The 72,089-nt window shown below is 40.2% G+C and overlaps 2 protein-coding genes and 1 long non-coding RNA gene across 4 annotated transcripts; 1 reads left to right on the plus strand and 2 right to left on the minus strand.

Annotated features, from left to right (window-relative positions):
* Nucleotides 1–5,918: 5,918 nt before the first annotated feature.
* Nucleotides 5,919–10,875, minus strand: LOC137029052 (myelin-oligodendrocyte glycoprotein-like). Of its 2 annotated transcripts, XR_010896255.1 has the most exons (5): nt 10,661–10,875; nt 10,342–10,502; nt 8,294–8,334; nt 7,882–8,211; nt 5,919–7,682 (listed from the first exon to the last, which is right to left on the minus strand). XR_010896255.1 is itself a non-coding variant. In XM_067398560.1 (4 exons), exons 1-4 carry the CDS (start codon nt 9,350–9,352, stop codon nt 7,438–7,440), a joined length of 627 nt encoding a protein of 208 aa, XP_067254661.1. In that variant the 5' UTR covers nt 9,353–9,627; the 3' UTR covers nt 5,919–7,437. The 2 variants fall into 2 exon arrangements, 1 of the variants encoding a protein (XP_067254661.1); XM_067398560.1 differs by lacking the exons at nt 10,342–10,502; nt 10,661–10,875 and adding an exon at nt 9,342–9,627.
* An 8,371-nt stretch (nt 10,876–19,246) lies between these two features.
* si:dkey-103k4.2 (uncharacterized) lies at nt 19,247–20,616 on the plus strand. The gene is made up of 5 exons (XM_067396860.1): nt 19,247–19,344; nt 19,478–19,798; nt 20,038–20,178; nt 20,287–20,396; nt 20,530–20,616. The coding sequence occupies exons 1-5, from the start codon at nt 19,320–19,322 to the stop codon at nt 20,614–20,616; spliced, it is 684 nt and encodes a 227-aa protein (XP_067252961.1). The 5' UTR covers nt 19,247–19,319.
* A 45,889-nt stretch (nt 20,617–66,505) lies between these two features.
* LOC137029051 (uncharacterized) lies at nt 66,506–68,883 on the minus strand. The gene is made up of 3 exons (XR_010896254.1): nt 68,758–68,883; nt 66,714–66,754; nt 66,506–66,631 (listed from the first exon to the last, which is right to left on the minus strand). It is a non-coding gene; the product is annotated as an uncharacterized lncRNA (long non-coding RNA).
* Nucleotides 68,884–72,089: the final 3,206 nt, after the last annotated feature.

The raw sequence follows: 72,089 nt of genomic DNA on the forward strand, positions 1-72,089 counted from the left end.
TTCTTCTTCTTCTTCTTTTTATATTTGGGCTCAATCCAGAAAAATCTTCCTCATAGTTCATCAGTTTTCATCCTGACAGTCTCTACAAGGTAAGTAAGAGACTTGTTGTTGGATTAGATGTGCAGTCGAGTGGGCAGGTACAGTAGGTCCCACATACATCATATGTCATATCTTGCTCCTTATCACCAGTTTCATCCTCATTCTGATCTACATGCTTGTTAGTCATATAATTTAGGTTTGGTTGTGTGTGTTGCTTGTTTTTGTCATGGTTCAGGGTGCTTCATCAGCTCCCTTGTCTGTGTCCTGTCATTTTCTGCAGCTCATGAGCTGGGTAATCAGTGCTGATTCATCAGCGCTGGTGTGTGCAGATCACGAGCTGATTGCCCTCACCTGTCGCTTGTTCCCTTCCTCCCTTTTATTCTCTGCTGTGTCTGCCCCTTGTTGTCAGTAGATTTTGTGCTGTTGTTCATGTACTATTGTCCCGTTGCTGTGAGTCTTTGTGTCTTACCTTCTTATGCTGCTGTGCTCAGGAAACCTAGATGAGAAGTCTTTCAGCTGGCCGTGTGCCCGCTGTCTCGTTCCACGTTCCATTGGGCATTGCACCTGAGGTGGTCTTCACAGCCTGTGTCTGCAGGTGTCTGTACGGACAGCTCTGGACCAGTTTTCTGTTTGTGTGTGTGTCACTACATGTTGGATTTGCTGTTGTGCCTAAAGCCGAGTTCAGACTGCAGTTCGAGACTGGCTCGCCGACAGGTTTTGAGAAATCGTTGACAAATGCCCGAAATCACAGGCAAATCGGTGCTCGTTCACGCGAGTGACAATCACGCAGTTTGAATGAGCAAAGACGCGATCAGATAGAATCGCAGACGAGTCGCTGACACCCGTGAGATATTTGGCATGCTAAATATCTGGACCTGTCGGCGATTCAAAATCCTGCAGTGTGAAAAGTGTTCTGACTGAAAACTACATCGGCGGTGACTGACAGCCAATGAGAGAGCAAGATACAGAGCAGCGTGGAGTTCGGGGAGGAGTTATAGACCACAACATCAGCAAGCATGGCTTCATTCACATAAACATTACAATTCTATCAAACAGAAACAAAGCACAAACATTTGCTTGACCATCCGCAACAGCAGCACATTGAAAAGTTATTTATTTACCTTCAACTCTCGTTGCAGAATACACAATCCACAGTCTCCCCAACCATTTCCTCCTTCATATTCTTCTTTTCTTTTTCACTGCAAAACAGCGCACAGGCTACCGTTTTTGAAAATAATAATAATAATAACTCCGGTCTTGAACGTGTGATATCGCGTTGTTTCCTTGTCACGTCTCGCGTGTGTTTGGTTGTGAAACGTAGTTTGCGTGCCAGACAGAGTTGTCGGCGATTCTTCCTATTGTAAAGTCATGCAGTGTGAAACCTTCTGTCGCCGATCCATCGTGCAGTTTGAACACAGCAGTGACTGAATGCTGGCAAGATAGTCATGCAGTGTGAAAAGAATAGTGACCCGACTGCTTTGAAAATCGTGCAGTCTGAACTTGGCTTAATAAACTGTTTCACGAATCCTCTTGACAGTTTTACTTCAGCTCAACTTTAATTTATTGACATTTGTTTTGCTGTATACATCTATTTTTGCATTTTTATAGTGTTAATCTTTCTATTGATTTTGACAAATATTCTTTTTTTTATTGTATTATTGAATCTTGTTTTGTTTTTTTGTTCTATATGGACAAAATACTTTTGATTCCTATTGCCATCATACGGTTTCTGGTTTGACCTGATGCACTTCATTTACTAGTAAGGAGTGGTGCTTGATGTGGAAACTCTGATCACCAGGATATTTATCATACACACACGTAAGAAAAAACAGATAAACCTCATATACTGTTCAAAATAAACCTTTATAGACTGTATATTCAATGTCTACAAAGTGTAGGTTGGTCTTGATAAGGGGACTTTTTTTTTTAGTTCAAACATTCTTTTAGAGTGTTATGCACTACACAGAGACACCAAGACTGAGGATCCAAATGCAGTATTTAATGAGGTTGTCAAAAGTAGTCAAAAAACAGGCAAATGGTCAAAAGTACAAAGTAGGCAGTCCAAACATTGATATCACAGGCAAAAAAGTGCTAACACAAGCAAGACTGAACAACGAATGAGTGACCAGGCTTTAAATAGGGTGAGACTGATGAAGACAATCAGTGATAAGTCCAGGCAATGGATTATGGGGAATGTAGTGTATGTTGTGAGAGAGTGAGGATAGTCTGGGGTGGAGTGCCCCCTGATGGCTTTTAAGGGCACTACAGCTGATGAATCTAACACACAGAATTCTTGTGGTGTTTTTTTAATATATAACATCCAAATAAATATATAAAAAAACTTCAACAGATGAAAAAGAGATTGTCCACGTACACTGAAACACAAGGCTTCTTGCCTCCTCTGAATATACCTGAGAATACTGAAGTAAGTTTAAAGATAATAGGTATGTCTGTAATTTTACAGCATACAACTGTGTTTGGATTAAAAAGTTAATAATTATAATTACACAATTTCATACACTGCTCATGATCAGCTGTAGTTCTGCTGAAGTTCAGATGAGTAGCAGATTTATCAGTGAGTTTGAGAGAGAAGTTTCATCTCAGATAATCACCAGGGAAAGTTTTAGTTCTGTTCACATAACCTGAATCCTGTTTCTCTGACTGCTGGGAATTATATCTTGCTGACACCATGTCTCCAGCTCAGAACAATGTCTAGTTAAAATCCCAAATAAAATAATTTGTATTTGTCCATGTATTTTATTTATTTATTTATTTATTTGTTTGTTTGTTTGTTTGTTTGTTTGTAATTAATAAAAGGCCTGTTATAAAAGCTTTTTATTAAATAATAAACACACAAATGTAATAAGAAAACATGCTCATAAATGAATTACAGTGAACAAGCGACAGGCTAGAAAAAAATTTCAAGATACACTAAACAGCACTAAACACTTTATCAAAACACTGAACACTTTAAATGTCCCACATTTAAGATATTATTAAAAATGTTATTAGCAAATTAATCAATCTTGGCATCTGATATACTCAGTTCATGTAAACATACAGTGCTGTGCATAAGTTTAATGCATGTTAGTACCAGAAAAAATAGTTTTGAGACAGTGTTTATATATTTTGCATCAGTCCACTAGTAGGAATATCAACATTTACAAACATTAATTCCAGCAACATTTTTGTAGTAATATTTGACTTCAATTTGACAAATTGTCTAAGAAAACTTTGCGTGCAAAAGCAGAGCATTTGTATTGTATGCATTACAGCACTGTATAGTATTTGAAACAAATGAACAATGAAGCCAGTTCTCATAGTGTTCAGTCTGGTTCCTAAATACATATGTGTCTTATTTAGTTTGCAAAGGCGTATCACCTGATGCTATTGTTTGATGTTTTAAACAAGAATAGTGTTGCTGTGGCATCAGGATACTGGTGTTATAAACACTGCCACAAGTAAGAAGAGTCCAGTCCCATTTCTCCATAGGTTTATGGTGCTGAGACACGGCCGGGGCCTCCAAGAGCCATAAAGAGTGTCACCTCTAAAAGCCCTAGTGCATGTAAAGAGCCCAACACCATGTCTCTAGGATATTCTGATAATTTGTTTAAGCTCTGTTTCTCTTCTGATTAAGCAGTTATCCTTGTGCGTGACAAGATATGTGCCAAAATACTGCAATATTCAGCATACAAGGAAGTAGTAGCCTGCTGTCAGTGATGTGAGATATGAAAAAAGCCATAATGGGAGTTGGAACCAAATAATAATTTGATATGCAATCAAGAATTAATGCATCAATGTTTTTCTAAACAATGTGCAGTTGTTCAGAGCTGTGTAGCAGATCTAAACTGACCACAATTATTTAAGCACATTTTTATCTTTTTTTTATCTTTTGCACACTGTGCATACATAAATTGGGTAACACTTCACAATAAGGTTCATTAGTTAAACATTAGTTAATATATTAACTAACATGAATTAACCAGGAGCAATACATTTGTCACTGTATTTACTAATCTTTGTTAATGTTAGTTAATGAAAATACAGTTGTTCATTGTTAGTTCATGTTATTTCAGTGCATTAACTAATGTTAACAAGATTAACATTAACTAAGAATAATAAATGCTGAACAAGTCCAGTTCATTATTAGTTCATGTTAACTAATGTAGTTAACTAATGCTAACTAATGAACCTTATTGTAAATCATTACCAACATTATTTTACTTGATGTATTATTAAGGAATGAACTAATCACATTTGGTAAATGGTGCACAGTACTAACATGAAATGATACAAAATCCATTTAATTTTGGGAAATGCAACATGAGAAAAAACACTTGTGGTAAAGACAACAACATATTGACAAAGTCATTTCCTTTAGATACAGCAAAAATGTGTTCCTTATTCAGTGTTTCAAGATCTTATTCTGTTACACAATAAAAAAATAAAAAAAAACAATGCAGTGCATTTGGCAAGACTATAACAGCACAAGTACAGTGTGTTTTACACCAGCGAGAAGCAATGAAAGATCTAACAATAAAGATATAAAGATAGATCCAGCTCACTAGTTGGTGTTTTACAAGTTTAACTATATTATTGAGGATATTTTGGACATTAGCAGCATTTGCTGTACCGTTTACACTTAAAACTTTTCTCTGAATCGTGTCTTATATATTCCCGCTGTCACTGTGCATTGAATACAATGTTATGTCTTGACTTGTGTTTATCATCACTGTAAGAGAAGAACATGATTGCAGAGCTTTCAACATCTGTAGGTTACAATGAGGATGTTGTATCATACAGAGTTACAACATCCTTATTGTAACCTACAAAGAAAAAATGAAAGAGAGAGAACTGAAAACAACAGGGAAATACAGCCTGGACTTTTCATGAATTTGCCTTTCAAATAGGCTCAACATCTTCCTCATTCCTCTCTCGTTTTCATCCTGGCAGTAAGAGACTGTATTCTATGATTGGAGGAGAGATTCAGAGAGACTGAGATAGGATTGTTGTCAGATTAGATGTGCGGGCGAGTGGGCGGGTGTACCATTTGCATGGTCACATTTTGGTTTTGTTTATGTATCCTCATTCTGACCAACAGAGAAACCGAAAGAGACATATTTACACACAAAAAAAAAAGAAAAAGAAAAAGAAAAAAAAAGATAAAATATAACAATGAGATGGAAAAGGCAAAAAAGTACACAATGATCTGTCTCTAATTTAATTGTATTCAGGGTTGATGTTATTGTCCTGTTACACTTCATACTCTTATCATGACAGGACCTCACAAACCTGACAGATTTGCATTTCTCTTCTTTCTGACATATTCTTCTGTATTGTATGTATTACAGCATTTTGTATTGTGTTTTTGCAGTACATAAAATGCTTTTGATGCCTATAATCATCATACTGTTTCTGAAATACACAGAGGCATTCAGTTTGTTTTTTTTTTTGTTTTTTTTTGTGACCTGATGCCATTATCTGATGAGTTTCATTTACTTTTAAGGAGTTGTGCTTGATGTGGAAACTCTGAGCACCAGGATGTTTGTCATACAAACATGAAAACGCCCAATCCCATGTGTTTATTGTGATGTTCTGGTGCTGAGAAACGGCTGGGGCCCTTAGAGGACATTAAAACCCCAGAGCACTGCCTCAAAACACACCAAACATGGGGAGGAAGGGGAAAGGGTTATGATGATGAGAGGTAGTGGTGTTCAGACACTGAGTTTTATCCAAATGTGCACTCAAATTAAATCTCATATTACCACAGATGTGCTATTTGTTTGTTTTTTTGGTTTGTAAACCAGAAGCCACATTTCATTCACACTTTGGATAAAAGCATCAGCCAAATGAATATATGTAAAACATTTGGTTTTAGTAAAAAGTGTAAGATTAGTAATATGTTTGTAATATACAACTTTGGCAGATGCATTATTTCATAATACAATTTATTGGGTCTTGAACATAATGAGATCATGCAAATACAATGAAACAATGTGCCTTATTTTCTGTTTATACCTGAGAATTTTGAAATACATTTTAAACATAATTAACAGTTCCTACAAATACAACATTTTCAATATGAATGTTTACTAGTACAGAATTTTTAAGGCAGCAACATATTGACTCATATTGTCTTAACTTTAGCCTGTTTCAATATCTCATTATATTATACAATAAGAATGCAGTGAATAAGGCAAGAATATAACAGTATATAAAAAAAAGCATCTTTTGCATCAGAAAACTGTAAAACTATAAAATGAAAAGACAAGGCAAGGTTATTTACAGCATATTTTATACACACTAGTAATTAAAAGCAGTTGACTTAAAAGTGATAATCATAAAGGGTACAAAATATAAAAATAGTTATTAAAGCCAAAATATGTAACTTGGCCCTTTAGCAGCTGCAGCATAAAACTACTTGCAGAAGAACATTAGTTTTGGTAATTACATGAGCTGTGAGTCGCTCCTCTATTCTGCACACATGAATCTGATGGTTTGAGATGCATCACTTACAACTAGGACTTTGTCAATTTTGACATTTTGTGTCATTTACATTTTTTGAAGTCATAATTTTTACTTTTTATTCTTGTAATTTCAACTTTCTTCTCATAATACTGACTTTTTATTCCATAATTGACATTGTATGTTAGAATTTCAACTTTTTAATCTCGTTTTATGATCTTCTTATGTGAAAGAAATGGGCCTACATACTGAGCCCATGGTTACATGTGAGCATCTTATCAGTGCAAATGTCGCTAACAACATTAAACCCTCTATAAATAAAAAACAAAAAACAGATATTTAAGAAAATGAATTGTGAGCAGATAACTTAAATTCTGCTGTTGTTTTGACCTGGCAATGTTACAACATAAACATTGTTTTGAGAACCTTCTCTCAACGATAAACTTAGCTCACGATGCTTATGAGAAATATAGCCCTTTTCAATGCACAGCAAATATGATGCTATTTGCAAAAACAAATGAAAAAATTCTGAAAAAACAAACCAAAGTTAATTTTTGTTTTATTATGGATAATGTTGCTTTCCGTTTTTGTAGCTTTAAACCATTAGTCTGCGTGTGTTTGTAGATATGACACAAACACGCGCAGACTAATGGTTTCCCATGAAATCCATCCTAACGGCTGTAAAATATGTTATAGGCTTAATTTGATCAGCAGGAAATACAGTAACAGTTTCCATTCTGTTTCCTGTTCTTCAACCAAATCACTTGCACACTCATCTCATTATTTCTTACTTTTTCCATCCAAAGTTGTGGCAGCAAAAATGAAGCACTGACATTCTCCTCTGACCTGAATTTCATGCAATTGCTGCCGGTACACCACGCTATACAGGTGTGCCATCATGTAACGACTTTATTATTATCAGCTCTTACTGATTCATAATGTTCTAACCTCATGAGCATCTGAACTCATGCTGTGTCCACCTGCACTAAGATTGCTTGAGGACTTTTTTCTCAAGTAAACTAAAATGAAACCTATAACTATAACAATAAGTATAACTATAACTATACTGAATACAATGCCACCCCAAAGCCAAGGCGATGGTATCCACACACTGCTTGGTTTTGTTGTTCCTTGGTTTTCTTGTTCAGTGGATATGGTTCCTTTTTCTGCTGTTGATTCTGCAACAAAAAAAGTATAACAGATCATTTTACCTCACTGTGACAGACAACAGAGCCGTCTATACTTAATAAACAGCAGCATTCAGACTGAAACATCACTAGTGAACTTGGGATCAATTTCTTGAAGCATTTAGATTTTAAAGCAAATAACTGTGTTTAAATAAAAATCTTCATGCACTAATCTACTACTTTCACACACCCTTAATGATCAGCTGTACAGTCTTCTGTTCAGACGAGTGTGTGATGAGGCAGCTGTATTTTCCTGCATCAGCATAAATGAGATCATGGAGTTTGATGGAGAAGTTTCCTCTCTCATACTCCTCTGGAAATAATTCAGTTCTGTTTTTATACTCTGAATCCTGGTTCCCTTGTGAATGACTGCTGGGAATTATATCACACACAATCTTGCTGCCATTGTGTCTCCAAAACACATGAATATCTTGAAGGTTATGATCATGTTCAGTGGAAGAACATGGAAGGACAACAGAACTGCCAATAACAGCCTCTACTACTGTGACCTGCAGAAACACTGAAACAAGAAAAACTTTAATTGAAACTTTAACAGTCAGGCATTCATTTATCTTTCAAATGTAGTTTGTTCAGGTGCTCACCTTTATTTATCAGCACTGCAAACACACAGATGAAGCCACAACTGCAGACAGAGAAAACAAGTTCATTTAACTTTGTTTGGTTCAACTTGAATAACACGGTACAAACAACACTAAAGTCATGAGTTCCCACATAACACACATAATACAGGTAAGAGGGTAAGATAGGACAGGGTGTCCTCCCATACTTGGTTTTCTTACTGATCACAGGTGTCACTAAATTCATCTCTAAATATGTTACAAATTGGCAGTAAATGTTCTTAAGGTAGCATCCTTACCCATCTTACCCTATTGGTAAAACCTTGAATTCACTACAAATCAAACTACTATAAACTAAAACTAACTTACCAGCCCAGGTGAAAAAATACTATACTATAATTACTATAGTAATTTATAGTAAATACTATAGTGTTTTTGAACCATACAGTAAAGCACTTGAATTAATTTGTTGTGGTAATCCTACAGTTGCTGTGATAATATAACAACTATAGTAATATAAACAAATTGTTACCCAATACTGTACTAAGTTTTCTTTAATCTATACGGTATATTATACTACAATACACTACAGTTTACTGTAGTAAAAACTAAAGTATACTACAGTATTTATTACAGTTTAACAGTTCAGTATAATTAATATTACAGTATGCTGTAGCATTCATTAACAAGTGTAAATACTATAATATATACAGTATACTACAATTTACTATAGTATGGTTCAAAAACACTATAGTATTTACTATAAATTACTATAGTATTTTTTTTTTTTTACCTGGGAACAAAATGGTGCTAATGCTAACCACTTAATCAAAATAATAGTTACAGCAGATAAACCATGCATATAAACTTTATAATCATTAATTAACCAAGTTGTGTTTAATGTTTTAACAACACTTGAAAGACTTTCATTTTAATTCTAGTTTAAATAAAGCATTTGACAACCAAAACACAGCAGGCCAATCACAAATATTAAACTACATCAGGCCTTCTTTGCTGAAGTGTGTAACATGTTTGTCCATATAGCGTTTGATTCTGCATTCAACAAACGTACCTGATTATCATGGCTGCCAAATATAACCAATATATATTTTATTTGACTATATTGCATAAAATGTTTTTGAAATTAGGATGAAATACTACTTTTTCAACAGAACGTATCGTAACTCTTCCGGTTCTGTTCCATGCGCTCATGGGATGACATGTACGTGACGTCAACGGTAATCACGTGAACTGATCAGACATGCGCAGATATTCGTTAATCTTTCTCAAATTTACTTCAGCATATTTAAGACACCTGATCTCTTGCTGAATTTTCAGTTATTAATATAAAGCATGTTTCTGATCTACAATCATCTGTCTGTCACTCTGCACTTTAATGAATCAATAAATGACATGACAAAAGCTTGTTTGACACCAACCTTATATTTCATTAAGTAATTTTATGTTAATAGAGCTACTTTAACTTTCAAAATTTGGTTTTACCTTAAAATGTACCAATAACTACCACAATAATACAGGTGGTACAAGAGAAGTGGCCTTTCATAAAACATGGTTAGTAGTGTACGGTGCAGGGTCAAACACAAAGACAAAACACCAGGGCTAAATAATGTAATAAACATGAACTAAATTACATAAAATGTCACACAAACACACTATTATTTGTAGCAACATTACTGATAACAAAAATAAGAATTATTTACAAAAAAAAATATCATGTGATCTGATGTGTAATGAATTCTGGAATGTATTTTTACTGTTTTGCCTAAACAGCCTAAATTATCAGATAGCCTTATTCATATTTTTTATTTGTCCAAACCATACATTTTTACAGTATTTTACAGTAAAATTACACATAGCTAATATGATGTTGAAAAAACATTTGCAGTTTTTCATCATATACAGTAAGGTAACTTACAGTATGACGTGTTTTAACAGTATACAAAATATTGCGCTAGTTTAACTGAAAAATAATTACTTTGATATATAATAATAATAATAATAATAATAGTAGTACATGATATTTTCAAATGAGTAAATGTGCTCAGACTTACATGAATATGAGATTGAAGCTTCCTTCTTAAACTCCTCTGGGAAAACATTGTGTTCTGGATCTCGATCCTCAAGTGAATCATTTCTCTGAATGACGTCTGATATATTCCTGCTATCATCGAGTCTTAATACTCCGTCACATCTTGACTTTAGTTTATTGTCACTGCAAGAGACAAGAACACTGAATTTCAAATAACCCTCATTCTGACTTATAGAGAAAAAAGAAAGTGAAAGAATGATAAACAACAGGAAAATACAGTCTGGCTTTTAAAAATGGTTTTCAAAAATTAATTAACAAATGAATCTTCTACAAGAAATTACCTGTTTTTTGTTGTTGTTTATTTGTTTGTTTTTTGTTTTTCTTTTCATATCTGGGCTCAATCCAGACAGGTCTGCCTCATAGTTCCTCTCTCTTGTTTTCATCCTGACAGAATGAAGTGATTCAAGGGTGATTCTCCCTGACGGTCTGATGGGAGGAGAAACTTCTAGTTTCTCTAGTCAGAATAGTTTTTCTAGTCAGACTAGATGAGCAGGTGAGCGGGCAAGTACAGAGTGTTTTGTGGTTTTGTTTAAACTGCATCCTCATTCTGACAGAGACACTAAAAGAGAGAGAAAGCAAACACAGCATTGTCATGAATTTGTCTTTAAACTTTGTTTATAAACATACAGTATCAGAATAGGTTTGGTTGTGTGCTGCTTGTTTTAATTCAGTTTACCTTTTTGAATTCATTGGCACACATGCATTTGTTTTGCTTCATCTATTCTTTTGCAATATTTTAATGTTAATAGATTCAAGATTCAAGAGGCTTTATTGGCATGGTAAAAAGGTTTTACGGATAAAATAATAACAATGAGACAGAAAAGGCAAAAATGTGCACAGTGATTTGTTTTGTTATTTAAATATTATTCATTGTTGATGTTTCCTCTTCTCATGGCTGCCACGTTTACGTTTCTCTTCTTTTTGATGTATTTCTATATTGTATCTATTAGCATTTTGAATTTTTTTTTTTTTATTATAGAATATTGTTATGTTTTTTGGTTTTTTTTTTTTATTATATGGACAAGATGATTTAGATGTCTGTTTTGTGTGTGCTGTTTCTGAAATACATCAGTTTGATTCGTTTAGTTTGATTTTTTATCAAGATAAGCACAGGTTTGACCAGATGTCATTCACTAGTAAGGCGTGGTGCTTGATGTGGAAACTCAAACTCAACAGCACTTCACATGAGCAAACGCAACACACATCTATGTAACATGTTTTCTCTGCTGCCCTCAACAGGCCGCAATTGTTATTTTTTCCCCCATATAAACCCAATGGATACCTCAGAAACTATTCAAAATAACTTTTTTTTAATAGGACTATCTACAAGAACAGGGTTAGATATGATGAGATTTTTTCCAAATGCACACCAATTAAATCTCATATTTCCACAAATGTGCTATTTGTTTGTTTGTTTATTTATTTATTTTAGTTGACCAAAAATTATGTAAGTGTAACATGTTGTCACTGGCAAACAGACAAAGAAGATCAAAGGTAATTCCAACACAGTGAACTAATGATGCACAGCTGTGAGTGAGTTAGTGTCCATAATGCCTGATGAGTGGCAGGAACAAAGGTACACATGTGACGAATGAAAACCAAAACAAACAGAACATGACATGAAGGTAACTAAAGTTCCCAGCTCTAACCTACAACAATTTTTCCATTTGCCACCATCAGAAATTTCATTTTTACATTAGTAAACTTTCCAAAGTTGCATTCACAGTATAGTCCAACTTTGTTCTTATGTCAGTCCAAATATTATTACATCGCTCCTCGACTACTGTAATGCTCTTTTTTTGCTGGATTACAGTAGACTCTATTTCTCATTTACAGTACATTCAAAACCCATATTAAACAATCTGCTCATATCATGTGTCTTATTTGCAACATCCTGTGTTAGGGTGACCATATGCGCCATTCTCCCAGGACGCGTCCTATCCAGGATTTCTAAGTTGCATAAAATGTAGGTTTTGTTTTCATATTTGTGGAAGGTAACGACTGAAAAATAATTTGACCAATAGCATGCATCATACATTATCAACCGATCGTGGCTTGCAAGAAGGCTGGATCTACAGAGAACGGTCAAAGCATTGCAAATACGACAACATTTTAATGCATTGCATGAAGAATGTCAATAAGAACAGTGGCTTGCACACACCTCAGTGTAGAAATTGCGTTCCTAAATCGCATTCTGGGGGCACATCGATAAGACCACTGTCACAATTAAAGAGGCAAGGGCTCAAGCCATTATAGGCAATTTAGAAATCTTGGACAGGACGCATATGGTCACCCTATCCTGTGTCATCTCACATTACCTTTAAATCACCTTTAAATCACTCAATGGCCTTGCTCCTTGCTATCTCTATGATTTACTTTATTCTTACATTCCTTCTTGATCACTTCAATCTTCAGGGTGTGCCCCTAGATTTCGTCTATCTTCAATGGGCAGCAGGTCGCTTTCTGTCATGACTCATAAGCTATGGGACTCACTACGACTGGCACTAAGGACAATAACTTCACTCTCTGAATTCAAATCACAACTTAAAACCTACTTGGTTTGAAGCACAAGATTTAAATTAACTATGGGTGGTGAGTCAGTATTAGGTCTAACCCTAGAGTCTAGCTCCTTAGCTGGTACTGTATATTAAAGATACAGTAGGCAGTGATCATTACCCAGTTCCCTTTCAGTCTGTCACGTTCGACGTACGTCAGTAGTGACCAACGAATTGGGATATCGCTAGAGAGCCCCTATCAGCTTCGAGAAAACTAAAACAAGCCAATGGACATTGGCGTACGATATTTGCATAACGCACCCCTCCCCTAACCGGGGCATATAAAAGGGGGAGGAGATGCAATCGCACTCATGTTCTCATTGTGGGAACATGACTATCGCGGTGCTGAGGTCGAGACTCTCGTTCCTTGGTTCTCAGGGAGCGGGGGTCCCTTCCCCTATGCCCCGTGCGGCCGTTTTCTCTGGCTCCGGTCGGAGTGATGGTTCGTCGGCGTGTAGGCAGGGTGACTTGAGGATCACGGTAAGGGCTTCCCGGCTGAGCGTTGCTCCGTGGGCCCCTGCCGCCTCTTCAGCACCGCAGCCAGTGGTGTTACCGCCGTGCCGGGCCCTCTTCGGAGCGTGCGGTGCTGTCCTTCGGTGCACCTGCAGAGGATCAGATGTCGATCACGGCATCAGAAGGCGAGCATGAGTCCTCGGGAGAGGATGACTCGGCTGAGCCCCCATCTTAAGGGGTGGCGGCTGTGGCTGAGTCGGATCCTGAGTTGACGGCTTCCTGGGCAGCCGAGAAGGTTGGGCTCGTGTGGAACCCTCCACCGTGTCCCGGTCCCTCTCGGCTTGATGATTGGTACCTCGGGGCGTGCCGTGCTGGTCCTCAGCGTCCCGCTCCGATGCCTTTCTTCCTGGAGGTGCACGACGAGGTGACCAGGTCTTGGCGGACGCCGTATAGTGTTCGTTCGAGACCAGGGCCCTCGTCCGCCTTCACCACCCTGGATGGCGGAGAGGCTAAAGGTTATACGGGGATCCCTCCAGTCGAGCGGTCTGTAGCAATGCGGTTGTGCCCAACGGCCGCCGGCTGGCGTGGTGAACCATGCCTTCCGTCCCGAGCCTGTAAGTTTTCTTCCTCTCTGATGGAGAAGGCTTACAGAGCTTGTGGGCAGACCGCCTCCGCCCTGCATGCCATGGCCCTTTTGCAAGTGTACCAAGCAAAAGCGTTATCGGAAATGCCACAGGGTGGTCTTGACCAACATCTGCTGGGGGAGTTGCGTGCTGCCACCGACCTCGCTCTCCGGGCGACTAAGGTGACGGCACGCTCCGTTGGTCAAGCTATGACTACTATGGTAGTCCAGCAGCGCCATCTATGGCTAATCCTGGCAGACATGAGGGAGACCGATAAATATCGGTTCCTGGACTCCCCCGTGTCCCAGGCTGGCCTATTCAGCGACGCAGTGGAGAGCTTCGCCCAATCGTTCTCCGCAGCCGAGAAGCAGGCTGAGGTGATAAAACATGTCCTGCCCCGCCGGCCCGCTGCTGCCTCCACCCCGCCGGCGGCGCAACCTCAGCCTGCTCGTCGCCGAGGGCGCCCACCCGTGTCGTCCTCTGCCCCTGCTAAGTTGGCCAAGCAGCAGCCTCCACCAGCCAAACAGCAGGGAAGCGGCGCCCAGCCCGCTCAAGCCAAGCCAGGTGGCAAGAGGTTGAAGCGGGCGATCCTGAAGCGGGCGACTTGGAGGTGGAAGTTGCAGCTCTTCAGGGAAGGATTCCATCATCTCCTCCACTCCCAGGGGAGGGCCGGGAGAAATTTGTTGTGTCTGTCCCGCCGCTGGCTCTCCGGAGTCCAGCGGTACCCACCTTTTCACAAAAAGAGCTGTTTCCCTTCCTTCCTCCAGGTCACAAGAGGGCGCGGTTGTCAGGACCTGGGGTTCTGCCCCCCGCAGAGTCTGACTCCACTTCGGACCGCTGTGCCGTCCGAGTCGAGCCTCAGCACTCTGCCTTGCTGCACCACTCCCAGTACGCCTGTGGTGCCTTTGGTCCCGCTCGTTCGGTGTCTGGTAGCCTGGCTAGCGCTTCCCAGCCCGTCCCGCTGGCTCATTCGTACAATCAGGCTCGGCTATGCGATTCAGTCCGCCCGGCGTCCCCCGGTGTTCAGAGGTGTCCACTACACTCAGGTGTCACTGGACAGTGCTTCTGTTCTTCGGGCAGAGATTGCTTTCCTCCTGGCGAAGGATGCAATCGAGCCGGTCCCTCCAGCCGATATGAAGTCAGGGTTCTACAGTCCCTACTACAGTCCCAGCTCGCGAGAGCAGTTGTGCGAACACAGGGACATGGTGTTGGCACACCTCAGCCGGTTGGGTCTTCGGGTCAACTGGGACAAGATCAAACTCTCCCCCGGGCAGAGGATCTCTTATCTCGGTATGGAACTGGACTCGGTCGCTCAGACTGTACAACTCACCGAGGAGCGCAGTCACGCCGCTCGGATTGCTTCATATGAGGCCGCTCCAACACTGGCTCCACGGCCGGGTCCCGAGATGGGCGTGGCAACGCGGCACGTTACGTGTCCCTGTGACACCGAGCTGTCGCCGTACCCTCACTCGATGGTCAGACCCCTCGTTCCTGCGGGCAGGAGTTCCCCTCGAACAGGTGTCCAGGCATGCTGTGGTCCACACAGACGCCTCGACCTCAGGGTGGGGTGCCACGTACAACGGGCATGCAGCTTCGGGTCTTTGGACGGGGCCTCAGCTGCATTGGCATATCAATTGCCTCGAGTTGCTGGCAGTTCGTCTTGCGCTGGGCCGCTTCAAGGAGCTGCTGACAGGCAAGCACGTTCTAGTCCGTTCAGACAACATCAAACAACAGGGTGGTCTACGCTCCTGCCGCAACTCGCCCGCCATCTCTTGTTATGGAGTCAGAAGCATCTGAGGTCGCTTCATGCCATTCATGTCCCAGGTGTGCTGAACCGTGCAGCCGACGAGCTCTCACGGCAGCCTCCACTTGCGGGCGAATGGAGACTCCATCCCCAGGTGGTTCAACTGATTTGGCAGTACTTGGGCGAGGCTCAGATAGATCTGTTTGCCTCCCAGGAGAATGCTCAGTGCCAGTGGTTTTATTCCCTGACCGAAGGTACTCTTGGCACGGATGCTCTGGCACACAGTTGGCCCCGGGGTTTTCGCAAGTATGCGTTTCCCCCAGTGAGCCTTCTTGCACAAATTTTGTGCAAAGTCAGGGAGGACGGGGAACAGGTCTTGTTGGTGGCCCCTTATTGGCCCACCTGGACATGGTTTTCGGACCTGATGCTCCTCACGACAGCCCCTCCTTGGCCGATTCCTCTGAGGAAGGACCTTCTGACTCAAAGAGGGGGCACCCTGTGGCACCCACGTCCCGACCTGTGGAACCTCCACGTGTGGTCCCTGGACGGGATGCGGAGGTTTTAAGTGATCTCCCGCAAGCGGTTGTAGACACTATCACTTCCGCTAGAGCTCCTTCCACTAGGAGCCTCTATGCGTTGAAGTGGAACCTGTTCGTTGAATGGTGTTCTTCTCACCGAGAAGACCCCCAATCATGCTCGGTCAGATCCGTGCTTTCCTTCCTGCAAGAGGGCTTGGAGCGAAGGCTGTCTCCCTCCACCCTAAGTGTATGTTGCCGCCATTGCCGCACATCATGATGCAGTTGATGGAAAGTCCTTGGGCAAGCACGATCTGGTCATCAGGTTCCTGAGGGGGGCGAGGAGACTAAAAAAACAAACAAACAAACAAAAAAACCTGGTTGCATTAGCCTCGCTCAAGAGGGTAGGGGACCTGCACACATTTTCAGTTGACGAATCGTGCCTGGAATTCGGGCCTGGGGATTCTCACGTCATCCTGAGACCCCGGCCTGGATATGTGCCCAAGGTTCCTACCACTCCCTTCAGAGATCAGGTAGTGAACCTGCAAGCGCTGGCTTCGGAGGAGGCAGACCCAGCCCTGGCTTCACTCTGTCCAGTTCACGCTCTGCGCGTTTACGTGGATAGAACTCGAAGCTTCAGGACCTCAGATCAGTTCTTTGTCTGTTACGGAGGCCAGCAGAAGGGAAAGGCTGTCTCCAAGCAGAGGATGGCCCACTGGATAGTGGATGCCATCGCCCTGGCTTACGGCTCCCAGGGCGTGCCTTGCCCGTTCGGGTTGAGAGCCCACTCCACCAGAGGGGTGGCCTCTTCCTGGGCATTGGCTCATGGCGCCTCGCTGACAGATATCTGTAGAGCTGCGGGCTGGGCGACACCCAACACGTTTGCTAGGTTTTATAGCTTATGGGATGAGAGTTGAGAGCCCACTCCACCAGAGGGGTGGCCTCTTCCTGGGCATTGGCTCATGGCGCCTCGCTGACAGATATCTGTAGAGCTGCGGGCTGGGCGACACCCAACACGTTTGCTAGGTTTTATAGCTTATGTGTGGAACCGGTTTCTTCCCGTGTACTCGCTTCCACTAGCCGGTAGACACGTTGAACCTGTTCTATGTGTCGGCTTGCAATGCCATTCCCGCCCTCTGGGCTGGATACGTGCATCTTTGACTCCAGTCGCGTTCCTCCGCCTCCCCCTTCGGCTCGGACATTGCAGAGTGTCTGATGCCAGACCAACATCCATCTTCGATGTTGTCTGTTGGTTGGGTTCCATATGTTGCAATCCCTCTAAATGAGTGATTCCATATGTGTGTTGTCCACGGTTACTCCCTACGGTGAGCCCGTGTCTTTCTCTTAGCACAGTTTTCTGCTGTCACCTATCAGATGAGTCTCCCCCTACTCAGGTGGAGCCATCCCAGGGACTCGTATGTGTTCTGCCCTTCGGGCCAGGCCGTATGTTTCCACGTAAATTCCTTCCCCACTGGGTAGGTAGTGGTTCCACAGCGTCCCCTACGGGTTCGCTTCCCCACTGTAGTCTAGTTTACTTAGTGGGTATATCGGAACAGCAGTAGACTTCCCGGCGTAAGCTCGCCCCCTTCTCCGTCCCCTTGGGGCGACGGGCGGCTAGAGCCTGCGCTGGGCACTGGAAGGGGCTTCGTAACTGTGGCGTTTTATTTGGGATCCCAATTCGTCAGTCACTACTGATGTACGTCAAACGTGACTGACTGAAAGGGAACGTCTCGGTTACGTATGTAACCCTCGTTCACTGAAGGAGGGAACGGAGACGTACGTCCCATCGCCACAGTTTCTGTACCCTCGCTGCAGTGCGGACACCAGTTGTCTCCTCAGCGAAAAACAGAGTGCGATTGCATCTCCTCCCCCTTTTATATGCCCCGGTTAGGGGAGGGGTGCGTTATGCAAATATCGCATGCCAATGTCCATTGGATTGTTTTAGTTTTTCGAAGCTGATAGGGGCTCTCTAGTGATATCCCAATTCGTCAGTCACTATTGACGTACGTCTCTGTTCCCTCCTTCAGGGAACGAGGGTTACATACATAGCCGAGACGTTTCTTGTTCAATTAGAGAAAGGAAGAGGTGAGACCAGGGGGTAGAATATCAGAATTGATTTTGGAAAGTAGATTGGGAAAAATTCTGGGAACTGTCTGTCTGTTAGCAAACGCTCCTATGGGTCGTATTACATGAATTAAAATGAAAGTGTCCTGTTGTCGAAAGGGACGCAATTTTAGCAAACGCTCCTATGGGTCGTATTTCAGGGAAGTGACAAACGACCTATATGATCGTATTAGTTGGAGAACATGTTGATCCTTGCCTCCTTTGCCAGACCTAACGTGACACTAATCTATGACTGTTGTAATAATTTTGTTAAACAGATGAAAAATTTGACATTTTGAAAATATCAGCAGTTATAAGCAGTTGTTATTTTCTTGTTCATTAGGTTATGTTTGTGAGTTTCACCTCACCTCTTGCAGTTGCAAAATGGTGGCTCTACTGTGTGACAGAGTGAACCATGTTTACCCACCAAACCTTTGTCACTTGGCAGAAACTATTAACTCTTTTCTTGTTTTACAGTGTTACTAGACACAGCAACCCAGTCTCATGAGAGTTTGTAATAATGTGTACGAGATCATACAAATTCAAACCTAAACCTGACCATGATTGTAATATGGAAAAACTGTATAACTATAGAATATTTAGTAAAATCTTAGTCATACTTTATAATATCACACAATTTTAGCATCTTCTACAAATTATTAGTCATGAGAGTTGTCCTGAGAGTGTGTTGGCTTTATGTGACAAATAGGTTTGCTGATGTTACTGCAATTATTTAGCAATTTACTAATGTTTAATTTACATGTTTAACTTGGTTAATAAAGTAATGATGGTGGGGCGGTGTTAAGTGTTGAAAAAAAGTGTACAATGTGGTCAGAGCAAACTTGACTTCCTCTGCTGTGTGGTTTCAGAGCTGCAGTAGACTTTATCATAAATGTGTGGAAGGAACCAGGTTTCATTAGATTCAATGGTTTTATTCATCCAGGAATATGAAGATCATTCAGCTTCAGCTCTGTGAGTATATGAATATATTTTCATGCGCTTAACCATAAATTGTGTCATGTTAAAGGTTCACAATAGTTTTAAGCAGCTAATTAAAACATTTTAAATTAATTGTGATTCATGTTTATTTATTTTTATCTTATAGATGTATTAATCTGTTGTCGAGCTGCAGTAGCAGATCAACAGACTGATTTGGGATCAAATGTGACCATAAACTGTGATCTTGATGATAATGAGGTTTATTGGATTTTACTGAAAACACCAGATCCTCCAACAGTGATTCTACGATCAACCTCAACTCCAAAAGCACCTTTTTACTCAAACAAAACATTCAGAAACAAATATTCACTGCAATTTAAACATCTGGTTATAAATAATGTGACTGCTGATGAATTAGGAGTTTATTACTGTATGAACACAGACGCACCTCTAAAACTCAGCAACAGCACCAGACTTTACATCGCCGGTGAGTTCATTTGCTAATCCACATTGATGATAAATATTTTCTCTTATTTATTTATACATTTGTAATTCACTACTTCAGTTTTTGGAGCACCTTTAAAAACATTACTAGAGCACTCAATGGTAGCTCCACAAAAAGTTGGATATGTCAGATATTTACCTCAGTTCTACAAAATTGCAGTCATTGCGCTCCAGCCTGTCAGCAGTTGTTACTGTAACAGATTATGAACACTTTCTTTTCAGAACCAATTCAACTAACTGAGTCAACTAAGTGTCACAATCATACAGTGGTGGAGTGTATTGATCAGAATCAGACACAATGGCAGATTATCATCATAATATCTGGTCTGATGAATGGGCTTCTGGTCATCGTGGTTATCGTTGGTGAGTTATCAATATGCTGTTCTCCATAGGCAGCTGAAGTTAAATAGTTTTTATTTATTTTTGCATTTATATACATTGAATCTGAATTCACTGTTTTACCATTTTTAGGACTAGTAAAGGATTTTGTTGGAAACAGAAGGTCCACAGAACACTCACAACATCTCAATACTGATCTACAGCAGTCACAAGTTATAGAAGAGCATCAGGACCAGTTTCAGGTAAGAATTTATTAATTAAGCTCTTGATAATATTATAATATTGTAGTCTTGCTTATCTTTCATTTGTTTGATAAAATAATAACTTTGATCCATGTTGATACGGGTTATATTGTTTTCTCCACTGCTCTTTCAGTATGCTGAGGTGGATTTTTCCAAGCTACATAGAAACTTTCTGTTCAGCCAAGTCACCTATGCTGTACTAAAGCCGGTAAAATCATGAACGTATGCCTATGATGGGCAACTTATTTTGTTTACTGTTTCTTGAATTTCTAACCACAAACTGTTTGGCAGCTCTCAGCAAAGCATGCTGGGGATCTGCTGAAAAGTTTAAAAAAAACTAAAACAATAAGTTAAAATGGACTAAACAATGTGATTTGATTTATCACTGCATCAGTTTTTTTGTACAAAAAAGCAAACGGCATCAGTTAACTGACCAAAGGTTTAACTGCTAGGGGGTTTAAACAGCTGGTGGGTTTATTGAAAAAAAAAAAAAAAAAATGTGCTGACAAATGTATATTTTCTGTGTAGAAAAACATTGTCCTTGTATTTTAAACATATTCTATTATTTTAAACTGATACTTAAAAAACAAACAAACAAAAAACACAACATGAATAATGTGTTTTCACACTTGGTCCTTTTCAGGGGTCCGAGCATGGTTCATGTGATTTTTGGCCCATATGTGAACACTCCAAATGATCTTAGACCCTTTAAAAATGAACCAAACGAGACCTTCTCCGGAGGTGGTCTGGGTATGGTTCACTAAAAAAAAAAAAAACTTGATTATTCCATTCACGAATTCCAATGTTGTTTGGCCATCAGATGCCTCCATACAAATCGGCTGTTCATCATGGCTGCTTCTTTTCTCAGATCTCTAAAATCTAATTACAATACGCTTGTTTACTGCAATTTCAACTGCTTCCAAACTGTGTAGGAGAGACACGGCTGCGCGCCTTGCCAGTTTGAACATTTTTTGATATACGGTTTTACGAGCGCACACACTTTTGGTGCATGTGCAAAAAAAAAAAAAAAAAAAAAAAAACAGCTGTCACAGCACATGTACTACACTAAAAAACTTATATTGACTAAACTGAATTATTTGTAGTGTCTTTTTGTGTTTAAAGTGCCAAAACACACAAGGTACAGATAAACAGTTGGTTTGGTCTAAAGTGAATGTAATCATCTGGAAGAAATCATGTATGTTCAGTATATTCATTATTGGATCCATGCATTACTGTAGTTCTTAAAGTGACAGCAGCTTAATATAAGAATCAGTAGAATCAATATACATTTTATTTATACAGTGAAGAATATGCTTCTTTTTTCATTTGATTATTCCATTCCATTTCTTTTTTTCTTTTTTTAAACAATTTAATCAAATTATCACCCATTTAAACAACAATTACAATTTTCCATTATTTCCATTTCTTACTTGAATGCTGTTTTTAGGTATACCTATTGTACCTGGAAAAATGAAAGCAATTTCATTTGCATCTTTCTTTTATTATATTTGTCCTATTTTTTTTTCTATGTGGATGTTGGCATTGTATTCTGCAATAAAACATTATTAAAAGAAAATATTATAAAATAAATGTTATTTACAAAAGGTATGTGTGATAATGTGCAAGAATATGGATGTACTGTAGTATTGAAGAAAAAAAGTATATTTTTGTGCAAAAAATAAACAACGTAGAGATAAGCTCATTCAACAGCATTTGTAGCAATGTCATTTTACAAAAGAATAATAATAATTAATAATAATTATTATTATTTAAAAACAAATATCTTGGTTAGTGAGGTACATACAATGTAAGTGAATGGGATTAAATTTTGAAGGCTATAGGGTCAGCCATCAAACACTAAACTGGGCAGCGTTTCCCAAAAGCATCGTAAGGTTAAGTTGATCGTAGCTCCATTGAAACCAATGGAGCTACGATCAACTTAGGCTTACAATGCTTTTGGGAAAAGCTGCCCTGGACTAGATCCAAAAAGCAACAGTATGAACACAAAAAGGTCTGAGACCACATTCCTACTTTAGTGGACCAAAAAAAGGATCCGAGTCCGAATCAGGGACAGGGACAGTGTGAACGTAGAGATCTGGGTCCTTTTTCACTTGGTTCACCTCCTGGTCCACTTAAAGGATTCTGAGTTTGGTTCTTTTGAAGAGGACTCAAGTGTGAAAACACCCTAAGACTGTATTTAAAACATTCCTTATATATATATATATATATATATATATATATATATATATATATATATATATATATATATATATATATATAAATTCTTGTTGTGTCAGAGGCAACCACACCCTCTGCACCAGACCTCTACCCACTTGTTCCCAATCACCAGAGACACTTACCTTTGCAGAATAATAAATAAACTAAAAACAAAGAAAAGAAAAAGAGCAAAGTAGAAAGTTATTCTGAAATGGCTTGGCATGAGTTACACCTCAAATTTGTATCACTTATATTTATTGATGTCATATTTATATATATTTTGTATAAGTATATGCAGACAGTGCAACTTGTCAATTTGTTTTCATCTGAATTCAGCTGAAGTGCAAAACCAAAAATATGTTCCATTGTGGCAATATGTGGCAACCAATGTGGACAGGGTCTCTCACCTTTGTCTAGAGTGGAGGTTAAACCTTGCAGTGTTTTTCCAATACCATTATACATTAATGTATCTCTGTTCTCAAAGTTGTCTAAACCTCAAATGGAAACATCACCATTATAGTATGAATGACTTATTTGTTTACTAGATCTACACAGTGAACATTTAGTCCTTGCCAAGTGTGTTAATGCATGTAAAATCACCTTCACACTTGATACTGACATTTATATTGCTATGAACATCCAACAGTTAATAGACTGCATCTGTGAAAGCAGCTTCACATTGATAGGGTCATTCAATCTGAGAGGATTTAACCAATGAAAAAAAATAAGTTGTACTAGGAGTGCAAAAACTAGGCCTCATGGGAAACGGAAAAGAAATACAAGAATAATGTACACTAGTCTATGAATATGAAATCTAGTAAACACAAACAAGCAGTGTGATGCAGTGAAACGTCCCAGTGCTGTTGGACTAATGCTGCCTTCACATGTTATCGGAATTGTTGTAAATACGGGTTTGCTAAAAATTGGACATGAATGCCCTCTCAAGTTGTATTTACCACTTGGAAGCTCAGGGATAATTATGATACTCAAGTTTCCAAGTTGGGTATGCCATAAACATGGCAGAGGGGAGATCGATTGCTGCTGTGATTGCCATTCTTTATTAGTTTTTTCCACAACAGCTACATTTTTTTTTTTTTTTTTTAAGTTTACTTTTATTTGAACATGTAAATAAAAATATATATATATACAAACATGCATACATATATAAAATTAAATTAAAATAGCAGCTGAATTTAAATCATATACTTCTCAACACAATCTTCCAAAATTATTATAGAAATTCCCATGTTCAAAAAGGAGTAGGAAGAAGTTCGTAACAAACTTTTCAAGTCCTGCCCCATTTCTCTATTTTTATCCTTTAGTTAAATACAAAACAATTTGATACTTCTCTTATACATACATCTTTACATAAACCATAAAGCTACCTACCTTATATTCACATAAACCCATACATTCACATAGATGCAGATGCATACACACACATTCCCTTTTTTTTTTTTTTTTTTTATTAGACTTAACATATAAACCAATAAACCTGTATACACTCCTATCACCTCGAGTCCTTTTCATATTCATTTAATATATTCTGTTTAAATAATCTTTTAAAGTTACTCATTGTTGTACATGATTTTATCTCTTCACTGCAGCTGTTCCATACAGTAACTCCTTTGGTTGAGATGCAGTGATATTTAGAATTTGTTCTTATAAATTTCTTTTTAAATACAAATGTTCCTCTTAGGTGATGTTTACTCTCTCTCATTTGAAACAACCCTTGAATACTATTCGATAGCTGTTGATTATTTATTTTATACATGATTTGTGCAGTTTTAAAGTCAACAATATCTCTGAATTTTAGTGCTTTTAATTTAATAAACAGTGGAGTAGTTGGTGCTCTATAGTTTTATTTACAATTCTTAAGCCTCTCTTTTGAAGGATAAATATTGGTTCAGTATTAGTTTTGTAAGTGTTTCCCCACACCTCCAGTAAGTGATGTATGGAAGTATGAAGGAACAATACAACATGTACAATGTTTGTTGATTTAATAGGTAATTAATTTTATACAATATAGCAATTGATTTAGATATTTTAGCCTTGATATAATGTATATGTGGTTTCCAACATAATTTTTCATCAATTATTACTCCTAAAAATTTAAATTCTTTTACTCTTTCTATTTCAATATCATTTATCATAAGCTTTTTGTTTAAAATTGTGGCACGATTACCAAAAATTATAAATTTAGTTTTACTTAAATTCAGTGTTAGTTTATTTGCATCAAACCAGCTCTTCAGCGTTTGTAATTCATTTTCCACTGTATCCAAGAGTTGTTCCATATTTTCTCCAGAACAGATTAAATTAGTATGTGACGAGCAGGGCGGGCGAGAGCCGTGAGGGAACGGCGCGAGGCCGGTGACGCGAGTGATAATGAGCGTCACCTGTGAGGCGTGCCGGCCTCGAGTCTCTCACGGAGGAGCTCCGGAGGCATAAAAGGAGGAGCGACTACAGTGAAGGATGAGAGAGGACCAGGCCTGGACTTTATTTTATGGTTTATTTTATGGAGCGACTACAGTGAAGGATGAGAGAGGACCAGGCCTGGACTTTATTTTATGGTTTATTATGTTTGTGTGGCATTACTTTCGTTTTGTTCTTTGTTTATTTTATATTAAAGTTTGTTGAATGTTCGCCGGTTCCTGCCTCCTTCTTCCCCCATCTACTAACCTCGTTACATTGGTGCCGAAACCCGGGAGGAAGGAGGGACATGCTGTCGAAGAGCCCTCACTGCTGAGGGGGATCGCGGTGCTGCGGAGTTCGGGCAGCGCGGGAGTGTGTGTAGACCGTGAGAGGCTGCCCGAGGCGGTGGTGCTTGAGCCTTGTGAAAGGTGGGACGGAGACCCGGATGCCGTGCTCCTGGGACGAGGTGGGGTGGCTGCCGTCCTGAACCTGGAGGGAGCGGAGGAGTCGCCGCCGTCTGCCGTAGGCCGGAGCCTGCTGCCGTCCGCCATGAAGGGGAGGAGCAGGGGACGGGGGACTCGCTGCCGGCTGCCCTCAGTCGGAGGAGCCATCGCCGGCCGCCAGGAGGCGGTCGAGGATCGGGCCGTCCACCGAGCGTCCAGTGCCACCGCATGGCACCGTGAAGAAGAGCCTCTTGGCAGGCTGAGGACCGAGCGGCAGTGTGTCGGGGAACCGGACCAAGAATTTTTTTTTTTCTTCTCTTTTTCCTCTCTCCCCTCTCTCGTCCTGTCGCTCCCCTTGCTTCCGTCTCCTTTCTCTCGTCTCGTCTGTCCTTACCCCCAGGTGCTGCGGCTGCCGAGACAGGCCCCGGGGGGGAGTAAGCGCAGTCGCGGGAGTACCCCCCGGCCTGCGAGGGGCGTTGGGGGTATGTGACGAGCAGGGCGGGCGAGAGCCATGAGGGAACGGTGCGAGGCCGGTGACGCGAGTGATAACGAGTCTCTCACGGAGGAGCTCCGGAGGCATAAAAGGAGGAGCGACTACAGTGAAGGATGAGAGATGACCAGGCCTGGACTTTATTTTATGGTTTATTATGTTTGTGTGGCCGGCAGACGTCCGCGAGGGTCTGCCGGCATTACTTTCGTTTTGTTCTTTGTTTATTTTATATTAAAGTTTGTTGAATGTTCGCCGGTTCCCGCCTCCTTCTTCCCCCATCTACTAACCTCGTTACATAGTATCATCAGCAAACAAAATGGTTTTCAGTGTTTTTGACACCTCCCATACATTATTAATATACAAGTTAAACAACAATGGTCCCAACACTGACCCCTGGGGGACCCCACAAGTAATTTTCTTTGACAGTGAAATATGATTTTGCAGTTCAACATATTGTTGTTGATTATGTAAGTAGCTATTTAACCAAGAAAGTGCAGTCCCCCTAATTCCATATTTGTGTAATTTCATAATCAAATCAAAAAATTGTGGTCTACTGTATCAAATGCTTTCTTAAGATCCAAGAATATCCCTACTGCATATTTTTTTTGTTCTATTTGCTGTTGTTATTTCTTCCACAAATGGAATGTGCATGTGAGGTTGTCCTATTAGTCCTGAAACCATATTGCTGATCACACAGTATATTATGTTTAGTAATGAAATTATCAAGCCTTTTAGAGTATATTTTTTCTAATATTTTTGAAAATTGGGAGAGCAGTGAAACAGGCCTTAGTTTGAAAGTGTATGTTTTTCACCAGCCTTATATATTGGTATCACTTTTGCCATTTTCATTTTTTCTGGAAAAACTCCAGTTTTCAAAGATTGATTACATACATGCGTTAAAGGTTTAACACAACCAATAATACTTTTTGTCATAAACATGTCAATACCATTCCAGTCAGTTGACTTTTTACTCTTAAATGTTTTAACAATCTCTATAATTTCTTTTTCATCAGTTTCCTTAACAAACATAGATTCGTTAATATTTACATTCTTGCTTAACACATCATTTATACTGCCGGTCTTTGCAAACCCCTCAGCCAAACCTGGACCAACTCCAACAAAAAAATCATTAAATTCATTTGCAGCTAAGATCATATCCTTAACTTCTATATTATCTTTTGTCAGAAAATAATTAGTGTCTTCCGTTTTACCTTTTTTATTCTTGATAATTTCATTCAACACTTTCCAGGTATTTAGGGGCCAAGCCCCGAAGGGGCTGTAGCCCCTATTGTAATTGTACGTTTTCCCTTTTATTATTATTATTCTTCCTCCCGAATGGGAGTCTATGGCAGCCCTATCAACGGAACATGAGAAAATGATGAAATTTGGCACAGTTGTAGAGATGCTCATGAATAGTGATTGGACCAAATTTGGAGTCTCTAGAACCAACTCTATAGCGCCACCACCAGTTCAAAATTTCAACATTCTAACGGTTTTAACATTTGAACTCTTTGTCATAGAAAAATTAAATTTAGTTCATCTGATTCGTCTCTTCATGCTGATGCTATTCAACTTCTTACATTAAGTCTCCACCCATTACAGTAGCGGCCATTTTGAAAAGTACAGTATTTGTTTTTTTCGCTTCTCCTCCTTCAAAATTTGTCCAATTTTGTCCAGACTTTGATCAGGTGATCTTTGGTCTGAGCCGCACAGAAATGACTGAACAGATTTTTTTTATTCATCTTTGTTCAAAAGTTATGTCACGAAGTTAACGAGGTTGACCCGAAATTGCTATAGAGGCTGTATCTCGGCCAAACTTTGAGCAATCGAAACAAAAATTGGTACCCTTGATCAAGACCATGATCTAAGGTTCCATGCCGAATTTGGGAACAGCGCCACCTACAGGTCATGAGATCTGAAAAATGGCTATTTTGGCCAATAACTTTTGAACACTTTATTAGAAAATCAAGATCTTGGTGTCTATGGATTCCCTGTGCCATGCCGAATCCGAGGATATCGAATTCGTCAACATCGGATGAACCACGTGTCCGCCATTTTGAATTTTGTCATAAATTGCAATAACTTTTAAACAATTTGACATATCTTCACACAAATTGGTATGTATGACCTTTAGAAGGTCCTGAAGGTACCTGAGAAGTTTCAACACAGCGCCACCTACTGTTCCACAGATGTAATGATTATTGCAAAACCACTTATAACTTTTGAAAACACTTTCCAAAATGTGTATGCTTTATGTCATTTTATTCCCTGGCTTATGCCGATTCCGACGATGTGTCATTTGTCATTTTCCTTAAATGTACCTGTCCGCCATATTGAAATAAATGGAAAACAGTTTTTTCGCTACTCCTCCTACAATTTTTGTCCAATTTTGTCCAAAATCAGCTCAGGTGATCTTTGGACCGAGCCGCACAGAAATGACTGAATGGATTTTTGATATTCGCTACCATTCCCAAGATATTCATCTCTGAATATCCGCTTGAGGTGAAAGATTATAGTATGTTTTCAACTATTATCACCATCTTCTCTGGCTCAAATAAAGCTACTGTATGCGCTAAAAATCTTTGTACATTTTTGCTCTTCTGTCAGGTTTGTTAGAGGGACTATGCTCCAAACACATTAAGAGCCATAAAGTTACATGTCCTTGTAAAGGCTATATATAAAATCAAACAATCTTTATACAGGTATTATATTTGCATAAAAGTACATTCAAGAGACTAAGTTACTATGAACATGTGTAAGGCATATAGGAAAAAAACAATTAGCTATAAAGAATACAGAAATCCTCTCTCCTGGTCTATTGTGAAAGTTTATGTTGTTTTGTAAATGACATTTTTCCACTAGTCGATGATGTTGTTTACATTTTGTTTCTTTGTTTTTGTATGTTTGTACAGTTTGTAAAGACTACTCTCAGAATGTGGTCAAACATGTTCACAGGAGTTAATGGAAACATTATCGAATACATCATAAAGAGAATTAAACGGCTTCTTCTAGTTCTTCGACATGACACTGCTTAAGACTAAACCAATGATATTTCTTTTAGGTCATCTTTCTGGTCTGTCTACAATGTGGGGTCACAAGACACAACGCCCCAACATGAAAAGTGAGTCTTGCTGTTTTTCTCTTATACAGTTATTACACTTCAAACTTTTCTAACTATTACACTTAAAGCTGTCAGTTTCATGGCACAGTCATAGATACACAGTTCTTTTGTGTTTGTCTTTAAGTAAATTAATTACACTTGATAAGTAGTAGTTTTAAGTGAAGGGTGGGATAATTCAAGCCCCTTTTTATTCTGTCAACACCAATAATTTGACACCAGTGTTTTTTGGTGTCTGTCCTTTAGATCTGATCCAGAAAACAGACATTGTTTTTTTTTCTCTATACCATTTGTTATTCTTTTTATGGAAACGTGATAAGCAGTTTTTGTCCTCAGCACCAAAATACTAAAATGTTCTAACATATCGTAAATGTTAATAGTTATAACTAGTGAAAATGCAAGTGAACTGTTTTTACTGAGATAATTTACAGTTATATGTGAAAGAAACTCAGTCTCAGTCAGTTGGATTCTTCTTTCTATTTAACATTGTTATTGTACCGCATGTTTAACAATGCTGGTGTTCTCGGCCTCATCCAACTTCACACAAGTCACAAGGTTTTTCCCAGCAGTCAACTGACTCTGAAACCAGCTCAAATATTAGGATGCAACAGTTTGGAGACATTTGTGTTTATTATGCTTCTTCGATTTGTTTGCACTTTTCCTGAAACACACAGCTTTCGAAATTGTTTACCAATTTTTAATATCAACATTTTCAGCATATTGCTGTGTGCTTGTATTTGTTTGTTTGTTTGTTTGTTTGTGTGTGTGTGTGTGTGTGTGTGTGTGTGTGTGTGTGTGTGTGTGTGTGTGTGTGTGTGTGTGTGTGTGTGTGTGTGTGTGTGTGTTTGTGTGTGTGTCTGCTTTCCTTACACATGGCAAAACAACTTTGAAAAACATTCTTTTTCCTTGAATCTGGTGTAATGTTTGTGAACTCTAGGTGTTCTTAGCTTGTTTGTCCATGTACGTTCCCCATGAATTTGCATGACTTAATAAAATAATGGTTTAAATCTTCGTCTTCGTCATCAGAGTTTTTAAATAGCGCTGAAATAGATTTTTTGGGGCGGTATGTGGATACTGAATATAGCACAAGGAACTCTGAAATATGTTATCTTGTAAAACACCTAAGTATTGGATGTTTCACACCTACAGGCCCTATCTCCTGAATTTGCCATTTAAATAAGGTTTAGGATAAAGTAACTAAAACACAGAGACATTCTACAGCTCTAGCATTACAACGGCTACTCCAAAAACTCTTGAAACATCTGTGATGTCTGTAACACCGACAAGAAGTTCTGTTGAAACGGATCAGTTTCATATAGATGTCCCAATCTCTGTGTTCATTGCTATATGTTTGTTTTTGTTTAATAAAACTGTGATCGGATCTAATGTCCCTGACTTCTAAGAATCTTTATGTTATAGAAATAATAATGGTTTATTCAGATTGCAGAATACTGTTTAAAAGTGTTTGTATATTTTGAAAAACACTAAAATTACAAATATGTAGTGTTATATTCAATATGTACGGTGCATTTTAATTTTTCTCAAAACAATTTAATATGACAATGTTACTAAAAGTCTTAAACTGAACATCTTACCATTATCTTCAGTATAGATGTTAACTTAAAGTTGCCATAGAATGAAATTCCATCCTATCTACATGGTATGGATCTTATTGTGAACAATTTTGTTTGTTTTGTTTTGATCATTTTATTTCGTTTTTTTTGCCTCATATAGAACCAGGATTGCAAGTTTTGTCATACTGTTTTTAATGAACTCAGACATGGTCGTAAATAACAACAAGTGATTCAAACTTTTATTTCAACAATGTTGAATATACATTGAAGTTTGAAGAATGACATTACATACACAAGTAAAACAGTAATCATGAAATTACAAGTGGTCTAACCATATAAGAAAATCTCGGCAGGCTATCATGTTTCGGTCTAGGGTGTAATTGACCAGTGTTTCAACAATTTTGCCGATGATAGTATCAACAGCATTGTTTGAACACAGTGAGACACAAACATCTGTAACAATTGTACACATACAGAGAATCACAGTAACTCCTAACTCTTCAGTACATCCAGACATCACATCCAGAACTTTTCTTATTATTACACAGATCAGATTATTACACAGATCTCTTTGGTGTAAACACACATGCTCAAGACATCAGAATACCATGAAATTTGTCAGGGCTCTTACGACATCCATTAACTTTTTGAGATTTGTTACACGTTTGGTATCCCCCTCACAGTCCTTATTCGAATCAAATGCAGCATTGATGATCTGGTGCATCAAGCTAACCATCTGTCCTCTGAAATAATCTTTAAACATACGGTCCAAATCCCTTTTAGAGGGCACTCATTGCCCGTGGCGCACTGGCACGTGGGTGTCGATGCACAGCCTCATCAGAACTCAAAGGTGGGTCGTTCTCCATCAGCTTTTGCGTAGACATTTCAGAAATCTGCTGCGTTGAAGATGGATTTTTCAGAACTCAACTTGGTGGATGGTATAAAGTTTGTCCCCTATTCGATGCTGAAAGATTCTAATAGTTCCTGGAATCTCCTGTGAGTCAGTCCTTAGGCCTTCTGCATTCATGGTTTGAAGTTTAGGTTTTTGGGTCTGATCCCCCAAAGTGTGAGTCGAAAGAAGCGTCAGGCTCAGACAGACAGGAATGTTGAAATTGATTTTGGCGGCCCATCTGACAATCAGACAATGTTCCCTCAAATTTTGCTCAAAGAGATGTTTGCAGTAGCACAGCAGTCCATGTTGGTACAGTTGTCTATAGGTTGCAGCACCAGCTCCCTCACACAGATCGGTTAGGAAACCCAGTTTTTTTGCGATAACTGAGCTCTCTGTAGAACTTATCAGGACAGCCGATTGGGGACCGCCCTTGCCCCCTGTTGTGCAGGGTGTATGGGGGTTTGTAATCAGGAAGTCATAAAAAATGATATAAAATTTACGACACAATGTGCAACAGAAATAGCAAAATGTAAAAGTCCTGCATACATCACCAGAGAGAAGTTTACTCACTCATTCAATCTACTTATGATATTTTGATTAAAAAACGAAATAAAATGATCAAAACAAAACAAACAAAATTGTTCACAATAAGATCCATAACATGTAGATAGGATGGAATTTCATTCTATGGCAACTTTAAGTTAACATCTATACTGAAGATAATGGTAAGATGTTCAGTTTAAGACTTTTAGTAACATTGTCATATTAAATTGTTTTGAGAAAAATTAAAATGCACCGTACATATTGAATATAACACTACATATTTGTAATTTTAGTGTTTTTCAAAATATACAAACACTTTTAAACAGTATTCTGCAATCTGAATAAACCATTATTATTTCTATAACATAGAGATTCTTAGAAGTCAGGGACATTAGATCCGATCACAGTTTTATTAAACAAAAACAAACATATAGCAATGAACACAGAGATTGGGACATCTATATGAAACTGATCCGTTTCAACAGAACTTCTTGTCGGTGTTACAGACATCACAGATGTTTCAAGAGTTTTTGGAGTAGCCGTTGTAATGCTAGAGCTGTAGAATGTCTCTGTGTTTTAGTTACTTTATCCTAAACCTTATTTAAATGGCAAATTCAGGAGATAGGGCCTGTAGGTGTGAAACATCCAATACTTAGGTGTTTTACAAGATAACATATTTCAGAGTTCCTTGTGCTATATTCAGTATCCACATACCGCCCCAAAAAAATCTATTTCAGCGCTATTTAAAAACTCTGATGACGAAGACGAAGATTTAAACCATTATTTTATTAAGTCATGCAAATTCATGGGGAACGTACATGGACAAACAAGCTAAGAACACCTAGAGTTCACAAACATTACACCAGATTCAAGGAAAAAGAATGTTTTTCAAAGTTGTTTTGCCATGTGTAAGGAAAGCAGACACACACACAAACACACACACACACACACACACACACACACAAACAAACAAACAAACAATACAAGCACACAGCAATACGCTGAAAATGTTGATATTAAAAATTGGTAAACAATTTCGAAAGCTGTGTGTTTCAGGAAAAGTGCAAACAAATCGAAGAAGCATAATAAACACAAATGTCTCCAAACTGTTGCATCCTAATATTTGAGCTGGTTTCAGAGTCAGTTGACTGCTGGGAAAAACCTTGTGACTTGTGTGAAGTTGGATGAGGCCGAGAACACCAGCATTTTTAAACATGCGGTACAATAACAATGTTAAATAGAAAGAAGAATCCAACTGACTGAGACTGAGTTTCTTTCACATATAACTGTAAATTATCTCAGTAAAAACAGTTCACTTGCATTTTCACTAGTTATAACTATTAACATTTACGATATGTTAGAACATTTTAGTATTTTGGTGCTGAGGACAAAAACTGCTTATCACGTTTCCATAAAAAGAAGAACAAATGGTATAGACAAAAAAAACAATGTCTGTTTTCTGGATCAGATCTAAAGGACAGACACCAAAAAACACTGGTGTCAAATTATTGGTGTTGACAGAATAAAAAGGGGCTTGAATTATCCCACCCTTCACTTAAAACTACTACTTATCAAGTGTAATTAATTTACTTAAAGACAAACACAAAAGAACTGTGTATCTATGACTGTGCCATGAAACTGACAGCTTTAAGTGTAATAGTTAGAAAAGTTTGAAGTGTAATAGCTGTATAAGAGAAAAACAGCAAGACTCACTTTTCATGTTGGGGCGTTGTGTCTTGTGACCCCACATTGTAGACAGACCAGAAAGATGACCTAAAAGAAATATCATTGGTTTAGTCTTAAGCAGTGTCATGTCGAAGAACTAGAAGAAGCCGTTTAATTCTCTTTATGATGTATTCGATAATGTTTTCATTAACTCCTGTGAACATGTTTGACCACATTCTGAGAGTAGTCTTTACAAACTGTACAAACATACAAAAACAAAGAAACAAAATGTAAACAACATCATCGACTAGTGGAAAAATGTCATTTACAAAACATAAACTTTCACAATAGACCAGGAGAGAGGATTTCTGTATTCTTTATAGCTAATTGTTTTTTTCCTATATGCCTTACACATGTTCATAGTAACTTAGTCTCTTGAATGTACTTTTATGCAAATATAATACCTGTATAAAGATTGTTTGATTTTATATATAGCCTTTACAAGGACATGTAACTTTATGGCTCTTAATGTGTTTGCAGCATAGTCCCTCTAACAAACCTGACAGAAGAGCAAAAATGTACAAAGATTTTTAGCGCATACAGTAGCTTTATTTGAGCCAGAGAAGATGGTGATAATAGTTGAAAACATACTATAATCTTTCACCTCAAGCGGGATGTTGAAAGAAATTATTCTGCAGACATTAAACAACTTAGGAAAATAATTTGAAATGCTTGTTTGTCAAATAAGAAAGTTCAGTCATATATTTAAAAAGTTTCATCACACATGCTTTCCCATGTGAGGAAAAGCACTTACACTGGTTTGTCTTCACCTAAAACAAAAACACATCCCAACCAATACAATGCGAATAGTGTCATCTGCTATCTGAACAAGATGACTAAATTTAGTGGAATAATAAAAACGTCATTTACAAAACCAGATTTACAAACTTGTAACAACCTTAGAAATTGCTCACGAATGGCTTTTTGTGTTTTCTGTATTTATTATAAATGGTTGTTCTCTTGTATGTTGTACCCTTTTCTTAGTGATTTGACAATTGAATTTACTTGGTGATTTGTGCATATATTTTTTAATTTTATCTTTGAGTTTTACCAGAGTGTGAAAAGCTGTTGAACAACCTCAAACTTTAATGAATGTGCAGCTTTCAGGGCGTTGCTTAGTGTAAGTGTTAGTGTACTTAAGTGTGAAACAGCAAGACTTACTTTTCGTGTTAATGCTTCATGTGATCCCATATCATAGATAGCTGGAAAGTTGCACTAAAAGAAACATCAATTTAATCAAACACTCTCAAGCAGAAAGATTATCACTTAAATTATTCATTTTTATTCCTATTCTGAATGTTGACAGCAAAAAAACAAAACACAGTCTAACAAACATAATGTGAACAGTGTCATCTGCTATCTGAACAAGATGACTAAAACTAGGAGAGTAATAAAAATTTGCAAAACTACATTTACAAATTTTCACAACTGCTCACGAATGTGTTTCTGTATTTTTATTATAACTATACTTTTCAATGTGTGCTGTACCCTCTTTTCTTAGTGATTTCCTCTTTTTTGGTGTTTTGGATACATATAATTCTATATAAAGATTATGTTTGAAAATTATCTATAGCTTTTGCAGAAGTGTGGAACTTTGCATCACAGCGGTGTGACATAGCCCTGATAAAATATGTCCATGTGTAAAAATACACACATAGATTTTAGCACAACTATTTACACACACAGAAAAATATCTAACTGTATATTGTCACTTTCATTGAACATTCCATTACCTGTTTATTTGAGGGTCAAAGAAAATGGAAATAGCTGAAACATACTAAGCTACTTTCTTTATTTTGTGCTGGATGTTGAAGTTAAAAAGTGTTAGTAAAAAACAAACAAACAAACTAAACTTTAAAAGCAACATGAAACCATAATATCCCTATTGAAAATGTTGTATAATTGGTTATATAATTACATGTTGAAGCATACTTTCAGTTTGAAAATGACTTCCATAGTATTTTCTTTTAGTATAAAGCTTTGTCTGGATCACCCAACACAAAGTTTTGTGTTCCGACCTCAAAAAGATCACACCTAGAAGAGTTTTCTTGAGCCTTGCAAGTTTGTACTATATGCTTAAAACTTAATGATCAACATGATTCCCTTGTGGTTGTTAAACACCTCAAGTAAATAATTTTAAATGTAGTTTTGTCAAAAGAAAAAACGTTCATCCATACATTTAAAAAAGTTTTCTAAGTGGGAATTATGTATTTGTCACAAACAAATTCAAAGAGTTTTTACTCGTGTGAGGAAACCACTTGGCTACATTAGTAATAAAAAATGCTGGTCATCAGACTGTTTTAAAAGAAATTAAAGAATAAAATAAAGTAAAAGTTTTGTTTAAACATGCCTTGCTTTCTATGGCAAACAGATGTATAAATGTTTAAATGATTAAAATCACTTATTTAACTCAGAAATTTGAAGTAAATGTGTTTTTGTTCTTTTGCAACACACACACACACACACACACACACACATATAGAGAAAAACACCTGTTTATTTGGGGTCAAAGACGATGGTAATAGTTGAAACATTCTACACTCATCTCTTTAATTTTGTGCTGTATGTTGAAGTTAAAAAAATTGATAGTAAAAAACAAACAAGCTAAACTTGACAACATGAAAACATAATATTCCTATTGAAAATGTTGTATAATTGAGAATATTGTATAATTACATGTTTAAGCATACTCACAGTTTTCTTTTAGTATGAATCTTGATCACTCAACACAAACTTTTGTGTTCTGCCCTCACAAAGATAACACCTAGATTAGTTTTTGCTCGTGTGAGGAAACCACTCAGCTACATTAGTTATAAAAATGCTGGTCATCAGACTGTTTTAAAAGAAATTAAAAAATAAAAGTAAAGTAAAAAGTTTAAAGAAAATAGACAACATGTCTTGCTTTTGTGGCAAACAAATGTGTAAATATTTAAACGTTTAAAATTGTGTGTCTTATTTTACTGTATTTGTATGTATTTGTTCTTTTGCAACACACATACACACAGACGCACACACACACACACACACACACACACACTAACTATTCAAATGTATCAAAAGTAAAGACACATTCAGATCTGAAGAAGACTTCAGATGCCTCAACTCCTGTGGAGCTATGACCCCAACCCCCTGCAAAGACCCCAAACTCTGGATCAACATGCACCAGTGCTAAATTTTTCTATATATCCTAATCATTCGTTAACATATTTTCATAACTTCAGTAAGCACATTGTTTCTTCCATAATTTAATACATTGTTTAAATTAATAAATTGTTAGCTAACTGGGTGATTTGTATATACATTTCTGAAATTGCACAACTTGCACACTCTGATACCAGATTATTGAAACGTTGACATGCACTCCCTGTAAAGCTGCTTTGAAACAATGCATATTGTGAAAAGCACTATACAAATAAATGTGAATTGAATTGAATAATGTTATGTAGACTAAATCAGCACTAAATCAGATATTTTTGTGTGAGAGCCCAGTGAATCACCAGAAAGGTTTTGATGAAGACATCTAAGCAATGTCGTAAAACCATTAACACAAACGCAGAGGATCCCCCCACCGGGTTGACTCAGAATCACCTTCACTGTGAGTTAAATAAATGTTTTTCATTCTTTTGTCTTTTTAACATAGATCATATTGGTGAGTTCGGAAACACAGATACAGATGCTCCAGAAATAACATCTCCCAAACAACACCTATTCTGGGGTGTGTGGTTAATGAGGACTCTTTGGCTTGATGAATATTTCTTATTCTTTGTCTTAGGAACTAACATTAATCTATAGTTTTGGTATTACTCATCATCCTATGGTGCCAACACGCACACACACACACAGTTGTTCTAAAAAAAGAACATGCCCAGACATGTAATTTTAAATAAATATAGCCAGTGTGGTGTAGGGGTAATACATCCTTAATGTCTTGACTCAGATATTCTGACTCAATTAACATATACCCCATTGACCCCAAACAGCACTGATTTTAACACTGAGGTGTGAAATTTGCTTGGGTGACTTTCACCCCCACAATCAAAGGAAAAACATGGTCACCATCAGTTCCCAACAGACTGAAAGGAGCCAGTTACCCAGGATTCACCAAAATGTCATAAAAATGCCAAATCTGGGCTGAGATACAACCTCCATAAATTTACCCATATATCTAACTATAAATCCAACTCACTCTATATCTCATTGACACTCTTGACCTGCCAATCAGGGGACAACAGCCATAAATTCAACCATAAAAAACAACCATTGACAACCACTCATAAAACATATTTGACATCCACTGTCCAGCCAGCTTGAGTGACAACACACAGAAAATCTGGGTCATAAATTAGGGCCATAAATCAGGGTAATAAATCATTATTCTGACACAGTGTATATGATACTCTACTATTGCGTTTGACGATCAGCCCATTGTAGTCCCTGTGCCGCCAAAGAACCAGCTGTACCACAGTCTTCCGACCACTCACGTTGTTCACTTTTTCTGGTGCATTTCCTTAAATAAGGAGTTTTGTCACTTGCAATTGAATCTCGAGTTTTCAGTCCTGACATAACAATCCGACCACGATGGATTCAGCAAGTGGTGAGTGGAGAAACTTCATTGTTACACTCAAAAAAATGATTCTAGCTGCTTGTTCAGTTTATTTAAATAAAATAAGCTGAACCAACACAAATCTTTAGTTTTTTACTTAATTGGCATTTGCACTCAATTGTATTATGTTAAATGAAATTAAATTTGCAAAATGTTAGGTCAACCTAAACCATTTGTGTTGGGACTACATGAATCATTTATGTTGCATTGATTGAACCTGGGCAGTGTATTTCTAGTTCCCAGCATGCTTTGCGTAGGGAAAGATTGGAACAGTAAATGTTGAACTTAAGTGCTGTTTAATGTGTTTTTTAGTAAAGGGAAATACCTTTTAAAGTTTGATGTTCAGTTATATTTGACATTTAAAAGAGTTTATGTCGATTTTTTTTGAGGTTACCATTATGCTGAAGTGTAGACCTTGTGGTTAGGCTCTAGGTGGCTACGTAAAATAAATTTATATTGTTCTCAACGAGCATTAACTGTGCTCAAGCCAGTGATGAGAAGTTCTTTACCTGATCATCACTTGCATGCTATAAATGTTATGTATATGAAAAAGTGTTATTTTAGTTTTTATAGAAATATAAATAAATTAGTTTGAGGGTCAGCACAAAATTTACACAGTCTACATATGGTCATCAGCTTTTCCCCTCTCAATGGTCATGAAACATGTATATCTGTGTACAACAGCTACTCAAAACCTAAGCACAAGCGCACATCTTCACCATGATGGTAACAAAAAAAAAAAAAAAAAGCACTGGTTGGATCAACAAGAATGAATTATGTTCAGGAAACATACACAGAATATGTCAAATGAAACTGGTGTGATCTCATTCAATTAGGATGAATTTCACTCATTAGTACAATTAACCTAGCTTAAGTTCAAATAAATCAGTTCAACTGTGTGGAAATAGGTGTCATAATTGAATTAAGTTAGACCAACAAGTTATTTTTTTGAGTGTAGTAACAATACTCGTTTGGATCAACAGGATGAACAGATCTTGGCTACGGGTCGTGCGGTACAAGCTTTGGTGGCACAGGTGTCGGAGGTTACTGCCCAGCTCCAGCAACTTAGATCGAACATCAGCGGAGCGCCCACTGTGCCCACCCCGCCGTCTGTTCCCCCCTCCGCAGCACAGCCGGATCATCGCCCAATATGCTGGTGAGCCACATTTATGCCGAGCTTTTGTGACGAAGTGCTCGTTGTTTTTCACTCTTCAACCCACGTCGTTTCCTACGGAGCAGTCCAAGGTGGCGTTAATGATCACGTTGCTGACGGGACGCGCTGCGCTCTGGGGAACAGCGGTGTGGGAGAGTCAATCATCATGCTGCGCCTCCTTCCAGTCTTTCACAGAGGAGTTAAAAAGGGTGTTTGATCGATCCGTTTCGGGACGTGAAGCGGCTCGTAAACTGACGGAGTTGCAACAAGGTGATCGTTCAGTTACTGACTATTCCATTGATTTTCGCACCCTAGCGGCAGAGACAGGATGGAACGAGGAGGCACAGTGGGACCACTTCCTGCATGGGTTGGCTGACCGTGTCCAACGGGAGATCGTCGGGTTGGATTTACCCACAACTCTGGATGGACTGATCGAATTAGCCATTAGAGTGGATAGCCGTCTGCAACGTCGTAATCAACAAAGGCGTTCATGTTCCCTCCCGGAGCGGGAGTTCGCCGGCGACACGGTCAGCCCCGTTTTAGATCACGAACCCATGCAGGTGGGCAGAACCCGGCTGACCAGGGAGGAGAGAGAGCGTCGACGGACTAATGGATTGTGTCTCTACTGTGGAGCAAGTGGACATGTCGTTTCCAACTGTCCGGACTTGAGGCTATTGACGGGTGGAGTTTCTTTTGAGAAATCCTCTTCAGGGACTCTCCTCCCGGTCAGACTACAATGGGCCAACGCTTTCCATAACTGCCAGGCCTTGGTGGACTCAGGAGCGGAGGGCAGTTTTATTGACGTTTCGCTGGCGGGTCAGCTGGGTATTCCGGTGGTTCCGTTACCTCAGCCTATCACCGTGCAAACACTCAGTGGACAGGTTATGCCCTCACTCATCCAGAGCACCGTTTCCATAAGACTCATCACTTCGGGTAATCATACGGAGGAGATTAAACTGTTTTTAATCAGTTCCCCTCTGGCTCCTGTGGTGTTGGGTCATCCCTGGCTGTCACGTCACAACCCTCACATTGACTGGCAACTGAACACTGTTCGTGCGTGGAGCAGTTTTTGTCATGCGTGTTGTTTGGTGTCTGCCTGTTCGTCTGTGTTGTGTTCTGTGTTGCAGGAGGAATCCATGGACCTGTCTAACGTGCCCAAGGAGTACCTGAACCTGAAGGAAGTGTTCAGTAAGTCTCGAGCTGCCTCTCTTCCTCCACATCGTCCCTATGACTGTGCCATAGACTTATTGCCAGGTACGTCTCCGCCTAAGGGCAGGTTATACTCGCTTTCCGTTCCGGAGAGGGAGGCCATGGAGAAATATATTTCTGATTCTTTAGCAGCCAAGATCATCCGCCCTTCCTCATCTCCGGCTGGCGCGGGGTTTTTCTTCGTGGGTAAGAAGGATGGTTCCCTGCGGCCTTGCATTGACTATCGGGGGTTGAATAACATCACGGCAAAGAATACGTATCCTTTGCCGCTGATGTCTTCAGCTTTCGAGCGGTTGCAGGGAGCTTCCTTTTTTACTAAGTTGGACCTCCGCAACGTCTATCATTTGGTTCGCATCAGGGAGGGGGATGAATGGAAAACCGCTTTTAATACCCCCAGGGGGCACTTTGAATACTTGGTTATGCCTTTTGGGCTTTCCAACGCTCCCGCGGTCTTCCAAGCACTCATCAATGACGTGCTGAGAGACATGGTTGATCAGTTCATTTATGTTTACCTGGATGACATATTGATTTTTTCTTCGTCTCTCCAGGAACACATTCAGCATGCCAGACGAGTGCTTCAGAGGCTGCTAGAGAATGGGCTTTTTGTCAAGGCGGAGAAATGCGTTTTTCATGCACAGTCAGTTCCGTTCTTGGGGTTCATCGTGTCGTCCGAGGGAGTGCGTATGGATCCCGACAAGATTCAGGCTGTGGTGGATTGGCCAACTCCAGACTCCCGTAAGGCCCTACAGAGGTTTCTGGGTTTTGCCAATTTTTACCGGCGTTTTATTCGCAATTACAGCCAGCTGGCCGCTCCTTTGACTGCCTTGACCTCCACCAAGCTGACGTTCAGGTGGTCTAGTGCAGCCGAGGCTGCATTTTCCAACCTAAAAAGCCGCTTTGTTTCGGCTCCCATTTTGGTGACCCCTGATCCCTCTCGTCAGTTTGTGGTGGAGGTCGACGCGTCAGAGGTTGGGGCTGGAGCGGTTCTCTCCCAGCGTTCTTCTGCGGACGGTAAGATGCACCCTTGCGCTTTTTTTTCCCATCGTTTGACTCCCACCGAACGTAACTACGATATTGGTAACAGAGAGCTGTTGGCAGTTAAGTTGGCCTTGGAACAGTGGCGTCATTGGTTAGAGGGGTCGGGGGTACCTTTTATCGTCTGGACCGATCACAAGAACCTAGAGTACATTAGATCTGCTAAACGCTTGAACTCTAGGCAGGCTCGGTGGGCTCTTTTTTTCGGTCGTTTTGATTTTTCCATCTCGTACCGCCCGGGCTCCAAAAACACCAAGCCCGATGCCTTGTCTCGTATTTTTGATCGTTCCGAACGTCCGTCTCCCAATTCCATCGTACCGGAGAGACTGGTCATCTCTGCGGTCATTTGGGAGATCGAATCGAAGGTCCGCAGTGCCTTACAAGGGGTAACGCCTCCGTCCGGTTGTCCACCGAGTCGTTTATTTGTGCCTGAGAACTTGCGGTCCGATGTTATCCGTTGGGGTCATTGTTCAAGGGTCGCTTGTCATCCAGGGGTCAATCGTACCGCTTATTTGGTTAAGCAACGATTCTGGTGGCCTTCGATGGCTCAAGATATTCGTGGTTTTGTTTTGGCCTGTTCAGTTTGCGCTGTTGGTAAGACTTCCAATCGACCTCCAGCAGGGTTCCTTCAGCCGTTGTCAGTTCCTTCGAGACCCTGGTCCCATATTGCGTTAGATTTCGTTACTGCCCTCCCTCCCTCCCAGGGCAACACGGTGGTTTTAACCGTGGTGGACCGGTTCTCGAAGGCGGCTCATTTTATTCCCCTGCCCAAATTACCTTCTGCCAGGGAGACAGCGGTTGCTGTCATTGATCATTCATGGCCTCCCGAAGGACGTGGTTTCTGACAGGGGTCCCCAATTCGTGTCCAAATTTTGGAGAGAGTTTTGTCGCTTACTGGGGGCGAATGTTAGTCTTTCCTCGGGTTACCATCCTCAGAGCAACGGTCAAACTGAGAGGGCCAACCAAGATTTGGAACGAGTGTTGCGATGTTTGGTCTCTCAGAATCCTTCCTCCTGGAGCCAACAGCTCTCCTGGGTTGAGTACGCGCATAACTCATTACCTGTATCGTCCACGGGCCTAACTCCGTTTGAAGGTAGTTTAGGATACCAGCCACCTGTTTTTCCGAGTTTGGAATCCGAAGTCGCGGTCCCCTCCGCTCACACTTTTGTCCAGAGGTGTTCTCGCACTTGGAGGAAGGCTAGAACGGCTCTCCTCCAGGTGCGGGAGCGCGCTAAGGCTCAGGCCGATCGCCACCGGTCTAAGCCTCCCGAATACGTCGTTGGTCAAAAGGTGTGGCTTTCTACCCAGAACATTCCTCTTCGCACCGTTTGTAATAAGCTTGCTCCTAAATTCATTGGCCCGTTTGCTGTCACTAAGATCCTTAGTCCAGTGGCAGTTCCTCCGGCGTACAGGAGAATTCATCCGGTATTTCATGTGTCCAAAATTAAGCCTGTTTTTCGTTCACCATTTAATCCGCCTGCCCCGGTTCCCCCCCCGCCACGTCTCGTAGATGGGGAACCTGTCTATTCGGTTAAACGTATTCTGGACTCAAGGCGGAGGGGACGCGGATTTCAATACTTGGTGGACTGGGAAGGTTACGGTCCGGAGGAGAGAAGTTGGGTGCCTGCGAGAGACATATTGGATCACTCTCTTATCGATGAATTCAATCGACAGGTAACGGTCCACGGGAACGCCAGGAGGCGTTCCTAGGGAGAGGGGTACTGTCACGGTTCGCAGGTCTGTGGATTCCGTTCTGTTGTTATTGTGTGTGTGTGTGTGTGTGTGTGTGGTTGTGTGTGTCTTGACTGTCACGTGTGGTTGCTGGGCAACTCACGAGCGCTGATCGGTGATCAGCGGCAGCTGTTGCTTGTCAGCACTGCTATTTAATGTCTCTGTGTTTGTTCGTTCATTGTCGGATTGTTCTGTGTGCTCATGCTGTGTTCCTTTCAGTTCTGCCTTTCGTTTCCTGGGTTCCTGCCGCTGTTCTGAGTGGATGTTTATCTCGTCTGGAGTTTCGCCGCTGTTCAGAGTGGATGTTTATCTCGTCTGGTGTTCCAGCCTCTGTTCTGAGTGGATGTTTATCTGTCTGGTGATCAGCGCTGGATTGCGTTTGACGATCAGCCCATTGTAGTCCCTGTGCCGCCAAAGAACCAGCTGTACCACAGTCTTCCGACCACTCACGTTGTTCACTTTTTCTGGTGCATTTCCTTAAATAAGGAGTTTTGTCACTTGCAATTGAATCTCGAGTTTTCAGTCATGACAATAATACTTCTTTTTATTGCTTCTCATGATTCTGGTTAGTTTGTTTTTATATATCTTATATTTATTTTCTGCTTCTTTTGTCTTCTTTAAAAATTCATTATATAATACATTTTTCTTCCTACATGCATTTAATATTCCATTAGTTATCCACGGTTTTTCATCAGATTTCGGTTTTACTACTTTCTTTACTACAGGACAGTTTTTTTCATAAAGTGATATTACAACAGTCAAAAATGAATCATAGGCTTCATTCACATTATCTACATACACTTTTCCCCAGTCTTGTTTCATTAAATCCTCTTTGAATATATTGATGTTTTCTTGGGTTCTATGTCGGGTCATTGAATATATTTTGTTGTCTTTCCTGGTCCTTGTATAGCTATGTATGTTTGCAAAAACTGGCAGATGGTCACTGACATCGTTTATTATTAGACCACTTTCAACTTTATAGTCAATGACATTGGTAAATATGTTATCAATTAATGTGGCACTATTTATTGTAATTCTGGTTGGTCGAGTGATTGAGGGATACAACATAGGCCTATGTTGCTCTCAATTCATTCCTTCTTCAAACTTATCCAGCTCAGGGATATCACTAATGAGAAGCACTTTCCCTGCCTCAGGTGTCGACCCATGTAGTTTAATAAATATTTTAAAATTTCTTGCCCATGTTGCCTGGATCTTGTTTTGTTTTCTGAGTAGCCTATGCGTGCTTTCCTGAAGATATCAGCGTTTTTCTTGGTGAGGTGTTCGTTGATGTAAACTTCGGTACCTTTTAATTTCCTTCCCTGTCTGAGGAGTGCTGACTTTTTCTTTCTGTTCGTGAACCGGATTATTACCAATGGAGTACCAATGGCCGTTTTGTTTTTGCTCGGCAGGGTATGACAAGCCTCGATGTCCCCGCTGTCAACATGGATGCCTTTGCTGTCCAAAAAGCAAATCACCTGTTGTTCCAGCGACTCCTTCTCCTCCTCGGAAGCTTCACTCGTTTCCGGCAGCAATGTGCCCATCGACTGCAGCCACCCTAGCATAGTTCCGGTGTTTGGTTCTCAGGCCGCTGATAACCACATCATTAATTCTGGTGTATTGCTCGAGGTCAGCAACTCGAGTCTCCAGAATAGCGATCTTTCGTTCCTTCTCCAAGCTTTGCATTTTTAACATTTGTATTTCCCCCATCAGATCAATTATTTTCTTCTGTTGCGCTGCTACGTTTGAAATCTCCGCCGAAAAGAAGTCCAGAGATTTCTTGATCTCCTCCACCTCATCAGGTAGGATTGGATTTTTCTTAGGCGGCATATTAAGCGGCAAATTCAATGTGGCGTTAAAATATACGGAAGCCCTGAACCGCATGGTGAAAAAAAAAATAAAAATTGGTAGGGAGGAAAAAGAAATCGAAAAGTTATCTCGTTATTTCAACATAATAAGTCGTTATAACGACATAATATCTCGTTATTTTAACATAATAAGTCGTTATAACGACATAATATCTCGTTATTTTAACATAATAAGTCGTTATAACGACATAATATCTCGTTATTTCAAGATATTAAGTCGTTATAACGACATAATATCTCGTTATTTCAAGATATTAAGTCGTTATAACGACATAATATCTCGTTATTTCAACATAAGTCGTTATAACGACATAATAAGTCGTTATTTCAACATAATAACTCTTCATTATCTATCAACTATGATAAACGACATACATATGACAACGTCCCCAGTGGCGTAACGTTAAAGTATTGGACTGCCAGCATAGCTTTTACTGCGATCGCCGCGGTTTCGAATCCGCCTTTTGCCAAGTTCGTTCTTCTTTAGTTTCACATCACATATCAAAAAAGGCATTTATTTTCAATAGAAATTAAAACAATGTTATAAAAGTGCAAATAACCTGCCTAACGAGTGTTTATTAACATTAAAAGTATGTATTGGGCAGGGTTAGCAGCATGTTCGATATTACCCACTAGAGGGCAGAATAACACAGGGAATCAATTAAAGAACGCAATAATAATGTTGAACTACTGTTACAATTTGGTGCTCCAAAATCCCAGAGGTTTATCATGGGAATTTGCGTCCATCCCAGGCTAACCTTTATTGAGGTTAAATTTATTAGACCATAGTAAATAAAACAATTTACAGTGCAAATGTCAGGGGTGTCAAACTTACAGCCCGGTGTCTAATCTGATTTGAACTATGATAAAACATAGAGATGCACTAGTCCAGGGGCCAAAAATGTTTTTAAGCGGGTTTTTTTTTATTATTATTCTGGGCTTGCAAACAAACTGTTGTGTAATATTTTCTAAAGATATACAGCCCGGTGTCCAATCTGATTTGAACTTGTCACGGTTTTCAGATGCATTGTTTCCTTCTTGTCACGTGTTCTTTGTTTTGACAGTTGTGCGCGTGTTGAGTGTGTGCGAGTGTGTTTGTGGGTGTGTCCAGGCCACGACAATCATCATTGGATCCAGCTGCCACTCATCACCTTCCCCACCTGATGCTCATTCAGTCACCCTTCAAATACTCACCTCATTCCCCCATCCATTGTCAGATCGTTGTTTGGTGTCCTGTCTTGTGGTGTCCGTTCATGACCGATATTCCTGTGTTCGTCGTTCCAGTTCCTGTTCTCTTCTTCGTGTCTTCGTTCACCGTCTGGATTGGATTATCACCGTCACCACGCTTCATCACACCAGCACCATCCACGCAGCGATCACCTCAGTTCCTGTTGTCTGCCACGCCTGCCTGTCTCAGACCATTATTGTCTATCTCCTTCAATATTATAATAAACGGAGTTAACTTGCACTTGCTTCCTGTTATTCATCATGACAGAACGATCTGACCAAGGAACGGAAGCAGCAAGCTCGTCACAGTCTACGCTGGAGGATTTTGTCAACGGTAGCATCCGCCGCATGGAGTCGCAGGAGAGAGACCTGAACAAGACAGGTAGAGCAGTGCAGGCGTTGGCAGCGCAGGTGTCCGAGCTCACCCAGCAATTCCAGCTGTTTCGTGGTCCCGCTGCGCCACCCACACCGCCTGTTCGCTCACCATCACCAGAGGGCGCCCCCAGTTTGGAACCACGTCTTCCGATCCCGGAGTCTTATGGAGGTGAACCCAAATATTGCAGAGCGTTTCTCACACGCTGTTCTATGTACTTTGCTTTGCAGCCACGGACTTTCAGTACGGAGCAGAGTAAAGTGGCGTTTGTTCTCACCCTTCTGACGGGGAGGGCAGCCCTCTGGGGAACGGCGGTGTGGGAGAACCAGGACATCTGCTGCACCTCGTTCCAGGCACTTTCGGCTGAGATGAGAGGAGTGTTCGATCGATCGGTCGCGGGGAAAGAAGCCGCTAGACAACTAGCTGAACTGCACCAAGGAGAGAAGTCGGTGTCTGATTATTCCATCGAATTTCGCACACTTGCAGCTGAGTGCCATTGGAACGAGGAAGCGCAGTGGGACATGTTCCTGCATGGGCTGGCTGATCGCGTCCAGCGGGAGATCTACGCGCTGGACCTCCCCCGACTTTCAATGGACTCGTGGATTTGGCACTTCGGGTGGACGCTCGGCTGACCAGGGCCGAGCAGCGTGACCCGATTCTAAGGAACACGGAGTATTTGAGGTCCAGCAGCGGGGACGCGGTCAGCCCAGCTCAAGATCCCGAGCCCATGCAGGTGGGTCGAGCTCGGCTTTCCCGGGAGGAGCGGGAAAGGCGGAGGTCCCAAGGACTGTGCCTATATTGTGGTAGACCTGGACATGTTGCGTATAGTTGTCCGTTAAAAAGGGCTAACCCGGCAGTAAATTTGAGGCTACTGTCGGGTGGGATCTCCGCCGGGAAGTCCTCAACCACCTCCACCCTCCTCCCGGTGAGACTGGGGTGGTCCACTCACGTTCACCAGTGTCGTGCACTTCTGGACTCGGGGGCAGAGGGTAATTTTCTGGACAGAGCTCTTGCTAACAAGCTTCACATCCCACTCAAACCCCTCTCCGACAGGATTACAGTTCACGCACTCAATGGACAACGCCTACCCACCATTTCGCACATCACAGATGACATCACCATGACCATCGCCGGCAACCATTCAGAACTCACCTCATTTTTTGTTTTTGATTCCCCCAACTCTCCGGTTGTACTTGGTCACCCCTGGCTCACGAAACACAATCCCCGGGTAGACTGGATCCAGAACTCCATCGTGGCCTGGAGCGAAAGCTGTCATAAGTCTTGTCTCGTTTCTGCCTGTTCGTCTGTCTCTGGTTCTGTGTTGCAGGAGGAAGCGGTGGATCTGTCTAACGTGCCTGTCGAGTACCACGACCTGAAGGAGGTGTTCAGTAAGTCCAGGGCTGCTTCTCTCCCTCCGCATCGTCCCTATGACTGTGCTATAGATTTATTACCAGGTAAATCTCCGCCTAAGGGCAAGTTATATTCACTTTCAGTTCCTGAAAGAGAGGCTATGGAGAAATATATTTCTGATTCACTAGCAACCGGGTTTATTCGCCATTCCTCTTCTCCAGCGGGGGCGGGATTCTTTTTTGTGGGGAAAAAGGATGGATCTCTGCGACCTTGTATTGATTACCGGGGGTTGAATAACATTACGGTAAAGAATACTTATCCTTTGCCGTTAATGTCTTCGGCCTTCGAGAGATTGCAGGGAGCCTCCGTTTTCACAAAATTGGATTTAAGAAATGCTTATCATTTGGTCCGCATCAGGGAGGGCGATGAATGGAAGACTGCTTTTAATACCCCTAGGGGGCACTTTGAATACTTGGTTATGCCGTTCGGGCTTTCCAACTCCCCAGCAGTCTTCCAGGCACTCGTCAATGACGTGCTGAGAGACATGGTCGATCAGTTCATATATGTCTACCTGGACGACATATTGATTTTTTCCTCGTCTCTCCAGGAGCATGTTCAGCACGTTCGACGAGTACTTCAGAGGTTGCTAGTGAATGGGCTTTTTGTCAAGGCGGAGAAATGCGTTTTTCATGCACAGTCTGTTCCTTTTCTAGGGTACATCGTGTCGACTGAGGGAGTGCGCATGGATCCTGAGAAAGTAAAGGCTGTGGTAGATTGGCCAAGTCCAGATTCCCGTAAGGCCCTACAGCGGTTTCTGGGGTTCGCCAATTTTTACCGTCGGTTTATCCGCAACTTCAGCCAACTAGCCTCACCTCTGACTGCCTTGACCTCCCCCAGGACTACGTTCAGGTGGTCAGACGCAGCAGAGGCTGCGTTTGCCAAACTGAAGGCTCGCTTTGTTTCGGCCCCCATTCTTGTTGCCCCTGATCCATCACGGCAGTTTGTGGTGGAGGTCGACGCGTCAGAGGTGGGGGTAGGTGCAGTGTTGTCCCAGCGCTCTTCTTCAGACGATAAGATGCATCCCTGCGCGTTTTTGTCTCATCGTTTGTCTCCCGCCGAACGTAATTACGACATTGGTAACAGGGAGTTGCTGGCAGTCAAGTTGGCCTTGGAAGAGTGGCGTCACTGGTTAGAGGGTTCTGGGGTACCCTTTATAGTCTGGACCGATCACAAGAACCTGGAATATATTAGAACAGCCAAAAGATTGAACTCCAGGCAGGCTCGGTGGGCACTTTTTTCGGACGTTTTGATTTTACCATCTCGTACCGCCCGGGTTCCAAAAACATCAAACCCGATTCTTTGTCACGTATTTTTGATCGTTCCGAACGCCCGTCTACTCCCGAGTGTATTTTACCTGAGACATTAGTGGTCTCCACTCTGACATGGGAGGTCGAAGAGAGAGTCAAAGCGGCTCTAGAAGGGGTAACGCCTCCGCCCGAGTGTCCACCTAACCGCTTATTTGTGCCGGAGGAACTACGGTCCAGAGTTATCCAGTGGGGTCATTGTTCCAATGTAGCGTGTCATCCAGGAGTCTGTCGAACTAAATTTTTAGTCAAGCAACGATTCTGGTGGCCCCGCATGGCTCGTGACGTTCGTGATTTTGTGTTGGCTTGTTCAGTCTGCGCTGTTGGTAAGACTTCCAATCGTGCTCCAGATGGGTTGCTCCAACCGCTGTCAGTCCCTTCGAGACCCTGGTCCCACATTTCGCTCGATTTTATCACCGCCCTCCCACCCTCCCAAGGGTATACGGTTGTTTTGACCGTAGTGGACCGGTTCTCGAAGGCAGCTCATTTTATCCCCTTGCCCAAATTACCATCAGCCAAGGAGACAGCGGTTACCGTCATTGACCACGTCTTTCGGCTTCATGGCCTCCCGGTAGACGTGGTCTCTGACAGGGGTCCCCAATTTGTATCCAAATTTTGGCAGGAGTTTTGTAGATTGCTGGGGGCGACTGTTAGTTTGTCCTCTGGGTTCCATCCCCAGAGCAATGGTCAGACTGAGAGAGCCAATCAAGATTTGGAGCGAACGTTACGATGTTTGGTCTCTAAGAATCCTTCCTCGTGGAGTCAGCAGCTCTCAATGGTGGAGTACGCCCACAATACGTTACCAGTGTCGTCCACGGGCCTTTCTCCGTTTGAGTGTAGCGTAGGTTACCAGCCACCAATCTTTCCCGGTCTGGAATCCGAAGTCGCGGTCCCCTCCGCACACGCCTTTGTCCAGAGGTGTCACCGTACCTGGACGAGAGCCCGTGAGACTCTCCTCCGGGTAAGGGAGCGCACCAAGGCCAAGGCCGATCGCCACCGGTCAAGGCCTCCCGTGTACGTCGTTGGTCAAAGAGTGTGGCTTTCTACTAAGGATATTCCTCTCCGCTCCGTCTCTAACAAGCTTGCTCCTAAATTTATTGGTCCGTTCACTGTTACCAAGATTGTTAGCCCGGTAGCAGTCCGCCTCAAACTTCCTCCTGCGTACAGGAGGGTTCATTCCGTCTTCCATGTGTCCAAGATTAAGCCCGTTTTTCACTCGGCCATTAATCCGCCTGTTCCGGTTCCCCCACCGCCGCGACTCGTAGATGGGGAACCGTCTTATTCGGTTAATCGGATTCTGGACTCTAGGCGGAGGGGACGCGGATTTCAGTACTTGGTGGACTGGGAAGGTTACGGTCCGGAGGAGAGGAGTTGGGTACCTGCCAGGGACATTCTGGATCACACCCTTATCGATGATTACAATCGACAGGTAAGGGAGTCGGGGAACGCCGGGAGGCGTTCCTAGGAGGAGGGGTACTGTCACGGTTTTCAGATGCATTGTTTCCTTCTTGTCACGTGTTCTTTGTTTTGACAGTTGTGCGCGTGTTGAGTGTGTGCGAGTGTGTTTGTGGGTGTGTCCAGGCCACGACAATCATCATTGGATCCAGCTGCCACTCATCACCTTCCCCACCTGATGCTCATTCAGTCACCCTTCAAATACTCACCTCATTCCCCCATCCATTGTCAGATCGTTGTTTGGTGTCCTGTCTTGTGGTGTCCGTTCATGACCGATATTCCTGTGTTCGTCGTTCCAGTTCCTGTTCTCTTCTTCGTGTCTTCGTTCACCGTCTGGATTGGATTATCACCGTCACCACGCTTCATCACACCAGCACCATCCACGCAGCGATCACCTCAGTTCCTGTTGTCTGCCACGCCTGCCTGTCTCAGACCATTATTGTCTATCTCCTTCAATATTATAATAAACGGAGTTAACTTGCACTTGCTTCCTGTTATTCATCATGACAGAACTATGATAAAACATAGAGATGCACTAGTCCAGGGGCCAAAAATGTTTTTAAGCGGGTTTTTTTTTTAAATTATTATTCTGGGCTTGCAAACAAACTGTTATGTAATATTTTCTAAAGATATAAAAATCAAAATAGGTGCTAATATATTGAAATAATAGGACACGGAGTGTCTATTTACAGTAAGTGCAAATAGCGTCCCTTGTTGACAAACACTCTTTACAGTATAGCTCCAATGTCTGGTTGGGCCACTCAAGTTTAAAAAGGGACAGTTGTAATTTAATGTATTCAGTGGCGTAACAATAACATGTAGGGTTTCAGATTTTGGCTTTTACAGCGGTCGCTGTGGGGTCGAATCAGCATTTTGCCGAGCTCACCCAATAATAGAGCTCACTCCTATTTTCTCATCATATACATTTTCAATAAAATGAAAATAATGTTCAAAAAGTGGAAATAAAATGTGAACAAGTGTTTAATAATATTAAAAGTGTTCATTGAGTATGGGGTTGGTGGAAAGTGGAGGGGTTTTATTCTCCCAATAATGCAGCATCCATTTAATATTTTAATAAATATAATCACTCTGATATTACTATCTGCCAATACTAGCCTACAGCATCTAAATACTATTTACACTTCTTGCAAAGAACTGATAGGCTGCTTTTACATGGTGTCAATAGAATATATCGCTATTTCACCTAGTATAAATAGCATATTGTGAAAATGCTGCTATTGTCATTTAGTATAAATAGGATGTATGGGTATTTTCACTTAGTGTAAATAGTATCTACAGTAGGGGTGTCAAACTCATTTTAGTTTGAGGGCCGGACTGGAAAGAAATTAACCATATGTGGGCCGAATTACCTTCTTCTTATAATAACCTTAGTGTGCAGATAGTTACATTAATATTAAACATCAACAAATTAATTTGCAAGAAAACTGCATTGTTTTTTTTTTTTTTTGCTTTTGTTTTTTACAGTGAAAAGACTATTCGATTTTTATGATTATTTACTATTTTGATTTATCATGGCCAGATTCTGATACTGGTTGCAGATTTTTTTAAAGCAAATTTATTTGTTGTTTATTTTTTCACAGGCCAAACTGGCCTTAAACAAATATATCTTTGATATTAGAGGCAAACACTGGCATTTGGATATTAGAGGCATTTTTTATCATAGTCAAAGATGTTATGCACATGAGCAGTTGTTTTTAATTTAAATTACTGAATAATTTCAAGATTAACAGCAAAAACTAGGTCTGGTGTGACTTTAGCTTTGTGAAATTATGCTACATAAAACAAAATCAGCAGACGGACTGAATGAATATTACTACTTTATATGGAGATAAGAGGAAAAGCCATCAAAACTTTTCTTAAAACAGCTGCCTTCGGAGATATATTCACATCAATCCCACTGTAATATTTATATTATTCTCCCTATTTTTCGCGAACAATGAGCTTGTGCATGGTACAGTAATTCCTCTGCTGCGGGTCTGTTCTCTTTGTGTCCGTATTCAGCGTGTTAAAGTCCTGCTTACATACTTCATAAATACACAGATGAAATTTTGGGAAAATATTACAAAGCAGTTTGTTTGCAAGCCCAGAATAATAATAATAATAAAAAAAACGCTTAAAAACATTTTGGCCCCTGGACTAGTGCATATCTATGTTTTATCATAGTTCAAATCAGATTGGACACCGGGCTGTAAGTTTGACACCCCTGACATTTGCACTGTAAATTGTTTTATTTACTATGGTCTAATAAATTTAACCTCAATAAAGGTTAGCCTTGGATGAACGCAAATTCCCATGATAAACCTCTGGGATTTTGGAGCACCAAATTGTAACAGTAGTTCAACATTATTATTGCGTTCTTTAATTGATTCCCTGTGTTATTCTGCCCTCTAGTGGGTAATATCGAACATGCTGCTAACCCTGCCCAATACATACTTTTAATGTTAATAAACACTCGTTAGGCAGGTTATTTGCACTTTTATAACATTGTTTTAATTTCTATTGAAAATAAATGCCTTTTTTGATATGTGATGTGAAACTAGAGAAGAACAAACTCGGCAAAAGGCGGATTCGAAACCGCGGCGATCGCAGTAAAAGCTAGACTGGCAGTCCAATACTTTTAGCGTTACGCGACTGAGGACGTTGTCAAATGAATGTCCTTTATCATAGTTGATAGATAATGTAGAGTTATTATGTTGAAATAACGACTTATTATGTCGTTATAACGACTTAATATCTTGAAATAACGAGATATTATGTCGTTATAACGACTTATTAAGTTGAAATAACGAGATAACTTTTTAATTATTTTTTTCCTCACTACCAAGTTTTTTTTTTTTTTTTTTTCACCAGCGGTTCAGGGCCCAGTTACATAAACTTAGCCACTATATTAAGACTGTGTCTTAAGAACTAGTTTGACCAACTTGCAGTTACCCAAGGGGTAATCAATGTTATTTTTCCAATTCAAATTACACCAGTCTACCTTTTTATGTAACAGACTTTAAAAAATTAGGACCACTCTTCAAGAAAAACATAAGTGTCTTAAATTTTAAGACTAGTCTAAGTGGTTTATGCAACCGGCCCCAGGGCTTCCGTAAAAATAAGATCCGACTAGGTTTGGAACAACGTGAGGGTGAATCCCTTCTCCACGCATTGAATGAGTTCACTCAATAAAGCCATGGTTTCAGACACCTCTACAAAATACATCACCTTATCATTAAAGCAGTGCATATTTACACATATGAATAATCATTTGAAGCATACTGTTATGGAGGACCAAACCTGCAGAAATTAAAAATGAATAAATGAATAAATAAATGAATGAATATATAAATTAATAAATAGATAAATAATGTGATAATAGGAAAATAAATTAGTAAATAAACAACATGATAAAATAAATATTATTCATTTTTAATAAAAATAATTTTCCCCCCTTAATTCATTATTTTCTGCTTTTATGTTTTAATTATTTCTAATTTATTTCTAATTTATTTTCCATTTATTTTATATTTACTTATTTTATGCATTCATTTATTTTTATATTTATTTATTCCAATATGTATTTATTTCCAGATTTATTTATTGTAACATTTATTTATTTCAACTTTTTAAATTTATCTTCATATTTATTTTTATATTTCTTTGTCATGTATGATAATTAGGTGGGTTGGTCTTGCTTACCATTGGTTCATCATTGATTGAAGCGCTTGCTCGATTACTCTGGCTGTGTAGTGACAGGTTGTAGCTCTCGCGCGTTATTTTCACGACAACAAGGGTGTCACCATTGCGTTCGTTTAGTTATCTTACTTATGGTTGAGAGGGACCTAATGCTAGTCTCTAGCCGTAATCCTATAACTAACGGTAGATTATATTAAGCGGTCGGAGTGTTGCGCTGCACTTTACAATTCAACACCCACCGCCTTAAGACGAGGAGGAGCACCTGAGGCAATGGCTGAAGGCGCTAAACTTGAAGTGCCCACATTTCATGGACGGGAATCTGACTGACGAACACCCTTACCCGAGAAATGTCTCGGCTACGATGTTCCCGTTAAGAAGTCACGCCAGATGCTGAACAAGTTGTCAGATTCAGGTAAGCTAACTTAGCTAGCCATGTGCTTGTTAACCTAACGATAGATTTGTGAAGTCCGTTCTATGAATTTGAGATCAGTAATATTCACAAAACACAATGAATCTTGCACTATTACCATTGTCACCTGTATATTTCATATTTACGATAGTACATTTACTGTAGTACTATGGTACAATAGTCTTACAGTAGTTTACATTATTCCTGTAAATTACAGAGATTGCAGATGATAGCAGGCAATCTAGCAACATCTCTCATATTGATATTGATGTACGTATCAACACTAGAGTTAGAGATTGTGTATATACTGTCTCGTTTTTAATGCATCTCTCTCTCACACTGTTCTGTTCAAGTATGAGTGGCATTGTATATTCATTCTCATGATGTATTATTACTAATGTAAAAATTAGTTTGTTTATACTATTTCCACAGATGCATCGATGAGCGTCAGTGATGTAGACAACAGCGAAGATGCTCACATCCACATGCCCTGAACTGTGATGCAGAAACACAATAGGAGGATCCATCTGTCTCTGACCACAACTACACATCAAAATCGCATCTTAACCTGAAGCCACCTACATCTGATATGAGAATGCAATGCGTTGAGCCAGCGCCATTGTACACAACTCTGCTGAGAAACAACCATCTTTGTCAGCACACAGGGTTGACATCAGAAGCGTTTCATTCAGTCGCCGAGCACCTTACCAATACATACACCAACAGCTTCCAGCTACACACTTGGGATCAGCTCCTGATTACTGATGAAGCTGTGTCTTGATTTATTGCAGGGTGATCTTGCTTAAAGGTTTGGTGTTTCAAATCCTGGTGTTGTGATAAATTCATAACAGCAAATTCAGAGTTCCTGGAATACCTTTGTCCAGGCGCTGAAGTAAATGCAGACAGAGGCTTCACCATTACCGATTTCCACTATGAAAGGAAGGTGAAACTCGTCATTCCAGCATCATTCACCAAGATAGACTCTCCGAAGAAATCACCATCGCCAAGTGGTCATACTGTATGACTGAAAAACTTCAAAATCCTTTCTTAAAACAGTTCCAATTAAACTCACCCCTAAAATTGATCATTTAGAGAATTTGTTCTGTGTAACCTAAGCAACATAATTTCTGATTATCGTTGCTTCATATCGTCTATCCACGTTAACAATGTCGATATGAGACCATCTGATCGTCGTATAAAGTTTTCTCCGTGCTCCCAATTTAAAACATTTACTGCATTAACGTTATTTGTCATTTTGCTAAAGTTATAGCTATTAATAATCTAACCAATCGTCCACTGAGTGTCTGACTCTAGGCGTCATCACCCTAGCGTCTGGCGTCGACGGTTCCAGACTCGATGACGATGATGCTGTGGGGGATCACATAAGTAGCTTCAGCTTTGTGTTTTTATTTCTGGAAAATAGTTTACATATTTCGGCATAACGAGAGTTACGTATGTAACTGCGGTTCTATGAGTTCTGGATGACCGCCAGAGGCAGTGCTTCACACTGGATATTATCTCTCGTTGCAATTGCATAGGTCGAGTTTAACACCAACAAAGTCCCTCGTGACCAGGATGACTCGGGGTGCTCCCCTATTTAACCCCGTGACTTCCTGCAGACTGTCCCTACGGAATCTTCTCGCACCGACTCCGAGTGACAGAAAGCTCTGGCGGTCATCCAGAACTCATAGAACCGCAGTTACATACGTAACTCTCGTTCTATTTCGTTCTTCCTGACCGCCAGAGACAGTGCTTCACACTGGATGACTTATAACAACAAGGTCACGAGGAGGTCCTGCTTACCCTTAAGAGGAAGTTGAGGGCCCAGAAAGGACCGCTGCCCCAATGGTATCAGAAGCCGCCACATTAACCCTGTAGTATCTGGAAAAGGTACTTGTTGATGACCATGTAGCTGCTGCACAAATATCACTAAGAGGAACACCTTTTAGTGCAGCTCAAGACGCTGAGATACCCCTTGTCGAATGACATCTCACCCCCAATGGTACTGAATAATTATTAGATTTGTACGCATGGGTGATCACCTCCACTACCCAGTGCGACAATCTCTGCTTTGAGAGGGGCTGACCTCTTTTTGGCCCCCCGTGACTGAGAAAAAGTTGGTCTGATTGCCGGAAAGCTTCTGTGGCCCTCAGATAGGCCCGGAGGGCTCTTACTGGGCACAAAAGTCTGCTTCCCTCCTCCTGTGTACCCAATGCTGTAGGATTAAACATTGTCAACTCAATAGCCTGGTTTCTAAAATTGTCAGAGAGCCTTTTGGGGAGAAATGCTGTGTTCGGCCATAATGTCACTACTGAACCCTCTGCATTCCAGCGCATACAGGATGTGCTGACTGATAACGCGTGGAGCTCACTCACACGCTTAGCCGAAGTAATGGCCAAGAGAAACGCTGTCTTCAGTGAGACCCACTTCAGGTCACTCTGCTCCAGAGGTTCAAACGGGTGCAATGTAAGAGATTTTAAGACTAGGCTCAGGTCCCATGAGGGCACCCGAGTGGGCTGAGGAGGGTGCAGCCGTTGAGCACCTCTAAGAAACTGAGTAACCAAGGAATGAGTCCCCAATGGCTTACCATCTATTCGCACATGATATGCCGAAATTGCAGCCACAAATACTCTCAAGGTAGACACTGTCCTATATTTTCTAACAGAGACTGCAGAAAACGTAAAACCATGGGAACAGGGCATTGCTCTGGGGCCATTGCATGCTTTCTGCACCAATCAGTGCAGAGCTTCCATCGACAGGCATAAGCACTCCTGGTAGAAGGTGCTCTGGAGTTCAATATAGTGTTTTGCACCTCACGATCGCAGACTCTGAAAAGTGGTTCCGGCCTTTCAGAGGCCAAACACAGAGCTGGATTCGGGTGCCAAATCTGACCCTCCAACTGGTGGAGAAGATCCCTTCTCCTGGGAAGGCTCCAGGGATCCTGCTCTAGGAGATTGTACATCATTGGAAACCAAGGTCTCCCCGGCCAGTTCGGCGCTACCAACAGCAGTCTGTGGTGTCCTTGAAGGACCCTGTGAACAGTTGCCAAGATCAATGGTATCAGGGGAAAGGCATAAAGTAACTGATCTGGCCAAGCGTTTGCTAGAGCATCCTGCCCCAGAGGACTGGATTCCTCCACTAGTGAGAACCAGAGACGGCAATGGGTCGATGTCGCAGAGGCGAAGAGGTCCACCTCCGCCCTGCCAAACCGTTGCCGTATCATCTTTACCACCTCTGGGTTGAGTCTCCACTCTCCCGATGGAGGTCTGTGGCGCGACAAATAATCTGCCACCACATTTGACACCCCCGGAATGTGCATCGCTCTGATGCTTGCAAACTGTGGGAAGGCCCAAGTCAACAGTTCCTGAGATACCCGAAGGGACTGGCTGGACCTCGTGCCCCCTTGATGGTTGATGTGATAGACCACTGAAGTGTTGTCGGACCTGACAAGAATGTGCCTGCCCTTCAAAAATGGTACAAAGTGCTTTAGAGCCAACTGTACTGCACGAAGTTCCAAGGTATTTATACTCTCGCTCTTCTCCTGGGGGTTCCAATGTCCTCTGACTGCTCTGTGTTGCCAGACTGCCCCCCAGCCTGCAAGAGACGCGTCGGTCTGGACTACCTCCCTCCGAGAGGGAATCACGCCCAGAGCAACCCCTTTGGTCAGATACGACCTCCTCCTCCATGGCTTCAAGGCCAGAAGGCATCGTTCTGTAATCTTGATCCACCTGTTCCTGTGCCAAACGGGATTCAAGTGGAGACTGTTCACCCATATCTGAAATGGGCGGAGTGACAGGAGGCCTAGCGGTATTACAGCAGCTGCTGCCGCCAACATACCCATGAGCCTGAGGATGCACCTGAACAGAAGTCTGGCCTGCCTTCGAAACTGTTGTAGGAGGAGCTGTATATTGTCCACCCGCTGTGCTGATGGCGAGGCTTTAATTACTCGTGAATCTAGCATGACACCTATGAACCCCAAAGACTGACTTGGAGTTAGCTGGCTCTTGCTGAAATTCACAGAAAGACCCAGACGGGTAATATGTGACAGTAGCTGTGTGATTTCCAGCACTGCCTGCTCCTGTGAGTGGGAGCAAAGGAGCCAGTCGTCCAAGTACGGAAGCACTTGTAGTCCTGTAGCTTGGATTGGAGCCAGTGCCGCAGCCATGCATCTGGTGAAGACCCGTGGTGATAGGGAGAGGCCGAATGGGAGGACACGGAACTGATAGACCTGTTCCTGAAATGCAAAGCGTAGGAATGGCCTGTGTTGTGGAGCAATTGGAATATGGAAGTACGCATCCTTTAAGTCTACTGTGGTGAACCAGTGCTGCTGCCTGACCGCCTTGAGAACATCGGTTATTCGTAACATGTGAAATGGTAAGACCTTCAGGAACTTGTTTAGGCCGCGAAGGTCGAGTATGGGCCTTACTCCCCCGTCTTTCTTTGGAATTAAGAAGTATATTGAAAAGAACCCATTGAGCCGTTCTGACCCTTCTACTGGTTCGATGGCACCCTTCTGTAGAAGTTGCGCTATTTCTTGTTTTAGTGAAAATGAACTGTTGGGGTCTGAGACTATGGTCATTCTGACCCCGTTGAAAGCGGGCAGCCGCCGTCAGAACTGCAGCTTGTACCCCTGAGTTAGTGTTGCTATAACCCATGGGTCGGAGGTTGTTGTCTCCCAATAACTGAGCTGCTGAGGAGTAAAACGTCCGACGGCTGGCCGCAGACCTTCAGGTCCTGCGTCCCTGGCCTCTAAAATCCCTGGAGGGCCGTTGGCCAGGTGCTCTGCCCCTTGGGGCCTGAAATACTTGCTGTCCCCGAGCCCGGGGCCACTGAGTAGAATGCTCCACTCGCTGAGATCGCTGTAGCTGAGGCTGGTCTCTCTGAGTATCACCTGGGCGTGTTGAAAACTGAGGCCGTGGTAGATCATGCCCCCTAGAGGGCTGCCTATAATGTAATTGAGACTGAGGAACTCTCCTCAGGTCAGCAAATTGCTGCCTGGTCTGATTTACCTGGACACTGCGTTCCAGCGTCTGCTGTGCAGCTGGTCCAAAGAGCTGTCCTGGAACTACTGGAAGGTCCCTTAGTGTCTTTCTACATGCCTCAGACAGAGGTGATTGTGCCAGCCAGACTTGGCATCGTGTCTGTGTGAGCGTCGACATCAGCCTTCCCAGCTCTCTTGTCATGAATGCCATTGCCTGAAGCGAGGCATCACTTAAGTTCGAGTTTAAAGGATCACTTCCTGATGTTTGAAGAGATTGAGACAGGGCCAGCATGAGATGTGAGAGAGAATTGCCAATGCGACCCATTCGTGATGCTGTGTTATATGCCTGGATAAGAAGATCATCTGTAATCCGGCATTGAGGCCGGGGGCAACATTAGGCCTTAAGACCTCCTCTGGGGAGAGAACAAAAGAGGCAATAATTGGATCAACTTTCGGCATTTGACCCAAGCCATAAGTGTCTGCATCCTGCATCGCAGCCAATGCTCTGCTTGCACTAGTGGGGTGCGTAAGAGATCTAGGGTTAGCCCAGCATCTTTGCAACTCCTCAATATAATCTTTCGATGGTGGAATAGTAAGAGGAGAGGGTTGCGCTGAACCTCTGAAAAAAGCGCTGGAAGTGGTTGCCACCACCGGGGCTGTGTCAAGACCTAGGCGAGCCAACGCAGCCTGAAGAGCTTGCTTCACCAGTTCTAGCTCCGACTGTGGACTTCCTACAGATCCATGACCAGTGCCCTGGGAGCCATCATGGGAGAGATGGGATTGGTGATCAGAGACAACCTCCACTTCTTCCACATCATAAAATTGGTTGTGAGAAGCCGCCATTGACAGAATATCTTCCTCCATAATGGGCGACTCCGTGGTGGGGGCTTCGACTACAGACACTAGTTTCTCACCCGGTTGTAATTTCATAAGCAAAGACTTAATCTGAGCAAACTCAGCGAAACACCAATAATGGTTTTGTTGTGAAGCTGTGAAGAACGGATTCCAAAAGTGTTGTTTTTTTTTTTTTTTATATAATATTCTATGACCTGCAATATGTGCACGCGAGAAGATTATAGGGGAGCAGTCTGCAGGAAGTCACGGGGTTAAATAGGGGAGCACCCCGAGTCATCCTGGTCACGAGGGACTTTGTTGGTATTAAACTCGACCTATGCAATTGCAACGAGAGATAATATCCAGTGTGAAGCACTGCCTCTGGCGGTCAGGAAGAACGAAATAGAACGCGAATAACAGTAGGTGAAAATAACTTACAAATCTACGGCTGCTGCCATTTTCGTTGCAAACTCCGATCTCTATCGTTTAGCTGGCCTGACGATTCTGTGCGTGAGCTCTTAACCAACGATGCACTGAAGCTACAGAAGGACCGCCTTCCTCATTTCCATGTTACACACGGAAAAGTAAAAATAAATGAATCAATAAATAAATAAATCTAAAAATAAATACATGTGGGAATAAATAAATCTAAAAATAAATGAATGCATACATACATAAATAAATGTAAAAATAATATATAAATATAAAAATAAATTTAAAAAAGTTTTTAAAATGTAACAATGTATAAATGCAGAAAATAATAAATTAAAGGGGAAAAATTTAAAAAATGAATTTTATTAAAAATGAATTATATTTATTTTATTGTCATTTATTCATTAATTTATTTTCCTATTATCACATTTATTTACCTATTTATCTATTTATTCATCTATATATTTATTTATTCATTCATTTATTTATTCATTTATTCATTTTTAATTTCTGCAGGTTTGGTCCTCCATATACTGTATGTTTTATACACAGTGAAAATAGTATTTGACCGAAATTCCAGAATCTAAATAGCATAATGAATGTTTATGATTGTCAATGAATGGGACGTTAATATCATTTTGGATTTTTCCAATAAATATGCAAGAATAAACCCTGGTGTCCTGCATGATTCCTGTTCTTTCCTACAACAAAGCACTTGAACGTGACAATCACGACTCATTATCATGACTTCAGAAGGGGGAAGTAGGACATTTCCAATTGCATGTGAAGGCATGCAGCATAAATCTTGGAACGCAGCTGGAATCTGATCTGAGAATCTGAATAGCTGTATAATATTTATTACGTAGGCCTATTAGTAGGCCCAAGTACTAACATTTTCTTTAATTTAGCAGATTTCAATTTCTGGTAGCCTACATTTTAATCAATAATTTTAATCATTTCAGCCACAGAATAATCCTAACACAAGCAAGACTGAACAACGAATGAGTGAGAAACCAGGCTTTAAATAGGGTGAGACTGATGAAGACAATCAGTGATAAGTCCAGGCAATGGATTATGGGGAATGTAGTGTATGTTGTGAGAGAGTGAGGATAGTCTGGGGTGGAGTGCCCCCTGATGGCTTTCAAGGCACTACAGCTGATGAATCTAACACAGAGAATTCTTGTGGTGTTTTTTTAATATATAACATCCAAATAAATTATATAAAAAAACTTCAACAGATGAAAAAGAGATTGTCCACGTACACTGAAACACAAGGCTTATAATTGTAGGCTGTCCACTGTAGGTGGTAGGTCATTTATTTTTATTGCTCCTAAATTATGGAATTCCCTACCCCTTGCACTCCGTAACGTATCATCTCTGTCTGCCTTCAAAACTCAGTTAAAAACATATCTTTTCAATATGCATTTTGGATAATGTGGGTATTTGTTCCCTTATGTGTTTGTATTGTGTTTGTGGATGTGCAAATGTATGGTATAGCTCTATGTGAAGCGACCTTGAGCTATGGAAAGGCGCTATATAAATAAAACTTCTTCTTGTTCTTCTTCTGAAACATTTATCTGAATCGTATATTCCCGCTGTCACTGTGCATTGAATACAATGTTATGTCTTGACTTGTGTTTATTATCATTGTAAGAGAAGAACACGATTGCAGAGCTTTCAACATCTGTAGGTTACAATGAGGATGTTGTATCATACAGAGTTACAACATCCTTATTGTAACCTTCAGAGAAAAAATGAAAGAGAGAGAACTGGAAACAACAGGGAAATACAGCCTGGACTTTTCATGAATTTGCCTTTCAAATGGGCTCAAAATCTTCCTCATTCCTCTCTCGTTTTCATCCTGGCAGTAAGAGACTGTATTCTATGATTGGAGGAGAGATTCAGAGAGACTGAGATAGGATTGTTGTCAGATTAGATGTGCGGGCGAGTGGGCGGGTGTACCATTTGCATGGTCACATTTTGGTTTTGTTTATGTATCCTTATTCTGACCAACAGAGAAACCGAAAGAGACATATTTACACACAAAAAAAAGAAGAAAAAAAGATAAAATATAACAATGAGATGGAAAAGGCAAAAAACTACACAATTTGTTATTAAATTGTATTCAGGGTTGATGTTATTGTCCTGTTACACTTCATACTCTTATTATGACAGGACCTCACAAACCTGACAGTCAGATTTGCATTTCTCTTCTGACATATTCTTCTGTATTGTATGTATTATAGCATTTTGTATTGTGTTTTTGCAGTACATAGATAAAATGCTTTTGATGCCTATAATCATCATACTGTTTCTGAAATACACAGAGGCATTCAGTTTGATTTTTTGTTTTGTTTTGTTTTGTGACCTGATGCCATTATCTGATGCGTTTCATTTACTTTTAAGGAGTTGTGCTTGATGTGGAAACTCTGAGCACCAGGATGTTTGTCATACAAACATGAAAAAGCCCAATCCCATGTGTTTATTGTGATGTTCTGGTGCTGAGATATGGCTGGGGCCCTTAGAGGACATTAAAACCCTCACTGGTCCCTCAAAGAGCTCCAGAGCAATGCCTCAAAACACACCAAACATGGGGAGGAAGGGGAAGGATATGATGATGAGGAGACAGAGGCATTCAGACACTGAGTTTTATCCAAATGTGCACTCAAATTAAATCTCATATTACCACAGATGTGCTATTTGTTTGTTTTTTTGGTTTGTAAACCAGAAGCCACATTTCATTCACACTTTGGATAAAAGCATCAGCCAAATGAAAATATGTAAAACATTTGGTTTTAGTAAAAAGTGTAAGATTACTAATAATATACAACTTTGGCAGATGCATTATTTCATCAATACAATTTATTGGGTCTTGAACATAATGAGATCATGCAAATACAATGAAACAATGTGCCTTATTTTCTGTTTATACCTGAGAATTTTGAAATACATTTTAAACATAATTAACAGTTCCTACAAATACAACATTATTTTCAATATGAATGTTTACTAGTACAGAATTATTAAGGCAGCAACATATTGACTCATATTGTCTTAACTTTAGCCTGTTTCAATATCTCATTATATTATACAATAAGAATGCAGTGAATAAGGCAAGAATATAACAGTATATAAAAAAAAGCATCTTTTGCATCAGAAAACTGTAAAAACTAAGTGTAACTTTTAAACTTACACAATGAAAAGACAAGGGAAGGTTATTTACAGCATATTTTATACACACTAGTAATTAAAAGCAGTTGACTTAAAAGTGATAATCATAAAGGGTACAAAATATAAAAATAGTTATTAAAGCCAAAATATGTAACTTGGCCCTTTAGCAGCTGCAGCATAAAACTACTTGCAGAAGAACATTAGTTTTGGTAATTACATGAGCTGTGAGTCGCTCCTCTATTCTGCACACATGAATCTGATGGTTTGAGATGCATCACTTACAACTAGGACTTTGTCAATTTTGACATTTTGTGTCATTTACATTTTTTGAAGTCATAATTTTTACTTTTTATTCTTGTAATTTCAACTTTCTTCTCATAATACTGACTTTTTATTCCATAATTGACATTTTGTGTTAGAATTTCACATTTTTAATCTCATGTTTTATGATCTTCTTATGTACAAGAAATAAGCCTACATACTGAGCCCATGGTTACATTTGAGCATCTTATCAGTGCAAATGTCACTAACAACATTAAAACCTCTCACCCCTATAAATAAATAACAAAAAAACAGATATTTAAGAAAATAACTTGTGAGCAGATAACTTAAATTCCTCTGTTGTTTTGACCTGGCAATGTTACAACATAAACATTGTTTTGAGAACCTTGTCTCAACGAGAAATGTAGCCCTTTTCAATGCACAGCAAATATGATGCTATTTGATGGTTAATTTGCGTTTCATTATGGATAATGTTGATTTCCGTCTTTGTAGCTTTAAAAAAACTTCCATTGTATGTAGATGTAGAGCCTGACCTTTCCTATATTTACAGATATGACACAAACACACACAGACTAATGATTTCCCATGAAATCTATCCTAACGGCTGTAAAATATGTTATAGGCTTAATGTGATCAGCAGGAAATACAGTAACAGTTTCCATTCTGTTCCCTGTTCTTTAACCAAATCATTTGCACACCCATCTCATTATCTCATCCAAAGTTGTGGCAGCAAAAGTGAAGCACTGACCTCCTCCTCTGACTCAGTGTTTAGCGCAAAATTTCATGCAATTGTTGCTGGTACACCAAGCTATACAGTTGTGCCATGTACCAACTTTATCTTTATTATTATCAGCTCTTACTAATTCATAATGTTTTCAACCTCATGAGCATCTGAACTCATGCTGCGTCTGCCTGCACTAAGATTGCTTGAGGACTTTTTTCTCAAGTAAACTAAAATGAAACCTATAACTATAACAATAAGTATAAGTATAACTATAACTATACTGAATACAATGCCACCCCAAAGCCAAGGTGATGGTATCCACACGCTGCTTGGTTTTCTTGTTCCTTGGTTTTCTTGTCCAGTGGATATGGTTCCTTTTTCTGCTGTTGATTCTGCAACAAAAAAAAGTATATCAGGTCATTTTACCTCACTGTGACAGACAACAGAGCCGTCTATACTTAATAAACAGCAGCATTCAGACTGAAACATCACTTGTGAACTAGTGGGATCAATTTCTTGAAGCATTTAGATTTTAAAGCAAACAACTGTAGTTAAATAAAAAACTTCATGCACTAATCTACTACTTTCACACACCCTTAATGATCAGCTGTACAGTCTTCTGTTCAGATGAGTGTGTGATGAGGCAGCTGTATTCTCCTGTATCACCATAAATGAGATTATGGAGTTTGATGGAGAAGTTTCCTCTCTCATACTCCTCTGGAAATTATTCGGTTCTGTTTTTATACTCTGAATCCTGTTTCTCTTGTGAATGACTGCTGGGAATTATATCACGCACAGTCTTGCTGCCATTGTGTCTCCAAAACACATGAATATCTTGAAGGTTATGATCATGTTCAGTGGAAGAACACGGAAGGACAACAGAACCGCCAATAACAGCCTCTACTACTGTGACCTGCAGAAACACTGAAACAAGAAAAACTTTAATTGAAACTTTAACAGTCAGGCATTCATTTATCTTTCAAATGTAGTTTGTTCAGGTGCTCACCTTTATTTATCAGCACTGCAAACACACAGATGAAGCCACAACTGCAGAGACAGAAAAAACAAGTTCATTTAACTTTGTTTGGTTCAACTTGAATAACACGGTACAAACAACACTAAAGTCATGAGTTCCCACATAACACACATAATACAGGTAAGAGGGTAAGATAGGACAGGGTGTCCTCCCATACTTGGTTTTCTTACTGATCACAGGTGTCACTAAATTCATCTCTAAATATGTTACAAATTGGCAGTAAATGTTCTTAAGGTAGCATCCTTACCCATCTTACCCTATTGGTAAAACCTTGAATTCACTACAAATCAAACTACTATAAACTAAAACTAACTTACCAGCCCAGGTGAAAAAATACTATACTATAATTACTATAGTAATTTATAGTAAATACTATAGTGTTTTTGAACCATACAGTAAAGCACTTGAATTAATTTGTTGTGGTAATCCTACAGTTGCTGTGATAATATAACAACTATAGTAATATAAACAAATTGTTACCCAATACTGTACTAAGTTTTCTTTAATCTATACGGTATATTATACTACAATACACTACAGTTTACTGTAGTAAAAACTAAAGTATACTACAGTATTTATTACAGTTGATCAGTTCACTATAATTAATATTACAGTATGCTGTAGCATTCATTAACAAGTGTAAATACTATAATATATACAGTATACTACAATTTACTATAGTATGGTTCAAAAACACTATAGTATTTACTATAAATTACTATAGTATTTTTTTTTTTTACCTGGGAACAAAATGGTGCTAATGCTAACCACTTAATCAAAATAATAGTTACAGCAGATAAACCATTCATATAAACTTTATAATCATTAATTAACCAATTTGTGTTTAATGTTTTAACAACACTTTCCTTTTAATTCTAGTTTAAATAAAGCATTTGACAACCAAAACACAGCAGGCCAAGCACAAACATCAAACTACATCAGGCCTTCTTTGCTGAAGTGTACATGTTTGTCTATATAGCATTTAATTCTGCATTCAACAAACATACCTGATTATCATGGCTGCCACATATAATCAATATATATTTTATTTAATTATAATGCATAAAATGTTTTTGAAATTAGGATGAAATACTACTTTTTCAACAGAACGTATGACTCTTCCGGTTCTGTTCCATGCGCTCACGGGATGACATCAGACGTACGTGATGTCAACAGTAATCACGTGAACTGATCAGACATGCCCAGATATTCGTTAATCTTTCTCAAATTTACTTCAGCATATTTAAGACTCCTGATCTCTTGCTGAATGTTCACAATTATTAATATAAAACATGTTTCTGATCTAAAATCATCTGTCTGTCACTTCTGCACTTTAATTAGCCTAATCAATAAATGACATGACAAAAGCTTGTTTGATGCCAACCTTATATTTCATTAAGTAATTTTATGTTAATATAGCTACTTTAACTTTCAAAATTTGCTTTTACCTTAAAATGTACCAATAACCACCATAATAATACAGGTGGCACAAGAGAAGTGGCCTTTCATAAAACATGGTTAGTAGTGTACGGTGCAGGGTCAAACACAAAGACAAAACACCAGGGCTAAATAATGCAATAAACATGAACTAAATTACATAAAATGTCACACAAAACACACTAATGTAGCTACATTACTGGTAACAAAAATAAGAATTATTTACAAAAAAAATTATCATGTGATCTGATGTGTAATGAATTCTGGAATGTCTTTTTACTGTTTTGCCTAAACAGCCTAAATTATCAGATAGCCTTATTCATACATTTTATGTGTACAAACCATACATTTTTAGAGTATTTTACAGTAAAATTACATATAATATGATGTTGAAAAAACATTTGCAGTTTTTCATCATATACAGTAAGGTAACTTACAGTATGACATGTTTTAACAGTATACAAAATATTGTGCTAGTTTCACTGAAAAATAATTACGTTTGATATACAATAATAATAATAATAATAATAATAGTAGTAGATGATATTTTCAAATAAGTAAATGTGCTCAGACTTACATGAATATGAGATTGAAGCTTCCTTCTTAAACTCCTCTGGGAAAACATTGTGTTCTGGTTCCTGATCCTCAAGTGAATCATTTCTCTGAATGACGTCTGATATATTCCTGCTATCATCGAGTCTTAAGACTCCGTCACATCTTGACTTTAGTTTATTGTCACTGCAAGAGACAAGAACACAGGATTTCAAATAACCCTCATTCTGACTTATAGAGAAAAATAAAGTGAAAGAATGACAAACAACAGGAAAAAACAGTCTGGCTTTTAAAAATGGTTTTCAAAAATTAATTAACAAATTAATCTTCTAAAAGAAATTACCTGTTTGTTGTTGTTGTTTATTTGTTTGTTCTTTGTTTTTCTTTTCATATCTGGGCTCAATCCAGACAGGTCTGCCTCATAGTTCCTCTCTCTTGTTTTCATCCTGACAGAATGAAGTGATTCAAGGGTGATTCTCCCTGACGGTCTGATGGGAGGAGAAACTTCTAGTTTCTCTAGTCAGACTAGATGAGCAGGTGAGTGGGCAAGTACAGAGTGTTTTGTGGTTTTGTTTAAACTGCATCCTCTGCATCCTCATTCTGACACTAAAAGAGAGAGAAAGCAAACACAGCCTTGTCATGAATTTGCCTTTAAACTTTGTTTATAAACATACAGTATCAGAATAGGTTTGGTTGTGTGCTGCTTGTTTTAATTCAGTTTACCTTTTTGAATTCATTGGCACACATGCATTTGTTTTGCTTCATCTATTCTTTTGCATTATTTTAATGTTAATAGATTCAAGATTCAAGTGGCTTTATTGGCATGGTAAAAAGGTTTTATGGATAAAATAATAACGAGACAGAAAAGGCAAAAATGTGCAGTGATTTGTTTTGTTATTTCAATATTATTCATTGTTGATGTGATTGTCCTCTTCTCATGGCTGCCAGATTTGTGATTCTCTTCTTTTTGATGTATTTTCTATATTGTATGTATTAGCATTTTGTATTGTTTGTATTATAGAATATTGTTATGTATGTTTTTTTTATTATTATTATTATATGGACAAAATGATTTTGATGTCTGTTTTGTCAGTGTGCTGTTTCTGAAATACATCAGTTTGATTCGTTTAGTTTGATTTTTCATCAAGATAAGCGCAGGTTTGACCAGATGTCATTCACTAGTAAGGAGTGGTGCTTGATGTGGAAACTCGAACTTAACAGCACTTCACATGAGCAAACGCAACACACATCTATGTAATATGTTTTCTCTGCTGCCCTCAAGAGGCTGCAATTGTTATTTTTTTCCCCATATAAACCCAATGGATACCTCAGAAACTATTAAAAATAAAAAAAAAATTAACTGTAGGACTACTCATATTTCCACAAATGTGCTATTTGTTTGTTTGTTTATTTATTTTACTTGACCAAAACTTATGTAAGTGTAACATTACACTGGCAAACAGACAAAGAAGATCAAAGGTAATTCCAACACAGTGAACTAATGATGCACAGCTGTGAGTGAGTTAGTGTCCATAATGCCTGATGAGTGGCAGGAACTTGGAACAAAAGGTACACATGTGACGAATGAAAACCAAAACATGCTCTAATGCTCTTTTTTGCTGGATTACAGCACACTCTATTTCTCACTTACAGTACATTCAAAATTCTGCTGCAAGAAAATTAAGCCATATTAAACAATCTGCTCATATCACCCCATTCTTATTTGCAACATCCTGTGTCATCTCACATTAGCTTTAAATCACTCCATGGCCTTGCTCCTTGCTATCTCTCTGATTTACTTTCTTCTTACATTCCTTCTTGATCACTTCGATCTGCTTTTGTACTGCAATCATGTCTGTTTCGGGACTGGGCAAATGTCTACTGTCCACTCAATTGATTATGCGAAATGACTGTCTGTGACTATGCAAAATGACTGTCTTATGATGATGCTTTTGTAAAGCGTCCTTGAGCTTGAGAAAGGTGCTATATAAATTAAACATTATCAACATCTACTGGCATAGGCCTACAGAAATAGAGACATAGCCTGTGCAGTTGTCACAGTAGCAGAGTCCCAGTGATTACCATCAGAGGGAACTTACCCCCAGACTGTTGTCACTCCATCAAGGACTACATTACCCATAATCCTTGCCCAGACTCATCAGCACTGTTTTCAGTTGTCTCATTAGCCTGTTTAGCTCACCTACTAAAAAAAATAAAAAATAAAAAACTACCTATTATTTATACAAGGGCAAAACAGAAGCTAAGTGGTGTGGTATGTGGATTTTAATGCACATAGTCCATTAGGGAGGGGATCACAAATGGAAGGGTAATTGAAGATGTGATAGAGGAAATAGATTTGGTTTGTATGAATGATGGAGGAAGCACAAGATTTAAATTAACTACAGGTGGCGAGTCAGTATTAGATCTAACCCTAGAGTTCCCTTTCGATACTTCACTCTTACTGCGTATGGGGAAAGGTCTCCTTTTTCCCTGTTACTGAAGCCTTTTTCAATAGCGCAGTGTAACTGCATCGTCATTGGTTCACTCATAGACAAGTTGTTGAACCAATGACGGCGCGGCATAGCTGCGCGGCCTATGGCGACAAAGCCTGCGAATATTCCTGCCGAAATGGGGCGCTTCGCCATAGGATTTCAGTTCTCTCTCCTTCAGCGACAATTTCATATCACTCTTCGCTGATCTCCGGCTGAAGCATTCGCCGCCTGGAAGAAGCTCGCCTGGTAGAAGATTGCCTAGGAGAAGCTCGCCTGAAGTTCTCGCCGCTGTCGAAGAGGCTCCCGCGGCGGACTGAGCTGAGACTACTGAATGAAGACAGCGCCGGCGCCCTCGCCGGCATTGCCTCAATGCGGCGCCACAGCTGTGGCATATGCAGAGCCCCTCACTCCGCGGATCTTCGCTCTCTAGCAGCTGTTCACCGCGCCACCCCCGTGTCGCCTTCAGCATCTGAGTCTTCTGTCAGGTGAGTACAGAGCTTATTTTTCTACTTTCTCGCTGGCGTTTGCATCAAACACCGCCTCTCCCCTCTTTGCCCCCGACTCGGTCGAGAAACATGTTTTTATACTCTATTAATGGAGCTGATTCTGCTGTTTGCGCTGAGTTTCTCTATGCGTTGCTTGCCGGTTCCGCCCTACAAGCCGCATTCATTGAGAAATATAACATGTCGCTCTCCCCGTCTCGGGTGAGATATATGTTATATATAAATTTTGATACAGTGTATTTCTGCCGAGTCTCAGCGCGTTGCTTGCCGGTTCTGCCCTGCAAACCGCGTTCTTTGAGAAATATAACGACACTCTCACCCGTCTCAGGTGAGACCTATGTTATTTATATATTCAGTATATC

This window comes from Chanodichthys erythropterus, chromosome 10 (assembly GCF_024489055.1).
Source record: "Chanodichthys erythropterus isolate Z2021 chromosome 10, ASM2448905v1, whole genome shotgun sequence".
In the NCBI taxonomy this organism is placed as follows: Eukaryota; Metazoa; Chordata; class Actinopteri; order Cypriniformes; family Xenocyprididae; genus Chanodichthys; species Chanodichthys erythropterus.

What these genes read in the sequence shown, in the direction of transcription:
- LOC137029052 (XM_067398560.1), bottom strand. An exon ending in TGCAGTGCTGATAAATAAAG is followed by an intron (nt 8,212 to 8,293) that starts GTGAGCACCTGA and finishes TTCTTGTTTCAG; the next exon opens with TGTTTCTGCAGGTCACAGTA. An exon ending in TGTACAGCTGATCATTAAGG is followed by an intron (nt 7,683 to 7,881) that starts GTGTGTGAAAGT and finishes TTTTTGTTGCAG; the next exon opens with AATCAACAGCAGAAAAAGGA.
- si:dkey-103k4.2 (XM_067396860.1), top strand. Translation starts at nt 19,320, where the DNA reads ATGAAGATCATTCAGCTTCAGCTCT. An exon ending in GATCATTCAGCTTCAGCTCT is followed by an intron (nt 19,345 to 19,477) that starts GTGAGTATATGA and finishes TTTATCTTATAG; the next exon opens with ATGTATTAATCTGTTGTCGA. An exon ending in GGTCATCGTGGTTATCGTTG is followed by an intron (nt 20,179 to 20,286) that starts GTGAGTTATCAA and finishes TACCATTTTTAG; the next exon opens with GACTAGTAAAGGATTTTGTT.